The following is a 72,089-nucleotide window of genomic DNA, read 5'->3' on the forward strand; positions in this document are numbered from 1 at the left end:
CAAGTGTCAAGTTCTCTCGGAGCAGCCAACCAACTAGTGGTTGTAGGGGGCGGCTATTTATAGCCTAGGGAGCAGCCCGACATGATAAGACATAAATGCCCTTCAATGATATGATCGTTAGGTGGATAAGATATTTTGGGACAGCCGGCACGCAGCACAGCAACGGTCAGAAATTTGACTCTCAAATTCCTCAGGGCTATCATATTCCTCACTGTGTAGGCAATTCGCACTGGCGAATTCCTAACTCCTCAGTCAGAGCAAAGTCCTCAGTGACCAGAAGAACTGGGTCTCTGTCACTGAAGAAATTGACTGAACTGTATGAGATTTCCAATGGCTTAACTCGAAGGGATTGGTAGGTGTAGGATTTTGAGTTGAGCATCACATGGAAATTTTCCCTTAGTATTTCCTCGACCCCCTTTAACAGTACGGTGTTTCCTATGACTCAAGAAAGAGAAAATGAAACTACGAAAACAAAAGTCTTCACGCTTCATGTTCCTCAAGTGAATACCAAGTCTTCAAGGTCACACCAATTTCTTCACTTTCAAAGTCTTCAGAAAGTCTTCAGAATATCAAAGTCTTTAGTTGAAGAACTTCATTTTTAGGGGTCGACTTTCTCTGTAAATATCAAACTCCTCATAGACTTATAGACTTGTGTACACTCACAAACGCATTAGTCCCTTAACCTATAAGTCTTCAATACACCAAAATCACTAAGGGGCACTAGATGCACTTACAGTGTAACCCTAGCCTTCTCCGGTGTCTATATAAACCGGAGGGTTTTAGTCCGTAGGACGAACAACCATTACAAAAATCATACCATAGGCTAGCTTCTAGGGTTTAGCCTCCTTGATCTCGTGGTAGATCCACTCTTGTACTACCCATATCATCAATATCAATCAAGCAGGAGTAGGGTTTTACCTCCATCGAGAGGGCCCGAACCTGGGTAAAAACATCGTGTCCCTTGTCTCCTGTTACCATCCGCCTAGACGCACAGTCCGGGACCCCCTACCCGAGATCCGCCGGTTTTGACACCGACATTGGTGCTTTCATTGAGAGTTCCTCTGTGTCGTCACCGATAGGCTTGATGGCTTCTTCAATCAACAACAACGCAGTCCAGGGTGAGACTTTTCTCCCCGGACAGATCTTCGTGTTCGGCGGCTTCGCACTGCAGGCTAATTCACTTGGCCATCTGGAGCAGATCGAAAGCTACGCCCCTGGCCATCAGGTCAGATTTGGAAGCCTAAACTTCACGGCTGACATCCGCGGAGACTTGATCTTTGATGGATTCGAGCCACAGCCGAGCGCGCCGCACTGTCACGATGGGCATGATTTAGCTCTGCCGCCGGACAGTACCCTGGAGGCCGCACCCGAGTCCGCTCTGACCCATAGGTCGGAGCCGACCGCGCAGATCGAGGACAGGTGGCTGGACACCGCCTCGGGGGCTGCAACTTCTACGGCGATGGAGCCGAATACTGACCTTGTCCCTTGAAAAGCTCGTGACTCCGAGGTGCCGGACTCCTTACCGGACTCCGAACCTCCTGCGCCCCTGCCAGTCGAATCCGATTGGGCGCCGATCATGGAGTTCACCGCTGCGGACATCTTTCAGCACTCACCCTTTGGCGACATTCTGAATTCGCTAAAGTACTCTCGTTATCAGGAGAGCCCTGGCCGGATTGCGGTCAGGATGGTTGGGAAGCGGACGACGAAGAAATTCAAAGCCCACCCACCACCCACTTTGTAGCCACTGTCGATGATTTAACCGACATGCTAGACTACGACTCCGAAGACACCGACGGTATGGACGACGATGCCGGAGACGATCAAGAACCAGCGCCTACGGGGCACTGGAAGACCACCTCGTCATACGACATATACATGGTGGACATCCCAAAGGATGGGGACGGCGAAGAAGCAGCGGAGGCAGATTCCTCTAAGAAACAGCCCAAGCGCCAACGACAGCGGCGCCGCTCTAAATCCCACCACAGCAAGAATGGAGATTCCGGCACCGGAGATAATAACACCCCAGAGAGTGCCAAAGACAACCCCCTCCAGCCAGATTCAGCACAGGAGGATGGAGAAGCCAGCCCTCAAGAGAGAGCGGCAGACGAGGAGATAGAGGATGACAATTACATGCCTCCCTCCGGAGACGAGGCAAGCCTCAACGACGACGAATTCGTCGTGCCCGAGGATCCCGTCGAACAAGTTTTAAACACAGGCTAATGGCCACGGCAAACAGCCTAAAGAAAAAGCAGCAATAGCTTCGAGCTGATCAAGACCTGCTGGCCGACAGATGGACTGAAGTCCTCGCGGCCGAAGAGCATGAACTCGAATGCCCCTCCAAAGGCTACCCAAAACGCAAGTTGCTCCCCCGATTAGAGGAGGAAGCATATAAACCTTCATCACCAGCGCACAATACGGTAGACTGACCACCTCGTGGCCATGACAAAGAGGCATCTAGGCCCTCCACCAGAACAGTACCCCGACACCGCTCGAAAAGCGCGAAGCCACGGGGGAATGCGCCAGACTTGCGAGACGTACTGGAGGACAAGGCAAGACAATCAAGATCTACCTACGGATCACGTGGGCGCCCCATGATCCATGATGACTACCGTCGCTCCGGATACAGCAACTCCGGCCGGGCCGAACACAGCAAACAAAGCTCTCTTGAGCTACGTTGTGATATTGCCCAGTATAGAGGCGCCGCACACCCACTCTGCTCCACAGATGAAGTAATGGATCATCAAATCCCTGAAGGGTTTAAACCCGTAAACATCGAACCCCACGATGGCACAACAGACCCCGCGGTTTGGATTGAAGATTATCTCTTTCATATCCATATGGCCCGCGGTGACGATCTACACGCCATCAAGTATCTCCCACTCAAGCTTAAAGGACCAGCTCGGCATTGGCTTAACAGCTTGCCAGCAGAGTCAATTGGGTGTTGGGAGGACCTGGAAGCCGCATTTCTCGACAATTTCCAGGGCACATATGTGCGACCACCAGACACCGATGACCTAAGCCACATAATTCAGCAGCCAGACGAACCGGCCAGACAGTTTTGGACACGGTTCTTAACAAAGAAAAATTAAATCGTCGACTGTCCGGATGCAGAGGCCCTCGCAGCCTTCAAACATAACATCCTTGATGAGTGGCTGGCCTGGCACCTAGGACAGGAAAAGCCGAAATCCATGGCAGCCCTCACATCACTCATGACCCGCTTCTGTGCGGGGGAGGACAGCTGGCTAGCCCGCAGTAACAACCTCAGCAAAAATTCTGGCAGTCCGGACAACAAGGACCGCAATGGCAGGTCGCGTCGTAACAAAAACAAACACCACATTAACAATGATAATACTGAGGATACGGCAGTCAACGCCGGATTCAGAGGCTCTAAACCCGGTCAGCGGAAAAAGCCATTTAAAAGAACTACTCCGGGTCCGTCCAATTTGGACCGAATACTCGACCGCTCTTGCCAGATACATGGCACCCCCGAAAAGCCAGCTAACCATACCAACAGGGATTTTTGGGTATTCAAGCAGGCAGGCAAGTTAATTGCCGAAAACAATGACAAGGGGCTGCATAGCGATTACGAGGAAGAGACCCGGCCGCCGAACAGTAGAGGACATACGGGTTTTCCCCCACAAGTGCGGACGGTAAACATGATATACGCAACCCACATACCCAAGAGGGAGCGGAAGCGTGCACTTAGGGACGTATATGCGATGGAGCCAGTCGCCCCGAAGTTCAATCCATGGTCCTCTTGCCCGATCACTTTCGATCGAAGGGACCACCCCACCAGTATCCGCCATGGCGGATTCGCTGCATTGGTTTTAGACCCAATCGTCGATGGATTTCACCTCACTAGAGTCCTGATGGACGGCGGCAGCAGCCTGAACCTGCTTTATCAGGATACAGTGCGCAAAATGGGCATAGACCCCTCAAGGATTAAACCTACAAAGACAACCTTCAAAGGCGTCATACCAGGTGTTGAGGCCAATTGTACAGGCTCAGTCACACTGCAAGTGGTCTTCAGATCCCCGGATAATTTCTGAAGCGAGGAGTTAATCTTCGACATAGTCCCGTTCCGCAGCGGCTATCACTCTCTGCTCGGACAAACCGCGTTTGCAAAGTTCAACGCGGTGCCGCATTATGCATACCTTAAGCTCAAGATGCCAGGCCCTCGTAGAGTCATCACGGTCAACGAAAACACTGAACGCTCCCTCCGAACGGAGGAACACACAGCGGCTCTCGCGGCAGAAGTACAGAGCAGCCTCTTAAGGCAATTTTCGAGTCCGCCGTTAAACGAACGGACATGGCCAAACGCGCCCGGAGTAACATACATCAAGACCACCTGGCATGTTCTGAGCACGCGTAGCAATGGGGCCCCAACCCCAGCCCTTGCATGATTGCAAGACTAGCTCTTCGCGTACATCATTACGCTCTGGAGATACCATTGGCATAGGGGGAGGGGCACGACCACGATAGACCCAGAGTGCGGCTCGACCACACCAGGGGCTCCCAAGTGTGTCGCTCTTTTTCTTTTCCTTTTTTTCTTTTCCACAGGACTCCGTTCACCAGAGGCCCTGTCCCGTAGTGGACCTGCCGAACTCATGATGCAACAGCCAGGGAAGGACAGTGGCTACAGCGAACACTCAGGTGGTCTCCATTATGAGCATTATATCTGTTAAATACACCATTCCGCAGCCTACCCCTGGAGGGGGACATGTCTAATAGTCCAATCCCTTGCTTACCGCACTATTTGTATCGTTCTGCACTCCTGGCAGAATTCCTTGAATAAACAATGCATCACTTTTTGCTTATAATTGCATTACTTTCTTACATATATGTTCATTTATGACATTTTGCATCCGTACACTTTGGTACGGCCGAATACACCAGGGGCTTATGTTCCCCGCATTATGGTGTGATAAGTCTGAACACTTTCACAAGTGCGGCACCCCGAACTTATAGCACTATATGCATCGGCTCCGAATCATGTCTTGGGTCAATAGTTGGGTTTGCCCGGCTCCCATGTTTTGGTACCTTACGATCCGTTCTATCGGCTAAGGTAGCACTGGGAGAACCACTGCGATTGCGCCCCAGTTGAGCTGGGCGAGCTCCTCAGTGGAGAAAGCTAAAACTGACTGTCATGATAAGGTGAGAGTTGGTCGCTGTTCGAGAGGTCTTTTCGAGTCCCTAAAGACTTATGCCGCTTAGAGCGAGGAACCGGCTTCGTCCGGCCCAGGCGTGGATAGAGCCCCGAACTCGGTCTTCCGAACACTAGGGGCTTCGCCGAAATTTAAAATTATAGAATTCTATGGCTAAGTGAGAGTGTTCAAGCATTATAAGTCTGGTTGCCTTGTTCGTTGTGTTGAGCGCCTCCCTAGATGGACCCAAAAATGGGAACAAGAGCGCTCAAGTTTATCCCGAACACCCCAGCACTCGTGGCATGGGGGCTGAAGCCGACGACTTGCCATCTCTCAGATTTGATAAACGGCTGCACAAAAGGTAATATTTTAAATTAATAAGCGTTGCTTAGCGCATATGAACAAAGTTTTCAGCGCACAGGATAACACATTGCGAGTCTACTCAAATATTACATCTTTGGGGCACTCATCTGCAATCTTGCGAGCACCCTTCAGGACACTCTTATAATACATTTCGGGCGATACTCCTTGCCCGCCAGCGGCGCGTCTGTTAGAAGCCTCTCAGCATCCAGCCTGCCCCAGTGCACCTTTGCACGGGCAAGTGCCCGACGGGCACCTTCAATGCAGGCAGAGCGCTTGATGACTTCCACCCAAGGGCACGCATCCACCAGCCGCCGCACAAGGCCGAAGTAGCACCCAGGCATGGCCTCTTCAGGCCACAGCCGGACTATGTGGCCCTTCATGGCCTGCTCGGCTACCTTGTGGAGCTCGACCAGCTGCTTCAGCTGGTCGCTAAGGGGCACCGAATGTCCGGCCTCAGCATACTGAGACCAGAAAACCTTCTCCGTTGAGCTCCCCTCCTCGGCCCGGTAGAATGCGGCGGCATCGGACACGCTGCGAGGCACATCTGCAAACGCTCCTAGAGAGCTCTGAATTCGGGTAAGTAACAGGTAATTCACATTCACATGCTTGCTTTGCATGAAAAATGCCTTACCCGCCGCTATTTTCTTCACCGCCTCAATCTCCTGGAGGGCCTTATGGGCCTCGGCCTTAGCGGCTTTGGCACTCTCAAGAGCCGAGGCAAGCTCGGACTCTCGAGTCTTCGAGACGCGCTCCAAACTCTCATGCTTTTCCATGAGAGCCTGGAGCTCTTGCCGCACCTCCGCCACCCGCGCCTCCTGCTTCTCTCGCTCCGCTCGTTCCACGGCCGCATTACGTTCGGCCACGGACACGGCCTCCTTCAGGGTCGCCACCTCGTTCGTGGCCCCTGCAGTGCCCACGTTATCCTTGTTATTTCTATTGCAACCAAAATCCTTTTCTGTAAGGTACAAATTTAATACGGTGTTACTCACCTTCTTTGTCCTTGAGCTGCTTCTTGGCAAGGCCGAGCTCGTTCTCGGACCGCTCGAGGTCCTGCTTCAAAGCACTGACCTCCGCAGTCAATGCGGCAGAGGTCAGCAGCGCAGCCTGCAATCCCATATTGACATAATATTTAGAACTCCTGCGTATATCTTTTTAGATCCTCAGTCCGGCTTTTCTTTCCGAACACCGAACCGAGCATCAGGGGCTACTGTCTATGCGGTATTACATTACATATTTTAAAACTTCTTACCTCAAAACCTGTTAGAAGGCTGCTGTAGGCTTCGGTCAGCCCGCTCTTGGCGAGCTGAACCTTCTGAATCACCGCACTCATGATAGTGCGGTGTTCTTCCTCTCGATGGAAGCGCCATTGAGCGCCTCTAACAAGTTGTCCGGCGCCTCCGGTTGGACGGAGGCTGCCGGTGTCACGGTCTTGCCCTTCTTAGGAAGGGGCCGCCTGCCGGACTCCGGAACCACTGCGGGTTCCGGTGCGGAGTCCGGTGCGAAGTCCGGGAGGTTGCCCTGGGGCACCTCCGGAGCCTCCCCCTCCTGGCGGGTCCCCTCCTGGGACCCCACCTCGGCGTCCTCAGCATCACGAGGGGTGGAGGCGGTCGGAATGGAATCCACATCCGACGGAGCCAAGGACCCGCTCGAAGAAGCGGGAAAATCATCCTCGGCCGGACTACAGGGGGTATGCGGCACTAGAAGGACGCTATGTGGCACAAAAGAGAAATTATAAATTATTCAGGAATCCGGATACTTACGATCTTGCCGGGGGCTTGGCCCTTGAGGGCCACCCCTCGTCGCCGTCATCGGCGTTGGCGGAGCAGTCCGGAGGAAGGGTCCTTCCCTTCTTGGACCCTTCGGCCTCCCCCGTTGGGGAAGCCTTCCTCTTCTTCTCTCCCCCCTCTAGGGGAGAGTCCTCTTTCTCCTCCTCGTCTTCGGGGGAGGAGTCCGCCTCGGAGCCATCGGACGATGAGTCCGATACCACCTGGCGCCGGGAACTCCTTCAGGTTCCCGTGGCCTTCTTCTTGGCCTTCTTCTCCGGCACCACGTAAAGGGCCGGAACCAGCAGCCCCGTTAAACGGGTGTCCGCTGGGTCTTCGGGAAGGGGAGCCGGACAGTCAACCTGTCCGGACGTCCTCTGCCAGTCCTGTTAAAGGCATCGGGAGTTTTAGATCCCACATAGAGTCAAACTATGAAAGAAACAAGCGTCCCATAAAGGATAGCTAAGCTTACCTCGTCGGCGGGGCGCTTCGTACTGAATCCGCGATCTTCAGTTGCGGATGCGGGGGCTTCTCCGCCCTTGAACAGCACCCTCCAGGCAGCTTCGTACATCATGTCGAAGAGCCCGCTTAGGGTCCGGTGCTGTGCCGGATCAAACTCCCACAAATTGAAGGTCCGTTGCTGGCAGGGGAGAATCCGGCGGACGAGCATGACCTGGATCACATTGACAAGCTTAAGCTTCTTGTTCACCAGGGTCTGGAAACAGGACAGGAGTCCTGTCAACTCCTCCGAACTACCCCATAGCAAGCCCTTCTCTTTCCATGAGGTGAGCTGCATGGGGATACCAGATCTGAACTCGGGGGCCGCTGCCCATTTAGGGTCACGCGGCTCGGTGATGAAGAACCACCCCGATTGCCACCCTTTGACGGACTCCACGAAGGCACCCTCGAGCCAGATGACGTTGGGCATTTTGCCCACCATGGCGCCTCTGCACTCCGCTTGGACGCCCTTCACCACCTTCGGCTTGACATTGAAGGTTTTTAGCCACAAGCCGAAGTGGGGCTGGATGCAGAGGAAGGCCTCGCACACGACGATAAATGCCGAGATGTTGAGGATGAAGTTTGGCGCCAGATCATGGAAGTCCAGGCCGTAGTAGTACATGAGCCCCCGGACGAAGGGATGAAGTGGGAAGCCCAGTCCACGGAGGAAGTGGGGAAGGAATACGACCCTCTCATGAGGCCTGGGGGTGGGGATGAACTGCCCTTCGTCAGGCAGCCGGCGCGCGATGTCGCTGGAGAGGTATCCGGCGCCGCACAACTTCTCGATGTGCCCCTCCATAACGGAGGAGGCCATCCACTTGCCTCCCGCTCCGGACATGGCTGGAGAAGGTTGAGATGAGATGTGCGGACGTGGGTGCCGGAGCTCGAGTGCGCGGAGATGGATAAGCAAAGGAGGAAGAAGGCGTAGGTAAAAAAGGTGGATCATTATCCCCTTATATATGGGTGGACGAAGACTATGCGTCCCCACCGGCCTGGTAAAACTCGCTTATCTCCCAAGTGCCACCATCAATGGTGCGGTTGGGTTACCCACGTCCGTATTGATGGGAATCCCAGAATAAGGGGAACACGATCTCTGCTTCGACAAGACGTGCCAAGGAAACCGCTTCACTGAACGCGCTGAGGTGGTATAATAAAAAACGATTTAAGTAAAGGCTTGGTGGTGGTGTGACATCATGCCCCAAAGTACGTCAGCAGATTGAACTTGTGTACATATTATTCTCTCTACGGTGGAATGTGGAATTTATTTTGCAGTGCCGGACACTATCCTGGTGTTCGCAATCTTCTATGAATTATTCGGAGGAGGAACCCGTCTTGCAATGCCGAACAATATGCGCGCCGGACTCATCGTCATTGAAGCCTGGTTCAGGGGCTACTGAGGGAGTCCTGGACTAGGGGGTGTCCGGATAGCCGGACTATCATCATCGGCCGGACTCCAAGACTATGAAGATACAAGATTGAAGACTTCGTCCCGTGTCTGGGTGGGACTTTCCTTGGCGTGGAAGGCAAGCTTGGCGATACGGATATGTAGATCTCCTACCATTGTAACCGACTTTGTGTAACCCTAGCCCTCTCCGGTGTCTATATAAACCGGAGGGTTTTAGTCCGTAGGACGAACAACCATTACAACAATCATACCATAGGCTAGCTTCTAGGGTTTAGCCTCCTTGATCTCGTGGTAGATCCACTCTTGTACTACCCATATCATCAATATCAATCAAGCAGGAGTAGGGTTTTACCTCCATCGAGAGGGCCCGAACCTGGGTAAAAACATCGTGTCCCTTGTCTCCTGTTACCATCCGCCTAGACGCACAGTCCGGGACCCCCTACCCAAGATCCGTCGGTTTTGACACCGACACTAGGGTTACACAGAGTCGGTTACAATGGTAGGAGATCTACATATCCGTATCGCCAAGCTTGCCTTCCACGCCAAGGAAAGTCCCATCCGGACCGGGACGAAGTCTTCAATCTTGTATCTTCATAGTCTTGGAGTCCGGCCGATGATGATAGTTCGGCTATCCGGACACCCCCTAGTCCAGCACTCCCTCAGTAGCCCCTGAACCAGGCTTCAATGACGACGAGTCCGGCGCGCATATTGTCTTCGGCATTGCAAGGCGGGTTCCTCCTCCGAATAATTCATAGAAGATTGTGAACACCAGGATAGTGTCCGGCTCTGCAAAATAAATTCCACATACCACCGTAGAGAGAGTAATATTTACACACGTTCAATCTGCTGACGTATTTAGTGGCATATCATCACACCACAACCAAGCCTTTACTCGAATCGTTTTTATTATTCCACCTCAGCGCGTTTAGCGAAGCGGTTTCCTTGGCACGTCTTGTCGAAGCAGAGATCGTGTTCCCCCTATTCCGGGATTCCCATCAATACGGACGTGGGTAACCCAACCGCGCCATTGATTGCGGCGCTTGGGAGATAAGCGAGTTTTACCAGGCTGGTGGGGACGCATAGTTTCGTCCGCCCACATATAAGGGGATAAGGATCCACCTCTTTACCTACGCCTTCTTCCTCCTTTGCTTATCCATCTCCGTGCACTCGAGCTCCAGCGCCCAAGTCCGCACATCTCACCTCAACCTTCTCCAGCCATGTCCGGAGCGGGAGGCAAGTGGATGGCCTCCTCCGTCACGGACGGGCACATCAAGAGGCTGCGCAGCACCGGATATTTGTCCAGCGACATCGCGCACCGGCTCCCTGACGAGGGGCAGCTAATCCCCACCCCTGGGCCCCATGAGAGGGTGGTGTTCCTTCCCCATTTCCTCCACGGACTGGGCTTCCACTCCACCCCTTTGTCCGGGGGCTCATGTTCTACTACGGCCTGGATTTCCACGATCTGGCCCCGAATTTCATCCTCGACATCTCGGCGTTTATCGTCATGTGCGAGGCCTTCCTCTGCATCCAGCCCCACTTTGGCTTGTGGCTCAAGACCTTCAATGTCAAGCCGAAGGTTGTGAAGGGTAGCCAAGCGGAGTGCGGAGGTGCCATGGTGGGCAAGATGCCCAACGTTACTTGGCTCGAGGGCGCCTTCATGGAAACCATCAAAGGGTGGCAATCGGGGTGGTTCTACATCACCGAGCCGCGTGACCCTGAATGGGCAGCGGTCCCCGAATTCAGATTTGGTATCCCCATGCGGCTCACTTCCTGGAAAGAGAAGGGACTACTGTGGGGTAGTTCGGAAGAGCTGACCGGACTCCAATCCTGTCTCCAAACCTTGGTGAACAAGAAGCTCAAGCTTGTCAACGTAATCCAGGTCATGCTCATCCGCCGGATTCTCCCCTGCCAACAATGGGACTTCAATTTGTGGGAGTTTAATCCGGCACAGCACCGGACCTTGAGCGGGCTCTTCGACACTATGTACGAAGATGCCTGGAAGGTGCTGTTCAAGGGCGGCGAAGCCCCCGCATCCACTACTGAAGATCGCAGATACAGCTCGCAGCGTCCGGCTGGCGAGGTAAGCCATGTTATCCTTTATGGGACACTTGCTTTTCATAGTTTGACTCTATGTGGGATCTAAACTCCCAATACCTTTAACAGGCCTGGCAGGAGACGTCCGGACAGGTTAACTGTCCGGCCCCCGTTCCAGAAGACCCAGCGGATGCACGTTTAACAGGGCTGTTGGTCCCGGCGCCTTACGTTGTGCCGGAGAAGAAGGCCAAGAAGAAGGCCATGGGAACCCAAAGGAGTTCCCGGCGTCAGGTGTTATCGGATTCATCATTCGATGACTCCGAGGCGGACTCCTCCCACGAGGACGAGGAGAAGAAGAAAGAGGCCTCTCCCCCAGCGAGGGGAGAGAAGAAGAGGAAGGCCTCCCCAACGAGGGAGGCCGAAGGGTCCAAGAAGGGAAGGACCCTTCCCCGGACTGTTCCGCCACCACCGGCGATGGCGACGAGGAGTGGCCCTCAAGGGCCAAGCCCCTGGTGAGATCGTAAGTGTCCGGACTCCTGAATAACTCATAATCTTTCTTTTTGTCGCATGGTGTCTTTCTAATGCCGCATACAACCCTGTAGTCCGCCCAAGGACGATCTTCCCGCTTCGTCGAGCGGGTCCTTGGGTACGTCGGATGTGGATAGCACTTCCCTTCCGACCGCCTCCACCCCCCGCGATGCTGACGACGCCGAGGTGGGATCCCGGGAAGGGACCCACCAGGAGGAGGAGACCCCGGAGGTGCCGCAAGGCAACCTCCCGGACTTTGTGCCGGACTCCGCACCGAACCTACAGTGGTTCCGGAGTCCGGCGGGCGGCCCCTTCGTAAGAAGGGCAAGACTGTGACACAGGCGGCCTCCGTCCAACCGGAGGCACTGGATAACTTGCTGGAGGCGCTCAATGCCGCTTCCATCAAAGAGGAACACCGCACTGTCATGAGTGCGATGATTTAGAAGGTTCAGCTCGCCAAAAGCAGGCTGACCGAAGCCTGCAGCAGCCTTCTAACAGGCTTTGAGGTAAGAATTTTAATATATGTAAAGTAGTACCGCATAGACAGTAGCCCTGATGCTCGGTTCGGTGTTCGAAAAGAAAAGCCGGACTGAGGATCTAAAAAGATATACGCAAGAGTCTTAACAAAAATATGTCAATATGGGAGTGCAGGCTGCGCTGCTGACCTCTGCCGCACTGACTGCGAAGGTCAATGCCTTGAAGCAGGGCCTCGAGCGGTCCAAGAGCAAGCTCGGCCGTGCCAAGAAGCAGCTCAAGGACAAGGAAGGTGAGGAACACCTTATGAAAGTTGTACCTTACAGAAAAGGATTTGGTTGCAAGAGTATTAACAAGGATAACGTGGGTACTCCAGGGGCTACGAACGAGGTGGCAACCCTGAAGGAGGCGGTGTCCGCGGCCGAACGCAATGCAGCCGCGGAGCGAGCCGAGTGAGAGAAGCAAGAGGGGCGGGTGGCGGAGGTACAGCAAGAGCTCCAGGCTCTCGTGGAAAAACACGAGAGTTTGGAGCGTGACTCAAAGACTCGAGAGTCCGAGCTTGCGTCGGCTCTTGAGAGTGCCAAAGCCGCTAAGGCCGAAGCCCACAAGGCCCTCCAGGAAATCAAAGAATTGAAGAAAAGAGCGGCGGGTAAGGCATTCTTCATGCAAATCAAGCATGTAAAGGTGAATTACCTGTTACTTACCCGAATTCGGAGCTCTCCAGGAGCGTTCGCAGATCTGCCCCGCAGCGTGTCTGATGCTGCCGCTTTCTACAGAGCCGAGGAGGGGAGCTCAATGGAGAAGGTGTTCTGGTCTCAGTATGCTGAGGCCGGACATCCGATGCCCCTTAGCGACCAGCTGAAGCAGCTGGTCGAGCTCCACAAGGAGGCCGAACAGGCCATGAAGGGCCTTATAGTTCGGCTATGGCCCATAGAGGCCATGCCTGGGAGCTACTTCGGCCTGGTGCAGCGGCTGGTAGACGCTTGTCCATGGGTTGAAGTCATCAAGCACTCCGCCTGCATTGAAGGTGCCCGTCGGGCCCTTGCCCGTGCTAAGGTGCACTGGGGCAAGATGGACGCTGAGAAGCTTGTGACGGACGCGCCACCGCCGGGCAAGGAGTATCGCACGCCCGAGATGTATTATAAGGGTGTCTTGAAGGGTGCCCACATTATTGCGGGTGAGTGCTCCAAAGATGTAATATTTGAGTCGACTCACATTCTGTTATCCTGTGCGCTGAAAACTATGTTCATATGCACTAAGCAACGCTTGTTAATTTAAAATATTACCTTCTGTGCGGTCGTTTATCAAATCTGAGAGATGGGATGTCGTCGGCTTCAGCCCCCATGCCACGAGTGCTGGGGTGTTCGGGATAAACTTGAGCGCTCTTGTTCCCATTTTTGGGTCCATCTAGGGAGGCGCTCAACACAACGAACGAGGCAACCGGACTTATAATGCTTGAACACTCTCACTTAGCCATAAAATTCTATAATTTTAAATTTCTGCGAAGCCCCTGGTATTCGGAAGGCCGAATTCGGGGCGCTATCCACGGCTGGGCCGGACAAAGCCGGTTCCTCGCTCTAAGCGGCATAAGTCTTTAGGGACTCGAAAAAACCTCTCGAATAGCGACCAGCTCTCGCCTCATCATGACGGTCAGTTTTAGCTTTCTCCACAGAGGTGCTCGCCCAGCTCAACTGGGGCACAATCGCAGTGGTTCTCCCTGCGCTACCTTAGCCGATATAACGGAACGTAAGGTACCAAAACATGGGAGCCGGGCAAACCCAACTATTGACCCAAGACATGATTCGGAGCCGATGCATGTAATGCTATAAGTTCGGGGTGCCGCACTTGTGAAAGTGTTCGGACTTATCGCACCATAATATGGGGAACTTAAGCGCCTGGTGTATTTAACCGTACCAAAGTGTACGGATGCAACATGTCATAAATGAACATATGTATAAAAAAGGAATGCAATTATAGGCAAAAAGCGATGCATTGTTTATTCAAGAAGTACTGCCATGAATGCAGAACGATACAAATAGTGCGATAAGCAAGGGGTTGAACTATTTAACATGTCCCCTCCCAGCGGTAGGCTGCGGAATGGCGTATAAACAGGTATAATGCTCGTAATGGAGACCACCTGGATACTCGTCGTAGCTTTTCTCCTTCCCTGGCTGTTGCATCGTGAGTTCGGCCGGTCTACTGCCGAACAGGGCCTCTGGTAAACGGAGTCCTGAGGATAAGAAAAAAGAAAAAGGATGACATACTTGGGAGCCCCTGGTGTGGTTGAGCCGCACTCTGGGCCTGCCATGGTAGTGCCCTTCCCCCTTTGCCCATGGTATTTCCAGAGCGTAGTGATGTATGCGGAGTACTGGTTTTGCAATTTTGCAAGGGCTGGGGCCGCGTTGCTACGCGTGCTCGGAACGTGCCAGGTGGTCTTGTTGTAGGTTACTCCGGGTGTGCTTGGCTGTGTCCGTTCGGACTCGAGAATTGCCTTAAGAGGCTGCTCTGTACTTCTGTCGCGAGAGCCGCTGTATGTTCCTCCGTTCGGAGAGAGCGTTCAGTGTTTCCGTTGACCGTGATGACTCCTCGAGGGCCTGGCATCTTGAGCTTGAGGTATGCGTAGTGCGGCACCGCATTGAATTTTGCAAACGCGGTTCGTCCGAGCAGTGCATGATAGCCGCTGCAGAACGGAACTATGTAAGAAATTAACTCCTCGCTTTGGAAGTTATCCGGGGATCCGAAGACCACTTCTAGTGTCACTGAGCCTGTACAATTGGCCTCTACACCTGGTATGACGCCCTTTTTGTGGGTTTAATCCTTGAGGGGTCTATGCCCATCTTGCACACTGTATCCTGGTAAAGTAGGTTCAGGCTGCTGTCGCCGTCCATCAGGACTCTAGTGAGGTGAAATCCGTCAACGATTGGGTCTATAACCAATGCGGCAAACCCGCCATGGCGGATGCTGGTGGGGTGGTCCCTTCGATCAAAAGTGATCGGGAAGAAGGACCATGGATTGAACTTTGGGGCGACTAGCTCCATCGCGTATACGTCCCTGAGTGCACGCTTCTGTTCCCTTTTAGGTATGTGGGTTGCGTATATCATGTTCACCGTCCGCACCTGTGGGGGGAAACCCTTCTGTCCTCTATTGTTCGGTGGCCGGGTCCCCTCCTCGTCATCGCTATGCAGCCCCTTGTCATAATTTTCGGCAAATAATCTGCCTGCCTGCTTGAATACCCAACAATCCATGTTGGTGTGATTAGCTGGCTTTTCGGGGGTGCCGTGTATCTGGCACGAGCGGTCGAGTATTCGGTCCAAATTGGACAGACCCGGAGTAGTTCTTTTGAATGGCTTTTCCCGCTGACCGGGTTTGGAGCCTCTGAATCCGGCGTTGACTGCCGTATCCTCACTATTATCGCTGTTAATGCGGCATTTGTGCTTGTTGCGACGTGACCTGCCCTTGCGGTCCTTGTTATCCGGACTGCCAGAATTTTTGCTGAGGTTGTTACTGCGGGCTAGCCAGCTGTCCTCTCCCACGCAGAAGCGGGTCATGAGTGATGTGAGGGCTGCCATGGATTTCGGCTTTTCCTGTCCTAGGTGCCGGGCAAGCCACTCGTCGCGGATGTTATGCTTGAAGGCTGCGAGGGCCTCTGCATCCGGACAGTCGACGATTTGATTTTTCTTTGTTAAGAACCGTGTCCAGAACTGTCTGGCCGATTCATCTGGCTTCTGAATTATGTGGCTTAGGTCATCGGCGTCTGGTGGTCGCACATATGTGCCCTGGAAATTGTCGAGAAATGGGGCTTCCAGGTCCTCCCAACACCCAATTGACTCTGCTGGCAAGCTGTTAAGCCAATGCCGAGCTGGTCCTTTAAGCTTGAGTGGGAGATACTTGATGGCGTGTAGATCATCACCGCGGGCCATATGGATATGAAGGAGATAATCTTCGATCCAAACCGCGGGGTCTGTTGTGCCATCGTAGGGTTCGATGTTTACGGGTTTAAACCCTTCAGGGATTTGATGATCCATTACTTCATCTGTGAAACAGAGTGGGTGTGCGGCGCCTCTATACTGGGCAATATCACGACGTAGCTCAAGAGAGCTTTGTCTGCTGTGTTCGGCCCGGACGGAGTTGCTGTATCCGGAGCGACGGTAGTCGTCGTGGATCGTGGGGCGCCCACATGATCCGTAGATAGATCTTGATTGTCTTGCCTTGTCCTCCAGTACGTCTCGCAAGTCCGGCGCATTCCCCCGTGGCTTCGCGCTTTTCGAGCGGTGCCGGGGTACTGTTCTGGTGGAGGGCCTAGAGGCCTCTCTGTCGCGGCCACGAGGTGGCCGGTCGGCCGTATTGTGCACTGGTGATGTAGGTTTATATGCCTCCTCCTCTAATCGGGGGAGCAGCTTGCGTTTGGGGTAGCTTTTGGAGGGGCGTTCGAGTTCATACTCTTCGGCCGCAAGGACTTCAGTCCATCTGTCGGCTAGCAAATCTTGGTCAGTTATAAGTTGTTGCTGCTTTTTCTTGAGGCTACTTGCCGTGGCCATAAGCCTGCGTTTAAAATGCTCTTGTTCGACGGGATCCTCGGGCACGACGAATTCGTCGTCTTCGAGGCTTGCCTCGTCTCCAGAGGAAGGCATGTAATTATCGTCCTCTACCTCTTTGTGTGCCGCTCTCTCATGAGGGCTGGCTTCTTCATCCTCCTGTGCTGAATCTTGCTGGAGGGGATTGTCTTCGGCGCTGTCCGGGGTATTATTGTCTCCGGTGCCGGAATCTCCATTCTTGCTGTGGCGGGATTTAGAGCGGCACCGCTGACGCCGGCGCTTAGGCTGTTTCTTGGAAGGGTCTTCCTCCGCTGTTTCATCGCCATTCCCATCTTTTGGGATGTCCACCATGTATATGTCGTATGACGAGGTGGCCTTCCAGTGCCCCGTAGGTGCTGGTTCTTGGTCGTCTCCGGCATCGTCGTCCATACCGTCGATGTCTTCGGAGTCGAAGTCTAGCATGTCGGTTAAATCGTCGACAGTGGCTACAAAGTGGGTGGTGGGTGGGCTTTGAAGTTCTTTGTCGTCCGCATCCCAACCATCCTGACCGTAGTCCGGCCAGGGCTCTCCTGATAACGAGAGATACTTTAGCGAATTCAGGATGTCGCCGAAAGGCGAGTGCTGAAAGATGTCCGCGGCGGTGAACTCCATGATCGGCGCCCAATCAGATTCGATTGGTAGGGGCGCGGGAGGTTCGGAGTCCGGCGAGGAGTCCGACACCTCGGAGTCATGAGCTTTACAAGGGACAGGGTCGGTATTCGGCTCCATCGCCATAGAGGTAGCAGCCCCCAAGACGGTGTCTAGCCACCGATCCTCGATATGTGCAGTCGGCTCCGGATTAAGGGTCGGAGCGGACTCTCGTGCAGCCTCCAGGGCACTGTCCGGCAGCAGAGCTAAATCATGCCCATCGAGACAGTGCGGCGCGCACGGCCGTGGCTCGAATCCGTCGAAGATCAAGTCTCCGCGGATGTCGGTCGTGAAGTTCAAACTTCCAAATCTGACCTGATGGCCAGGGGCGTAGCTTTCGATCTGCTCCAGATGGCCTAAGCAAATTGGCTCGCAGTGCAAAGCCGCCGAATACGAAGATCTATCCGGGGAGAAAAGTCTCACCCTGTACCGCGTTGTTGTTGATGATCGAAGGAGCCATCGCGCCTATAGTTGACGACACAAAGGAACTCTCAATGAAAACACCAATGTCGGTGTCAAAACCGGCGGATGTTGGGTAGGGGGTCCCGAACTGTGCATCTAGGCGGATGGTAACAGGAGACAAGGGACACGATGTTTTTACCCAGGTTCGGGCCCTCTCGATGGAGGTAAAACCCTACTCCTGCTTGATTGATATTGATGATATGGGTAGTACAAGAGTGGATCTACCACGAGATCAAGGAGGCTAAAACCCTAGAAGCTAGCCTATGGTATGATTGTTGTTCGTCCTATGGACTAAAACCCTCCAGTTTATATAGACACCAGAGAGGGCTAGGGTTACACAGAGTCAGTTACAATGGTAGGAGATCTACATATCTGTATCGCCAAGCTTGCCTTCCACGCCAAGGAAAGTCCCATCCGGACACGGGACGAAGTCTTCAATCTTGTATCTTCATAGTCTTGGAGTCCGGCCGATGATGATAGTTCGTCTATCCGGACACCCCCTAGTCCAGGACTCCCTCAGATATTATGTTCTAATGACATGTATGATTTGTGAAACAATGTTTCAATATAATATAAGGGCTTTTTATACTTGTGCGTTCAAGTATTAAAGTACCTCCTGTGCTGTCGTTAATGTATATGTTTATATAACCTGAAAGATGTCAGTCTTCGGCTTCAGCCCCCACGCACATAGTGCGGGGGTGTTTGCAAAAAAGGCGCATTTTCACACTTAATCCAACGTCTTGGTCCTGTAAAGGAGGTGATAGCGTAGCAAACTAGGCAACCGGACTATAATGCTTTATCACTTTCACTTAGCCATAGGAGTTCGATGGTGGGGCTACTATATAGCCCCTAGGGGCACCGCGCTCTCCCGAATTCGGGGTGCGTATGTGCCTGATCGGGAAACGGTCCTTCGTTAATGCGGAGGAATTCTAAACATTCCGGTGGGTCATCGAGTGGTTGACCAGTCTCACGCTATATCATGATAGTCAGTTTTCGGCTTTCTCTACTAAGGTGCTCACCAGGCCGAACCGGGGCACAATCACAGTAGTTCTCCTGGTGCCGCGTTAGCCGATAGAATGGAATGTAAGGCAGCAAAACACAGTAGCCGGGTAAACCCAACATTTGACCAAAGACATGATTCAGAGCTGATGCATATAAGGCCTAACTCGAGACGCCGAACACTCCCTAAGGTATTCGGTCTTTATGAAAACGGGCAGAACAATGCCCTAAGCCTCTGGTGTCCAGGTACGCGCAAAAAATTCTGACGCGGCCGATGCCAAAACGCCAGCCTCCTCCTCGGTTATAGCAAGAAACCGGGGGATGTGTATCAACAAGAGATAGTAACAAAGGTTTACGCAGGGTCTTAATCTGAAAAGAATCCTTGCAACGGGTCCCTACTGCACGTCTGCGCCTGTGTCTCCGTTGTGCCGTATCCTGGACGGGTGTAGCATGGTGTTCATCTGTAAAAGAGAAGAACTTAGTTGAAGAAAGATCGTGCGAAAAATGTACTTTATATTAAATAAACAGAGTACGATTCAAAAAGCGAATAAAATTGAGCTTTATTGTCTCTTGTTGTACATGCATGCAGCCCCTTGTACGGGGGTGTGCGGCTAGTAGGCCTTTATATGTTTACGCCGGACTCGTCTAGCCGTGTCCGGGGTCGAAATGACCTGTTCAGGTGCTTGGTTTAGCGGAGCCGGATTAGTGTGTGACTGTCCAGGCGGTCTCACGTTCTTTCGTGCTCGAGTAACACTTGATACTTCCCATTAATGAGATGATGTCGCGTGGACCGGGCATTTTAAGTGTAAGAGATGCATAATGCGGTGTTGCGTTAAAGCGGGCGAAAGCTTCACGTCCCAATAGTGCTTGATAGCTACTTTTTAGTGGGGCGATATGGAAGGTTAACTTTTCACGGCGGAAGTTGTCAGATGAGCCGAACACAACTTCTAGCAGTAGGGAGCCCGTACAATGGGCATATAGGCCTGGCATTACCCCCTTAAAGGAGGTGTCGTTGTGGCAAATTTTGGTTGGGTCTATCCCCATTTTGCAGATTGTATCCTGATATAGCAGGTTTAGATCACTACTGCCATCCATTAGGACTTCTGTGAATTGGAGTCCGTCGATTATAGGAACTAATATCAGGGCAGTCCATCCTGCATTCCGGATACTTCCGGAGTAATTGTGATGGTCGAAGGTGATTGGTTTTGACAACCAATGTCGGGACTCCGCTGGGATAGGCCGTGCGGCGTGTATTTCTATGGGCGCCATTCTGATTTTCCCTTTTGTCACTTGAAGTGAGTTTACTGTTTTGACTTCTTGTGGGAAATTCTTTTGTTTTCCGGTGCTCTTCTTGTGGTGTTCGTCATCGTCCTCGCTTGGTGTGTCGAGCCCCTTGTGTTCGGCATTGAGTTTGCCGGACTGCTTGAAGACCCAACAATCTTTGTGGGTATGGTTTGCAGGCTTCCCGGGGGTACTGTGGATTTGGCATATATTGTCCAAGATTTTGTTTAAGTTGGATAGCTCGTGGCTGTTATCCTTGAGGGGCAGTTTTTTATGATTCTGCCGAGAGCTTTTGAATCCGGCGTTGACTGCCGTGCTCTTCGGGCTGTTTCCCCTTGTCCGGCGCTGGTCCTTGCTGCGTCGTGGTTTCCCGTTTCTATCTCTGACTTCGGATGTACTTGGGTCGCTGGTACTACATCTTGCCAGCGAACTATCCTCTCCCACGCAAAAGCGGGTCATGAGGCTTGTTAGTGCGGCTATTGTTCTTGGCTTTTCCTGGCCAAGGTGCCTGGCGAGCCATTCATCTTGGACGTTGTGTTTGAAATCTGCTAAGGCTTCGGCGTCCGGACAGTCGACTATTTGGTTCTTTTTGGTGAGGAACCTATTCCAGAATTTGCGGGCTGATTCTCCGGGTTGTTGAGTTATGTGACTTAAATCTTAGGCATCCGGAGGGCGGACATAAGTCCCCTGAAAATTTGCCCGAAAAGCATCCTCGAGCTCTTCCCAACTTCCAATGGTATTTTCAGGGAGGCTTTTAAGCCAGTGCCGTGCTGGCCCTTTGAGCTTGAGGGGTAAGTATTTTATGGCGTGGAGATCATCTCCTCTAGCCATGTGTATGTGAAGGATGTAATCCTCAATCCAGACTCTCGGGTCTGTTGTTCCGTCGTATGCCTCTATGTTTACGGGTTTAAATCCCGCTGGGAATTCATGATCCAGCACCTCATCGGTGAAACATAGGGGGTGTGCGGCACCCCTATATTTGGGTGTGCCGTGATGTCCGGATATTTGGCGTGTTGCATTGCTTAGAAGAGCTTGCTTTCTTGGCCCGTAGATGGACCTAACTGGGCCATCCTTTTGATGCGAATCCTTATGCGGATCGCGTGCCGGCTTGTGTGCGGCGCCGCTTGCCGCTCTATGCTTGTCATGTGGTCGTCTATCCGACCGGGCGGCCTCTTTATTCTTTGATTGCGGGGGCTCTAAGGCCTCCTCATCGAATTCGGGCAGTAGTTTGCGCTTCGGGTAGCTCTTTGTTTGGCGACTGTCGCAGTAATTGTCTGCGGTGTTGAGTACTTTGCTCCATCTGATTCTGAGTGCATCTTCCCCTGTTTTGAGCTTCCGCTTCTGCTTTTTCAGGCTACGCGCAGTAGCGACGAGCCTTTTGTGGAGGTTCTTTTGCTCCAACAACTTGTCCGGTGTGAGATCGTCCGGACTGTTATCTTCGCCGGGGACGGATCGTTTATCCAAGTTGTCCTGTTCGGACGGTTGTTCAATGGCATGTTCATCGTCCACCGGTTCGACCTGCTCTATGGCTGGGTCTATATGGCCGCCGTCTTTGTCGAGGCGGGACTTTGTGCGGCGCTTTCGTCGCCTTCTTGACTGCTTTTCAAGGGATTTATCCTTCGTAGCGTCCCGTCGTTCCTCGTCGTCACTTCCTTTAGGTGTATCCACCATGTATACATCGTGAGATGGGGTGGCTGTCCAATACCTTGTAGGCGCTGGTTCGTGGTTATCTCCTACATTGTCGTCCATACAGTCGATGTCTTCGGAGTCGAAGTCGAGCATGTCGGTTAGATCATCGACAGTGGCTACAAAGTGGGTGGTGGGTGGGCGTTGAATTTCTTCATCGTCCGCATCCCAACCTTCCTGACCATAGTCCGGCCAGGGCTCTCCTGATAAAGAGAGAGACTTTAGTGAATTTAGGATGTCGCCAAAGGGCGAGTGCTGAAAGATGTCCGCGGCAGTGAACTCCATAACCGGCGCCCAATCGGATTTGATTGACAGGGGCGCGGGAGGTTCGGAGTCCGGAGAGGAGTCCGGCACCTCGGAGTCACGGGCTTTGCAAAGGACAGGGATGGTGTTCGGCTCAATCGCCGTAGAGATCGTAACCCCCGAGGCGGTGTCCATCCACTCGTCCTCGATTGGCGAAGTCGGCTCTGAGCTAAGGGTCGGAGCGGATGCTAGTGCGGCCTCCAGGGCACTGTTCAGCGGCCGAGCTAGATCGTACCTATCGAGGCAGTGCAACACGCTTGGCTGTGGCTCGAATCCGTCGAAGATCAAGTCTCCGCGGATGTCAGCCTTGTAGTTCAAACTCCCAAATCTGACCTGATGGCCAGGGGCGTAGCTTTCGATCTGCTCCAGATGGCCAAGTGAATTGGCCCACAGTGCAAAGCCGCCGAATACGAAGATCTGTTCAGGGAGAAAAGTCTCACCCTGGACCGCGTCGTTGTTGATGATCGAAGGAGCCATCAGGCCTAAAGGTGACGACACAGAGGAACTCTCAATGAAAGCACCAATGTCAGTGTCAAAACCGGCGGATCTTGGGTAGGGGGTCCCGAACTGTGTGTCTAGGCGGATGGTAACAGGAGACAAGGGACACGATGTTTTTACCCAGGTTCGGGCCCTCTCAATGAAGGTAAAACCCTACTCCTGCTTGATTAATATTGATGATATGGGTAGTACAAGAGTAGATCTACCACGAGATCAAAGAGGCTAAACCCTAGAAGCTAGCCTATGGTATGATTGTTGTTCGTCCTATGGACTAAAACCCTCCGGTTTATATAGACATAGGAGAGGGTTAGGGTTACACAGAGTCGGTTACAATGGTAGGAGATCTACATATCCGTATCGCCAAGCTTGCCTTCCACGCCAAGGAAAGTCCCATCCGGACATGGGATGAAGTCTTCAATCTTGTATCTTCACAGTCCAGGAGTCCGGCCAACGGTGATAGTTCGGCTATCCGGACACCCCCTAATCTAGGACTCCCTCAATGACCATGGCCGTTAATAGAGTTGTCATCTTATCCATGAGATCCATCAGCACCTGAGCTGGCGGGCGCACAGGGCCTCCTGCCCCAGCTGCCGCTGACCCGGAGGTTACCGCAGCCGCAGCCGTAGAGTTTTGGACGGGTTGTGTGCCAGCCATGAAGATCACAACTCTGCTCGGCGGCTCAAGGAGGTCCGGAATACTACTACCATCAGAACAGCCCCCAAGCCCGCCGTCTTGCAACTGATACAACGAATCTGTCTCACCTATGGACGACTCACCATCAGGGTAGATGGTCCTCTCACCGGCAGACACAGATCCTTCAGAAAGTTCCCCTCCGTGGATGCATCCCACGAAGGCATGCTTCATGGCAGGCTGAGCCCGGGCGGGTCTCGCACGCTGAGCCGTCTCGACGAGGTCGGTGCAGATGCCCGGCTCGCCGATCATGCCGATGAAGGCGTGGATTTCGCCGAAGTGGACCCGGTACCCGTACTCAATCAAGCCGGCGTCGGGGCCCCAGCCTGCGTCGTCGATGTAGAGCTTGCCACGACGACTCTTGGTCATCCAGCCCATAGCGTATTCCTTGAGCCCTTCGAAGCTGCCCTTCAAGAACTCAAATCCACTGTGCGCTGGCCCCATGGTGGGCGCCAACTGTTGTGGAATTTCCACGTCAGATGTCCTAGTGAAAGGACTTAGTCGTGGAGCCATCGCAACTAGGAAGCTTAAAGGGGTTAATCGGGACAAAGGACACAGGGTTTATACTGGTTCGGCCCCTTACGATGAAGGTAAAAGCCTACGGTCCAGTTTTGATTGGGATTGCTTATGTCTCGATTACCAGGGAGTGAATCCGCTTGACCTAGTTCTCGATCTGATGTTACATGCCCTGAACCGCCGCCGGTGTCGTGGTTCTATGCCTGATAGTAGAATAGGGGGTAGGTATGGAGAGGCAAGATCCTAGCTATGGAGTAGTTGTATACGCAAGGGAGTTACGAGTTCAGGCCCTTCTCGGAGGAAGTAACAGCCCTACGTCTCGGAGCCCGGAGGCGGTCGACTGGATTATATGCGTATGAGTTACAGGGGTGCGAACCCTTCTGCCTGTGGAGGGGTGGCTTATATAGAGTGCGCCAGGACCCTAGCCAGTCCACGTAGCGGAGAGTTCAATGTACATAAAGGCCTAGGTTTCTGGTAACGCCTTACATAAAGTGCTATCATGACCATAAAGACTACTTAATAACAGACCGTTCGGGTGCAAAGTGACCCTAGATCTCCTGGTGGTCGAGTGAGTCTTCATGGTCGAGTGTCTTCGAGTCCGTCGAGTGGAATCCTTCCAGGTCGACTGAAAGGCAATTTCTTCTAGAGATGTCCTTGGGGAGGGTACCTTGGACAGGTCATGACCCTACCCTAGGTACATGGCTTCATCATTAGCCCCCGAATGGATCGAGGTTTCAGTGAGGAAGGAGTTGCGAATTCTTCCGACCTGCTTTTCGTGCTGCGAGAGTGTCTTACTCTGGACCAATAACTTTTTAGTGATGGTGTTAACTTCTCTTTAAGTCGCCTTGATCCATTCTTTGCATCTGCCGAGTGAACTTTATGAACTTGGAGATTTCTGAGCGACGGATCGGAGGAAATCTGTCGTCTGACAAGTTGCTTTGCTATTTGCGGATTTAACGGGATCCGAATTTCGGGAAGCGCGCGAAGCGGAGGAGGCCGCGATACTCGGATGGGATAAGGCAAGGACGCCTCGATCTCTGTGCCACCTTTTTTGCCACGTATCGTGCGCGCGCCTGTTGCGGGATTTGACAGGATCGTCCGGGCCTACCAGTCAGCCACTCGGAAGAGACTTCATATAAGGCGCCGGACGGGGTTTTTTTTGAACAGTGCGCCCTCATTCCCCTCTCCCTCTTCCTCGAACTCGGCTACTGCGCTTGCTTCCACCTCCGCCCTACTGCTCCTTGCGCGCCTCGCCAGCGACGATGGTGAAGGAAAATACGGCGGCTTTGGAGCGGGCGAAGAAGGCGACGGCGAAGGCGAAGGGGAGAGCGACCAGTCGGGGTGGATCCTCGTCACAGTCCAGCCTGCCGCAAGGCTGGATCCAGGGAGACTGGATCCGCTCGACCATCACCCAGAAGGACCTCGATGACCTGGCCAACGAAGGACTGATCCCCCATGGATCAGCAAGGCTTTCGAGGACGGAGTGGCAACCGCAGCCTCAGGAGGGTGAGTGCGTTCTCTTAGCCACCCACGTTGATCGCGGTTTTTCTCTGCCGCCGAATCTTTTCTTTCGGGGGTTTCTGAACTTGTTTGGGGCTCAACTCCATCACTTCACACCCAACTCCATTGCCTACCTCGCCGCTTTCATGTCTTTGTGCGAAAACTTCTTGGGTTGCCGGCCGCACTAGGGCCTTTTCAAACACATTTTCACCTGTCGCTCTCAGACGGTGAAAAAGGCTAGCTCGAGTGACGAGAAAACCCAAGTAATCCAGATGTGTGGGGGTCTTGGGGTTCAGATGAGGAGTAAGAGTGCCTTTCCAGTCATGACCCTTCCCGAGTCAGTTCGAGGGTGGCAGTTGACCAGGTTCTACTGCCAAGACCAGTCGATGCCAGGGCAGTCGACTGGCCTCCCCCCGTTCTCCATGGACCGAGTGAGCAAGCCATCCTCTCTGAAGGTGCTTCCAGAGGAGAAGGCTCAGGTAAGGATGTTGGTGGAGCGCGTAGTCAAGCTCATTCGCGATGGAGTGACTGGCATGGATCTTCTGGAGGTTTTCCTTCGATGGCGCATTCAGCCACTTCAATATCGGGGCCATCTGATGTGGTTGTACTCTGGTACTGAAGACACCACTCGGGTCCACCTGGAGGAGGTCGACGATGCCACTCTGGAGAGGTGGATGACTGCCATCACAGGGAACAAAGATAATCCCCGTGGAGCCAGGAGGATCCCGCCACTCGACCAGTCATACGAACCAGACAAGGTCTGACCACATTTCTCTGACTATGACTCTGTTTTCTTCATTCTGCTTTGCTGCAATTCGGTCGACCGACTTTTGTCTTGTTTGTTGTCTTCCAGATCACTATCGAGATGTACTCGATGCCCAACGGGGCGCAAGAACGGACCGAAGAAGAAGGGAGTGGAGGTGAAAGTCAGGAGGAGTGGGAGTCAGACGGTGATGAGGGTGAAGAAGATGCTGGCTTTGATGAGGAAGAGGAGGAGGAAGAGGAGGAGGTAGTCGAACCTCCCCGTACTGAAAGGAGAACCAAGCTCGTTCATGATCCTGCAGTCGAGCGTAGCAAGGGGGTCGTGCCTGTTGTGCAGTCGACCAAACGCCCTCGGACGACCTCTCCGGCGCCGACTGAGAAAGCGCCGAAGCAACTCCGAGCGGCGTCGTCAAAACCGACGAAGGCCCTGCCGAAGATGAGGATGGTGATTCCCACTATTTCTGGGTAATGGCATAACTTGTGTTTTCTTGTTTCACATGGATTTACTCTTGGTCGATTCATTCGCTGACCGACTGATTTCTGAAACTGCAGTGCTGCTACTTCTGAGACCTCGATCATACATGAAGATCAAGAAATGGAGGACGCTGCCACTTCCAACCCTGGTATGATCCCTGTAGTTTCGCTTTCGATCGATAGGATCTTCATCTTTCACTTTTGAATATTTCCTGCAGCTCCACCTAACATCGTCATTGATCTCCCTGATGATGACGATGAGGAACCACTGAGGCAGAGGAGGAACAGGAAGGCGTCTATTGGCAAGACTGCTCAGGTCGTATCAGCACCTGATGCGCTGGTTCCGGAGGGGGGCAACGCCACTTGGACTACTGTGTCCTTTGTTGTGCCGCTGACGAGTGCTCGCCCTCCGTCGCCGAGTGCAGATCCGCCTTCTCTTTTTTTCCACCCATCACGTCCCAGAGGACCAAGCAGGCGCTGCTAAAGAAGTTATACGTCAAGCGGGGGTCATGATGGAGCAATTGAAGGCGATCCGAGATGCCAATCAAGTGGCTTATGATGCAAGCTCGGCCCTTCAGAGCAATGTCCAGGTTAGTTGACCACCGCCTGTTCTGTTAGGATATGATACCTGACAATTTTCTTTATGAAGATCTTAGTATCTGTCGTACACCCACTGGGTGTGTCAATTGGAATGTCTGGATTGGTGGGGGCACGCTGAGTGCACCCACTGGGTGTAGTCCTTGAGACTATGGTGGACTGCTGGCAGTCGACTGTAGTATTTATGTCTTGAACTTTTTCTCTTTTGCTTTCTTCACTCGATCTGGTCGAATGGAATCATGGAACCAGTGGGGGCACGCTGAGTGCACCCACTGGGTGTAGTCCCCGAGACCGTGGTCGACTGCTGGTAGTCGACTATGGTCTGAAGAACACTTCTCTTCTTCTTTTTTTGAAACTGTGTCTAACTGTTGGTAGTTAGCCTTTCTGTCTCTTTTGGTCGACTGATCGGCCCGAGCTGATAGAACTAGTGGGGGCACGCTGAGTGCACCCACTGGGTGTAGTCCCCGAGACTACAGCTGAATGTTTTGATTCGGCTGTAGTCTTAGAAATACTATGATTTTTCTCTTAGTCACTCGGAAGTGACGTATTGTTGACGTCTGTCGAATGATCTTTCGCAGAAATCTTGCGAGCTCGTGGCTCGTTATACTGAGTTGGAGAACAAGCATATCCAGCTCGAACTTGATCTGAAGCTTGTCCAGGAGAACTTCACGAAGGCGAAGGAGGAGGCAAAAGGTATGTTTGGTGAGAACCTTGACGACTGCCCTTATTTCTTGTCCATTCGTAAGTCTGATCTCACTGTCATTTTGCAGATAAACTGAGGGATGCTCTGAAGAAGAAGGACCTTGACCTTGCCGAGGCGCAGAAAGCGGCTTCGGACAAGATGAAACTTGCAGAGGAGAAGCTAGCTTCAATCAGCAAACTTGAAGAGGAGAATACCAATCTAAAAGCTGCTCTCGACGCGGCCAACAAGGAGGCCAGTCGATTGAAGAATGACAAGATAGCCCTGAGTGATAAGGCTAGCGAACTGGCGGGAAAGAAGAACGACTTAGAGGCTTATCTGGGTGGGCTCGCCAAGAAGTTATTCCTCATGCTCGAAGGTAACCCCTTATATCCGACTGGTAATCACTGATCTATTGTAGGACCGTTAGCTTATCCTTGGGTTGTATCCACAGAATTCTATCAAAACTTTGAATAGGAGACTAGTCGAGTGGAGACTGGCTTGGATCCCATCAACTCTCCTGTGAAGGATGAAGCCGCCATGAACATGCTCCGTCTCGAGTCTCGCATTGCCGCTGTGATCGACTATCTTGCGAGAATGAAGGTTGTAACGTCGCGCATCGACACAGCACTCTGGCCAGGAGAAACACTTCAGAATGACCTCGAGTCTCTGATGATTCGACTGAACGAAGTTCCAAGTCGAGTGCAAGAATGGAAGAAGTCTTCTACCAGGTGATGTGCTGATGTTGCTCTGTCTCTGGTCCGTGTTCACTGCAAGGACGCGCGAGAGGACAAGCTGGCGTCTCTCAAGGTGGCCAATACCAAGAAGCATGACTTCTGATCTTTCATGGAGACCTTCATTGCTGCTGCCACTCGGATCGCAGATGGAATCGACCTGGATGAGTTTGTCGCGCCTTCCAGTCCTCCGCAGGAGGAGTAAAAAACTTCTATGCTTGATGCCTTAAATTTGCCTCGGAATGGCAAGTGGTTTTTGTAACCGGTAAACTTTAACAGGCTTGGTGCCTAAGCACTTCTGGATCTGTAGGACGCTATCTGAACTTGGGTTTGCCGTTAAATATGTTTGCATTTGCCTTCGAACAAACATTGTCCTTTGCTCGGAATATATGCTAGTGCTTGTGATGCACTTTTGCAGGTAGGGATGAAGCACAGATGGCAATCGACTTGTACCTTGTCATACTCGGTAGGATTTTCAAAAACTTATGCGAGCACTGGGCTGCAGCTAAGCCCCTGAGTGGGAGGTTTGCTCTCCACTTGGTAGGATTTTCAAAAACTTAGGCGAGCACTGTGCTGCAGCTAAGCCCCCGAGCGGGAGGTTTGCTCTCCACTCGGTAGGATTTTCAAAAAGTTAGGCTAGCACTGGGTTGCAGCTAAGCCCCCGAGTGGGAGGTTTGCTCTCCACTCGGTAGGATTTTCAAAAACTTAGGCGAGCACTGGGCTGCAGCTAAGCCCCCGAGTGGGAGGTTTTCTCTCCACTCGGTAGGATTTTCAAAAACTTAGGCGAGCACTAGGCTGCGGCTAAGCCCCCGAGTGGGAGGTTTGCTCTCCACTCGGTAGGATTTTCAAAAACTTAGGCGAGCACTGGGCTGCAGCTAAGCCCCCGAGTGGGAGGTCTGCTCTCCACTCGGTAGAGTTTTCAAAAACTTAGGCAAGCACTGGGCTGCAGCTAAGCCTCCGAGTGGGAGGTTTGCTCACCACTCAGTAGGATTTTTGTGGCATACCTCTGAAGGAGAAGGTAACAGTTGACCTGCACCTCGTCCTCCTTGCGGGTCGCATGTTGTATTTGTGGCGTAGCTCGGAAGGAGAAGGTAGCAGTCGGCCTGCTCCTCGTCCTCCTTGCGCAGCACACATTGTATTTATACTTAGGCGAGCACTAAGCTGCAGCTAAGCCTCCGAGTGGTAGGCTGGCTCACCACTCGGTAGGATTTTGTTTAAACTTAGGCGAGTACTTGGACTGCAGCTAAGCCCCCGAGTGGGAGGCTGGCTCACCACTCGGTAGGTTTTTGTTAAACTTAGGCGAGTACTTGGACTGCAGCTAAGCCCTCGAGTGGGAGGCTGGCTCACCACTCGGTAGGATTTTGTTTAAACTTAGGCGAAACAGATTCGCAGCTAAGCCCCCGAGTGGGAGGCTTGCTCACCACTCGGCAAGGATTTTTTTTTACAAACTTAGGCGAAACGGATTCGCGGCTAAGCCACCCACTAGGGGACTGCTTTATGTGAACAAAGGTAACAACAATCACTGGGAAAATTATAACACTCTTGTCTTTTATAAATAAACTACAGAAGTACTTTTATTACAACTCATCCGAGTGAATACTTAAGTATAAAAGGGGCGGAGCAGCTCCACGTTCCAAGCTTGGGGCTCGTCAATCTGGTGCTCGACATTGTAAAGGCGGTACGCCCCATTGTGGAGAACCTTGGTGACGATGAAGGGACCTTCCCCAGTAGGAGCAAGCTTGTGTGGCTTCTGCTGATCCACTCGGAGAACCAAGTCTCCCTCTTGGAAGGCTCGACTCTTCACGTTTTTGGCATGGAAGTGACGCAAGTCCTGCTGATAAATGGTCGATTGAATCAACACCATCTCTCTTTCTTCTTCTAGAAGGTCGACTGCGTCCTGTCGGGCTTTCTCTGCTTCAGCTTCAGTGTAGAGTTCGACTCGAGGTGCGTTGTGAAGTAGGTCACTCGGCAAGACTGCTTCAGCTCCGTAGACCAAGAAGAACGGAGTTCTCCCAGTCGACCGATTAGGTGTGGTCCTTAATCCCCAAAGTACTGACGGAAGTTCGTCGACCCATGCACCAGCTGCGTGCTTGAGATCACGCATCAGTCGGGGTTTCAGTCCTTTGATAATTAAACCATTTGCTCGTTCTGCCTGTCCATTCGACTGGGCGTGAGCGACTGAAGCATAGTTGACTCGTGTGCCCTGAGACGTGCAGAAGGCTCTGAATTCATCGGAATCGAAGTTCGACCCATTATCAGTGATGATGCTATGGGGAACTCCATATCTGAATATCAACTCCCTGATGAAGCTGACAGCAGTGCCGGCATCAAGATTCTTGATGGGTTTTGCTTCAATCCACTTAGTGAACTTGTCGACTGCCACCAGCACATGGGTGAAGCCGCTTCTGCCTGTTCTTAGTTGTCCAACCATATCCAAACCCCATACAGCGAAAGGCCAGACGAGTGGGATGGTCTTCAAGGCTGAGGCGGGCTTGTGTGACATATTGGAGTAAAATTGACATCCTTCACACTTGTCGACTATCTCCTTTGCCATTTCATTTGCTCTCGACCAGTAAAATCCCGCTCGGTATGCTTTAGCCACAATGGTCCGAGAGGACGCATGATGGTCACAGGTCCCCGAGTGGATATCTTCAAGGATTATCCGACCTTCTTCTGGCGTTATACATTTCTGACCGACTCTAGTCGCGCTTTCTCTGTACAACTGTCCCTTTATCACGGTAAAGGCTTTGGATCAGCGGACGATCTGTCGAGCCTATTCTTCATCCTCTGGGAGCTCTTTCCTTAAGATATACGCGATGTACGGCACCGTCCAGTCGGGGGTGACGACCAATGCTTCCATGATCAGGTCGACCACCGCCGGAACTTCTACTTCAGTCGGATCTGTGACACTTTTTGGCTGCGGAGCTTCTTCGGTAAAAGGATCTTCCTGAACTGATGGAGTATGGATATGTTCCAAGAACACATCACTGGGAATGGCTTCTCTCTTGGAACCTATCTTTGCCAACTCATCAGCCACTTGATTCTTCAGTCGGGGTATATGATGGAGCTCTAACCCTTCAAAATTCTTCTCCAGCTTTCTTACCGCATTGCAGTAACCAGTCATGGCTGGGCTTCTAACGTCCCACTCCTTCATCACCTGATTGACCACCAAATCTGAATCGCCATAAACCATAAGGCAACGGACGCCGAGTGAAATGGCCAAGCGCAACCCATACAAAAGTGCTTCGTATTCTGCTTCATTGTTGGAGGAATCAAAGTGGATCTGGAGCACATATCTGAGCTTATCTCCTCGGGGGGAAACCAATACTACCCCAGCACCGGAACCATTCAACATCTTAGAACCGTCAAAGAACATGGTCTAGTGCTCCGAGTGAATTTGAGTCGGCAGTTGTTGTTCAATTCACTCGGTGATGAAATCTGCTACTGCTTGGGACTTAATGGCTTTCTTTGCCTCAAACTTGATATCAAGGGGAAGGAGTTCAATCGCCCACTTTGCCACTCGACCAGTTGCATCTCTGTTGTGCAAAATCTCTGACAATGGGGCGTCGCTGACGACTGTAATGGAATGATCAGAGAAATAGTGAGCAACCTTCTTCGTGGTCATGTAAATCCCATATACAAGATTCTGATAATGAGGGTATCTTTGCTTCGATGGGGTCAATACTTCGGAAAGATAATATACTGGGCGCTGAACTTTGAAGGCTTTCCCTTCTTCTTCCCGCTCGACCGTAAGTACTGTACTGACGACTTGTCCTGTGGCTGCAATGTAAAGCAACAGAGGCTCTTTGCTGATTGGAGCAGCAAGCACCGGCTGGGTGGAGAGCAGAGCTTTTAGTTCTGCAAACGCTGCATCAGCTTTTGGAGTCCACTCGAACTTGTCTGACTTCTTCATCAGTCGGTAAAGAGGCAATGCCTTTTCACCGAGGCGAGAGATGAATCGACTTAACGTGGCCAAGCATCCAGTAAGTTTCTATACATTGTGCACACGCACGGGGCGTTTCATTCGGAGTATAGTGCCAACTTTTTCTGGGTTGGCGTCGATTCCTCGTTCGGAAACGAGAAAACCAAGTAACTTTCCGCCAGGAACTCCGAATGTGCACTTTGATGGATTAAGCTTGATATCATACCTCCTAAGATTGGCAAATGTTTCAGCGAGGTCAGTCAACAGGTCGGAACCCTTCCGTGATTTGACCACGATATCATCCATGTATGCTTCCACGTTCCGACTGATTTGAGTGAGTAAACACTTCTGAATCATCCTCATGAACGTGGCTCCGGCATTCTTGAGGCTGAATGGCATGGTGACATAGCAGAAGCATCCGAATGGGGTGATAAAAGCTGTTTTGATCTCTTCGGGTCCATACAAACGGATCTGATGATAACCGGAATAGGCATCTAAAAAAGACAGGCACTCACATCCCGCATTCGAGTCGACTATTTGGTCGATGCGGGGGAGAGGAAAATGATCTTTCGGGCAGGCCCGATTGATATGTTTGAAATCAATGCACATGGAAGTGACTTGTCCTTCTTGGGGACCATGACAACATTGGCGAGCCACTTGGAGTGGTAAATCTCTCGGATAAACACTGCTGCTAAGAGCCGAGCCACCTCCTCGCCAATGGCTTTTCTCTTCTAGACGGCGGACCGTCGAAGATGTTCTTTGACAGGTTTCACCTTTGAGTCGACTCGTAGACAATGCTCAGCCAGCCCCCTGGGAACACCCGGCATGTCAGCAGGCTTCCATGCGAAGATGTCCCAGTTCTCACGGAGGAACTGGATGAGCGCTTCTTCCTATTTGGAGTCGAGTGTTGTTGAGATATGAGTCGGAGCAGCATTGGGGTCGGTCGGGTGGATGTGAATCGGCTTTGTCTCACCAGACGACTGAAACACTGATTCTGTAGCAGGCTTCTTGGCTCGCAACAAATCACTCGGATCTGCAGTTTTCTGGTATTCCTGCAGCTCTACCACTGCCATCTGATCATCGGCGATCTTTGAGCCCTTCTGAAAGCACTCTTCTGCCTTTTTCCGATTGCCAGTGATGGTGATCACACCTTTGGGACCAGGCATCTTCAATTTGAGGTACACGTAACATGGTCGAGCCATGAATCGTGCATAAGCTGGCCTGCCTAAAATGGCGTGATAAGCACTCTGGAAATCCACAACTTCAAATGTTAACTTTTCTTTGCGGAAATGCTTTGAATCGCCGAAAACCACATCCATAGAAATTTGGCCGAGTGACTCAGCCTTCTTCCCAGGAATGACTCCATGGAAGCTCATGTTGCTGGAACTGAGTCTGGACATCAGAATGCCCATTCCCTTCAGTGTCTCCGCATACAATATATTCAGTCCGCTGCCACCGTCCATCAGAACCTTAGTCAGTCGAGTGCCTTCGACGACTGGGTCGACCACCAAAGTTTGCTCCCAGGGGTGGCTATGTGTGTCGGATGATCAGACTGGTCGAATGTGATGGCGGTCTGAGACCATTTCAGATAACTGGGTGTTGTCGGAGCCACCATATTCACTTCCCCGTTGATAACTTTCAATCGACTTTTGCTCTCAACATCAGCAAAAATCATCAGGGTGGAATTGACATGGGGGTATCCTCCATCGCTATCCTCTTTGTCCTCAATCTTGTCCGACTCCTTTTCTTTATCCTTGGGATGTTTCCCTTGAAACTGTTGGATTAAGAGCCGGCACTGGCGAGTGGTATGTTTCGGGTAAATGAAGTTACCCTCTTCATCCTTCTTCGTGTGGATGTGGCATGGCAAATCCATCACGTCGTTTCCTTCCTTGTCCTTCACCTTCTTGGGGTTCCAAGATCCTTTGGGCTTCCCTTTAAACTTGCCCTGAGTCACGGCCAAGGCTTCTCCAGGAGCAGCTGGCTCGGCTTTCCGCTTCTGCTTCTGACTGGAATTCCCTTTTTCCGACTGGCTCGGCTTGTGCTTGCCACTCCCGAGTCGATCCTCTTCTTCACCATTGGCATATTTGGTGGCAATCTCCATCATTCGACTCAGGGTCATGTCTCCGGTCCGACCAAACTTCAAACTTAACTCTCTGTTCTTAACGCCTTCCTTGAAGGCACAGACTGTTTGGTGATCAGATACGTTCTCCACCGTATGATGCAATGTGATCCACCTCTGGATGTAATCCCTCAGGGTTTCATTCGACTTTTGTACGCAAACCTGCAGTTCTGTCAAACCTGCAGACCGTTTGCACGTTCCTTCAAATGTCCTGACAAACACTCGGGCAAGATCTTCCCAAGTGTAAATGCTACTAGGTGCCAACTGATTCAGCCAGGCTTTGTGTCACATCCCTAGCTTCTGGTAATGCTCTAGGCTAGCTTCGTGTGTGCATCATGTTTAAATTCTGAAATTTGAACTGAGGGAAATTGGAAGCCTCAAAACCCTAAATAAAAGAAGGGCAAAAACCCTAAAATCTCATTCATTGCTCCAAAATGCTCTCCTTAGATGTTTAATATTTTTGGCAAGGGTTTTGATCCAAACCAAAAATGATGAAAATTTTAAAAGGATTTATTTTTGGGACTTTGAATTTAAATCATTACTTATTTGCATTTGGGCATTTAAATACTATAAAATATTTTAAATGCTCAAATAATCCCAAACTGAAATGTTTACTGTAGGATATATTTCTAACAGTGGTTATGAGCAGTTGCATGATTTTTGGGATTGATTTAGTATTTTTAATAAAGCCACAAAGCTGCAGAAAAAAATAGAAAACAATAAGTAAAAGACAGGGCAGAGAAAACTTACCCGACGCTTACCTGAGGCCCACCCACCTGGTGGCCCAGCAGAAGCCGGCCCAGCCCACCACTGCAGCCCTCCGTCGTCTTCCTCCCCTTGCCCCGAAGCAGCTGCATGCTCGCACGCGCACGGCCGCGCGGCCACCTCCTGCTTGCCGACGAGCCCCTGGCCGCGTGGACGACTCCCGCAGGCCGTCCCGATCCCGCTGACCGTTTCGCTCACTCTCCCCCCTCGACCCTCCCTCCTCTGCTCCCTCTCTCCCGCCTGGACCGAACGGAGCCTCCGTCACCGACGAGCTCCCTCGCGGCCACAGCCACCCCCTCGCTCTCTCTCCACACCCCTGAGCTCCGTCCCGACCCCATGAAGCTCCACCACGACGCATGCGACGCCGGGTGCCCTGTAGCCACGCCATCACCGCCATCTTCATCGCCACGGCCGGCAATCGCCGCCGTTCGATTCGCCGCCGACAGGACGTCCCCGAGCCCACTTAGCGTCTCGTCCGACTCCCCGTGAGCTCCTCTTCTCTTCCCCTCACTCCCCGCACCTGATTTCGTCCCCTAGCTCCTTCTTCCACCACGGCCGAAGCTCGCCGCCGCCGTGCCTCGTCGCCGTCGTGGCCAGAGCCACTGGAGCTCCCACCTGAGTGCACCATCGTGCTCAGAACGTCTCCACGAGCCCGTTGCCTGCCGCAGCTCGCCCTCTCGTGCCCCCTAGTGGTCGCCTGTGTCTCACCCGAGCTCCGGCGGCCGCAACCGAGCTCGCCGCCGTCGACTCCGGCCACCCCAGGCCCGGAGACCACGACCATCCGACGCGCCTTCGCGCCAGCTCCCCGTAGAGCCAAAGGGCGCACCGAACGGTGCAGTATAGACGAAACCCGAGCCACCCCGGTGCGTCTCCGCCGTGTTTTGGGTCGCCGCCGGCGATACTCCGGCGACTGCCGACGTGGCACGCTTAATTAGCGCTAATGACGCCCTAACCAACCCCCTAGGCCACTGACTGTGGGCCCCACCCCTGGTCAAACCTCAGTTAGCGCTGGGTTTGACCGGGATTAGCTCCTATGTCACTGACGTGTGGCCCCCACACGTCAGGTTTGACCTGGGGCGCCCAGTTGACCCTGCTGACGTCACTGTGACATGGGGCTGACGCAATAAGTATTTTCTGGATTTAAAAATAATCAGGAAATTCCAGAAAATAGCTAAAACTTCAATAAATCATAGAAATTCAACCGTAACTCCAAATTAAATAATTTATATATGAAAAATTATCAGAAAAATTCAAGGAATCCATCTGTACCATTTACATGCATGTTAGAACAACTTATCACTACTGTTTAGGGCAAATGAAGTGAATGACATTTAAATAACCACATATGGAGTTTGAATTTGAATCTTGGATTCAAACCAACTTCATTTAATCTGGTTTTAGATGCATTAGCCCAAAACACATTCATTTTGCCATGTCATGATCATGCATCATATTGTGCATTGCATTGATTGTGTTCCCTTCTGTGTTGCCGGTATTTGTCCCCTCTCGATAGACGTGATACCGATGATGTGATCGTTGACACTGATGAAGACTCAATGTTATCTTCAGAAGTGCCAGGCAAGCAAAACCCCCTTGTTCATTCCGATACAATCCTACTCTCTCGCTCCTGCTCTCTTTTACTGCATTAGGACAACAACGACTTATTTGATACTTGCTGCGGTAGCTGAACCCTTTATCCTTTGCATGACCTGTCATTGCCACAGTAAATAGATGAAACCCACTAGCATGAGTAGGAGTTGTTTGAGCCCTGTTGTGCCTACTCATTCATGTTTGTTTGTCATGCCTGCTATTGCTTAGAGTTGAGTCAGGTCTGATTCATCGGGGATGAATCAGAGGCGTGTGAACATGTCCTACTGTGTGTGAGCTAAGTGTGTGAACACGATTTGGTAAAGGTAGCGGTGAGAAGCCATGTAGGAGTACATGGTGGGTTGTCTCATTGCAGCCGTCCTCAGGAACTGAGTTCTGTGTTTGTGATCCATGATCAGTTACTACCACACATTGGGCTCCGGGCGCTCCAAGCTCTCTCGACTTATTAATCAACATGACCTCTGTCCAGGAGTTGCAACTAGTTTCTGGTGTTTGTAGGTAGTGTTAGTAGTCTACCAAGTGGCACCCGGTACAGGTGGGCTTGGGACAGACTAGGCACAGTGGCACGGTGTACCAAGTGGCACCCGGATGGTGGGCTTGGGAACCCTGCTCACATCGTTTGGGGCCGTAAGCGACACCCCGGCCGGATCTCCTTGCGGATGGAACCCGAATAGGCGATAAACCTGGACTAGAGACTTGTTCGGTTAGTCAGGTCGTGGCCGACTCCCTCGCCCGGCTTCCGCTTGAAGGTTGCCGAGGTACATGACGTGTACAGGGCGATAAGTGGCAAAAGCGTGTGTGAAGAAGTACACCCCTGCAGGGTTAACATTATCTATTCGAATAGCCGGATTCCTCGGATATGGAAACTTGGACCCCTTGTACAGTTCATAGACAAGTGAAAGTGGATACTCTAAAACACGCAAGATAAGCGTGAGTGCTATGGATGGCGTTCTCGTAGGGAGACGGGAGCGGATCCATAGTGGTGTATTGATATGGTGAATATGTGGACTCGTGTGCGCCACCTCAAAAGAGTTACTTGCAGTCGTAGTTCAGGTTAGCCACCGAGACAAAGCTGGCTTGCTGCAGTTAAACTCCACCACCCCCTTGTTGATAATGATGCATATGTAGTTAGTTCTGATGTAAGTCTTGCTGGGTACATTTGTACTCACGTTTGCCTATTTTATGTTTTGCAGAGAGACTTCAGTCTCACTAGTAATTCCGCGTGGACTTCGACGTTTAGCTTGTTACCTCAGCTACGATCTTGAGCCCTCGGCAGGATCTGGTAGATAGTCAGGCTTCTCAGCCTTTTTCATTTATAGATGTCTGTACTCAGACATGATAGCTTCCGCTTGTGCTTTGATTTGTATGCTCTGAGTGTTGGGTCATAAGACCCATGTTTGTAATATCTCGCTCCTCGGAGCCTATTGAATAATTACTTGAGTTGTAGAGTCATGTTGTGATGCCATGTTGTATCTGCACATATCGAGCATATTGTGTGTATGTTGTTGAAATGCTTGGTATGTGTGGGATCTGACTATCTAGTTATTTATCCTTAGTAGCCTCTCTTACCGGGAAATGTATCCTAGTGTTTCCACTGAGCCATGGTAGCTTGCTACTGCTCCGGAACACTTAGGCTGGCCGGCATGTGTCCTTCGTTCCTGTGTCTGTCCCTTCGGGGAAATGTCACGCGATGAATACCAGAGTCCTGTTAGCCCGCTACAGCCCGGTTCTCCGGAGTCCTGCTAGCCCAGTGCTACAGCCTGGATTCACTCGCTGATGACCGACACGTTCGATGCTGGGTCACGGATGCCTGTCCCTGTAAGTTAGTGCCACTTTGGGTTTACGACTAGCCATGTCAGCCCGGGCTCCTTATCATATGGATGCTAGCGACACTATCATATACATGTGCCAAAAGGCGCAAACGGTCCCGGGCAAAGGTAAGACGACAACCGTGGGAATACCGTGCGTGAGGCCGCAAATTGATATGAGGTGTTACATGCTAGATCGATGTGGCATTGAGTCGGGGTCCTGACACTTTGGCCGAGCCCTCCAACATAAGCGGTAAGTGTTTCATGGCCACCTCATCATTACCACCGCCAATCTGAACAGCCACTCGGTAGTCCTCAAGCCAAGTATCGGGCTTGGACTCACCAGTGAACTTACTCACCCCAGTCGCTAACCTGAAGTTGGGAGGGATCACCGCGGCTCTGATGGCTCTGCTAAAACACTCTGGTCCTGAGACATGAACTCGGATGCTGGTGGGCGCATCTCTGTCATGGCCTTCTCGGTGAGCTCTGTTCCGGTCGACCAGACCTTGCACGATAATGGATCTCGCGTCAAAGCCTGGTTCTCTGGGGTCGACTGGAACCCTTCGCCCAACACTGTGCTGGCGTCTGTCATCTTGCTGCCGAGAGGCGTAAGACCCACCCCTTGGGGGAGGAGTAAGCACTCGACGCCGATCATCGCGATCGAATCGGTCATCATACTGATCACGTCGACCTCCACGTCCCTCATGCCGCAGAGGCGATCTTGGGCTATGGGCCGACTGGACTGTATTCGCAGTGACGGATCGACTGTGAATCCTATTACGCGACTGCGACACAGCTGAATTTTGATCTCCTGCTGCCTGGAGCAAATCTCTGATCTGCATCAAGCCTCTGCCAGCCTCTGACTGAGAGGGCTGAATCGACTCCGCTATACGGGCTGCAGCTGCCAGATTCTGAAAAAAAATTGGGGTTCGATATACCTGAGTCGGTGACGGAAAGAGTTGACGTCGACTGGAGTCTGGAACTCGTTGCCGCGCGCGCTCATCGAGTGCTCGCTGGAGGTTCTCCAATCGAGTGCGCTTAGCCAAGTTGGCCAAACGCGCGTCCTCCAAGGCGCGAGCCTCGGGGGTTTCTCCTATGATAGGAGTATGCAGAGCATCCATGTTCCGGCGGCGAAGATCTTCTCTTTGCAGCGAAGTGAGTGGCTCGGGTTGATACTCCTCGTGGACCTGAACTGGGTCGCCTCCGCCGTCCCCTCCGTCGGTGCGGGGGAAGCCGGGAGGACTATGAGGCCCATTGACCATCAGTACCTCCGCCGCTGGATCACTGCTGTCGCACTCTGATGCAGTCTCTACGGAGCCAGTCGACAGATCGAACAGGCCATAGAGAGATTCGTCGGGCTCAATCGCCGCGACTTGGGTGGTGGCCGATTGGCGAGCCACTGCGTGTCTTAGCCACCGCTGAAGCCTCGACCGACCAGAGCGCTTGCGCTGGCGGGAGACGGGGAGGGAGGACGATGCAGGGGTCGATCGATACGGGGCTGACGGTTGCCGCAGCAGGACGCCGCGGACACATGCACGTAAGTGTGTCACCCCACGGACTGGGAGAGTGTTGATGTCGAGTGGAGCCTCATGGAGCCAAGCGGAGTCGTCAGCGATGAACGTGAGCGCGCCGAGACGGATCTCGCGGCCCTCCACTAAAACTCCGCCAGAAACCATGGTGAAGGCGATCAGAACAATTGCAACTTCTCCAATAAGTCGCTAAGACACCTGCCCCACGGTGGGCGCCAACTATCGTGGTTCTAAGCCTGACAGTAGAATAGGGGGTAGGTATGGAGAGGCAAGATCCTAGCTATGGAGTAGTTGTATACGCAAGGGAGTTATGAGTTCAGGCCCTTCTCGGAGGAAGTAACAGCCCTACGTCTCGGAGCCCGAAGGCGGTCGACTGGATTATATGCGTATGAGTTACAGGGGTGCGAACCCTTCTGCCTGTGGTTGGGGGTGGCTTATATAGAGTGCGCCAGGACCCTAGCCAGTCCACGTAGCGGATAGTTCAATGTACATAAAGGCCTAGCGTTTCTGGTAACGCCTTACGTAAAGTGCTATCATGACCATAAAGACTACTTAATAACAGACCGTTCGGGTGCAAAGTGACCCTAGATCTCCTGGTGGTCGAGTGAGTCTTCATGGTCGAGTGTCTTCGAGTCCGTCGAGTGGAATCCTTCCAGGTCGACTGAAAGGTAGTTTCTTCTAGAGATGTCCTTGGGGAGGGTACCTTGGACAGGTCCATGACCCTACCCTAGGTACATGGCTTCATCAGCCAGGTCGTCCCTTTATATACAGAGGTCGACGCCCAGCGGCTCACAAAGTCCCGACCGGCTGATAAACAGTGTTCGGCTCGGTCTCTAACTATTCTTGCCTTACAATACAAGTCATGTACATAAGGCGGTTTATCTCTATGGGCCTTAAGTCGCCCTTGGGCTTTGGGCCCTTAGCTGAACCGCCATCTTCAAGTGTCGTCTTGGGCTTCAGAAGTCCTCATAGGTATAACCCGGCCCTCCTGGGCGGGTCATACCCAATAGTTATATCCCCAACAAGATGGCCTCCTATGATTTCTCTAGTACGGGATATAACTTTCATGGAATCTCATCCAAAAGCCTATATAACGCTGAGCAGGCTAACCTTAGCGACCACGACTAGAGAGGGGCTGTGAGCTCGGGATGTCGGAGTGGTTGGTGCATGGTTGCTTACAATCTTTACTTCTACAACATTACAACGATCTCCACCATATGAGATGGTTCATGCTCCAAGGTACCCTCCTTCTGAGCGATTATTGGTCCATTACATGACCAAAGGAGCCACTCGAAGCCCTGCTTTCCGGGTAGGGCCATGGACGACATCGTCCAACTGCCTCTTCTCCCTGGTACGTGTTCATGGCCGACAAAGCACTCTCCAAGACCGATGCCAACTAGAGATATCGGAATAATGGGTTGCTCTCCAAGGCTTGTAAGCCCTGAAGAGTAACAAAACTAGTAGACAACAACACGGTGAATTGTTGTCATGCTAAAAAGTAGTTTGTAATATATTATGAAAAACATCTATAAATGCAAACAAAATAGTTAGCGAAACAAAAAACAGGTTTTGAAAATTCAGATTATCATTATTCACCTCAGTGGCAAACACAACCTTATTTATTGATATCTATGGATATATCAGTTAGATGATAGCATTTTTTATCAGTGACTAAATATATTACTAAAACTACAACATACCCTCCTAACTAACTAACTTTCATGGTTTCATCGAACACATGCACTCAACACAACTTTAATTATGTGAAGTAATGAATACAAAACTCTTCGGGTCTAAACGAACTAATGTTGACGTCCCCCAACTATTGTAACCAAGTCTTCCGTCAGTTTGTATAGTGATCCATGTTTTCTCTTAGAAGCATGCATCCATGAGACAACAGCAACAACATGCTGCAAGACTGGACACAGAACATATAGTGGAAGTCAGGAATCAACTATCGTAACAACAATATACTATAGCATCTGCAAAGAACCGATGAACCAAAGTACAAAAAAAGTTACTAAAAATGAAAAATCAGGAGGATGAATGTACAAATTATTGTCTTAGCAAGTTTTCTTGTCTGTGATTTCCGACGTGTATGCAAAGGCATGAAAGAAAAGGTAAATTAGAAGGTACATAGGGGAAAAGTTTAGTTGCTATGAAAACACATACAAGGACAAAATATGATGACATCAACCCACTAATTCTTGATTTCATGATTGTTAAAATAAACTTTTGTAGCTCAAATCATCCGCTAGTTCCACAATCTTTTTCAGTGCTGCCTTTTATATCGACGATGACTTCAAAGCTATATTTCACTTAAGTATGTATCGAAAAACTTTTTCCAAACACGTTTGTTAACATGCAATAAGAAACTAGTTACCTACTTTGTAACAACTTACCATATAGTCTTACTACTATGGTGGCAACTACTTCAAAACGAACTATTGACTACATCTTCAACATGATGTTCTAGGCAGGCTGATGTGCACATCACCATCGTCGTGATACTACACCTGTTTACTAATTTGATCAATGTGTATGTTAATACATATAATAACATATTAAAGGAGTAGTTACCATGTCATTACATCGCACCAACAAGGTGATAATTAATACTAAAACATGATAATTACATCACCTAGTAAGTTTCCAGCGAAGGGCATGGCAAATGTGTTGTTGTCATGGTAACTACACACAACATCAATGTTAGTACCATCTCTTGTAAGTGCACCACCATCATGCTGACAACTAATACAACATCACCAATGACATCCCTATGGTGTTGGTAATTTATTTCTACAAATGAGTAACTAGCTGATAGTTTTTGTGTTATAGCGCCTCCTTATAACTTTGCACTTTCACTTTCACACTTGTGTCGAAGACTCGTCATCAGTGTCATAAACTAAGCAAGTAAACTGAATGACAATGCTTTAATATCAAAAAAGAGTGGCAACTTCATAAATCGCTGGGTGATAACTTTTTACGATGAAAACAATACTCTCAAAACATAGATATATGATATCTAGTTTCGAATGTCTGAATGAAACAGAGCCAAATATGAAGACACATCACCGGTGCACAATTTATGAGTTGGATTTTTTTTAAGTTATAAATAGTATTTAATCATGAGACCATATCAATATCGTTAGATCCATCATGGGGCATATTTTTATATTAGATGTTGATATTTTTAACATAAATTTGGTCAAATTTTATAAAGTTTGACTCAACGCAAAACTAATATCCAGAGTAAAAAAAAGACGCACTCCCTCTGTTCATAAATATAAGATGTTTTAGCTTTTCTCTTCCTAGATTGGATGCATATAGACATGTTTAGTGTGTTTGCACACTCGGTATTAGTCTATACATAGTCTACATTGAAATATCCCAAATATCTTGAGTATTTGGCTAGTTTCTAATTACTAATGTATGTTGATCAGGGGGCATAGTGTTGGCTAATTAATGGAGTCCTAGTTCGTCATCTCGCATACACGTATGGTCTGCATATGACAGACCCAGACGTGTTCCTGTCTCAAAGGTAGCACATCGTGACCCCGTTTTCCCGGTACCTCGTGCCCATCATTTTACCATTTCTGTTCTGACGTTTCTTGACAGTTGAGACCATGCAATCACCCTCTGAATTCTTAACTCTAGTCGCAGTTTTGAAGCTGTCAACCGATGACGAGGTGAGGTTGCGGGTACGTACCATCCCTGGGCGAAGGACGGGCCTTCGTGCCGGTGCGGCGGGGGCGGCGGCGGCTGCGCGTACGGCGGGTACGGCTGCGGCGGCGGGTACCCGTAGGGCTGCGCGTACGGGTGCGCCGGGTACGCCATCGGCGGCGGGTACGGCTGTCCCGGCGGCGGCGGGTACGGTTGGCCCGCCGGCGACGGGTACGGCTGGCCGGGCGGCAGTGGCGCGTACTGCTCGCGGTTCTGCTGCTGCTGCGGCGACGGCGGGTACGGCTGATTCGGCGGAGGAGGGTACGGCTGGTTCGGCGGCGACGGCGGGTACGGCTGGTTCGGCGGCGACGGCGGGTACGGCTGGTTCTGCGGCGACGGCGGGTACGGCTGGCCCGGCGGCGGCGGGTACGGCTGGTGCTGGCTCTCCTCGACGCCGGTCTTGGCGTACGGATCCATCGGGTACCCTGATCCGCGACCACGTTTACATGTGTCAGTGTCAGTGCGAATGCAAGAATCAATCAAAATTTTAAAATGCAAAATGCCGCAGAAAAAACGTAAAAACGATTTCGTGCAAACTGTCGGTCGGCGACAGTTGTTTCTTTTAGTAACTATACTACGCAATGTCAACGAGATTTAGTCAGTCCGCGTGATTTTGATAGAATAAAGAACAGATCGGAGCATGCATTCACGACGGCCCGTTGAAACGGGTAAAATTTAACGGGCTCTGACGAACACAATTGAAAACTAGGATGATGATGGTGATAATGATTATCACGTCTCACCTTGCGGGGGCGGGGCGCCGACAGGGGCATGCGGGTTGTAGTAGCTCATCGGCGACGACGACGACGAAGAAGAAGAACCGGTATTGTTTTTTGAACAAGAAGAAGTGAAGAAAACGAAAGGAGATTGTGGTGCTTGATCCGGAAGAGGGGAGGCTGCCGGTTGTTGAGGGAGACGAGCAGGCGAGGCCGATCTGGAGGGAGGAAGCTGCGCAAGTGATGTGCCGCTACTCGCCTATTCTAGGAAGCATGCAACCACTTGCATGCAGAACTAGCCCGGCCAGTACATGCAGACCAAGAGCACCATTTACGGCTGTTGCTTTGTTTGATTCTTGCTATCATCGACCAAATATTATCTGTTCAGGGTCTCGATCAAATCCTCTCTGACGGGGTCATCTCTCTCCTGTCCGGCCTAGCGGCAATGCCGGGAGTATCATTAGTTTCAGACTTTCAGACGAGCGACCGGAGAATGCATGCAGCCTTGCACTGACTGGTTGCATGAGACACCACAATGCTCAGGGGAGAACAAAACGAAACGATTCCAGCCGCGGCTAGGCAGGCCATAGCACCAGTGCTGGTTCCGATCAGTCCATCAGGTTAACGAGGCGAACGAATCTTTCGGCGCCTCTCGTGCCCCTGTACCTACAGTATATGCTGCGCCAGGAATTTTGCCCTCCGGGAGCTATCTATGCAGGCACTTTTCGTGTCGACTTTTCTTGTCTCGGAAGCTAGGCTACCGAGCTACTACACGCCTGCTGCAGTGCAGCGTCGCCCAGACGGATAGGCAGATACAGATACCAGATGCAGTGCATGGGCAACATGGGGATCACGTCGCCGGTCAAGTTCTATCAGGTCAGGTCGGGTCAGTCCCCAACCTATCTCCCACACGCATCCATCTGTCCATCCATGCATCGTCTGAAACACTGCCGAATCCCTCCCTGGCTTTTGTCACGGAGCCGAGCTGATGATCAGTCCGGAGACCAGGCAGGCAGAGGAAACCTGGGCTTTCCCCTGCGGAGCGAGGGAGATCAGACTATCAGAGATCACCGTGCACGTGTTCGATGATAGCCTCTGCTACACGTGCATGATGGCGCTCAGCGCTTGACCCGGCCGCTGTTCAGATGCCCGAACGAGCCTCTATGACTGGAGATCAATTGAGCATCCCGATCTTTCTCTCTCGATCAAAAGCGAAACTGCTTTGCGCACGACGCCTGTGTGGCCGATTCATGCACGATTCAAAATCAGACGATGTCCTGCAGTTTATTCCCACAAACCAACGGCTTGATTAACTACATCGTCCACAAATCGTGCACATGTGTCGTGTGTATAGCATCGTTGGATCAAAAGAGATTGAGCCTCCCGATACGTAATAATGTGGGAGGCTCGCCGCCCGGGACGCTCGACCCACGGCTCGAGCAGTTTGATCGCGTGGTCATTTTGGTTCTCGAGGACTAGTCAAAAGTCCATATCATCTGTCACGTTACACACTTTTACACCCAGTGACCCATACTTGCACAGTTACTAGCACTACTACCACTAGGCATCTGGAGCCGCAGCTACGCAACACGCCCCAGCTGGTACAGCCCGAGTACATTTTACACATACATACACACAGAGAGAGACGGAGCCGTGCGTCTGATCCGGCCGTGTACTCCGGCTTCAGTCTCGCCCTTCCGCGATGCTCTGCAGGGCCGGCCGCCACTGCGGGCCGAGCCGCCTGCCGAGGGCCAGGCCGGGCGGCAGCAGCGACTCCAGGTCGCAGTCGTCGTCGTCGTCGTCGAGGCCGGGCTCGGACGCCGCGACGCCATTGTTGTCGTCTGCTCCTGGCTTCGGCACGGGGCCGGAGGTCGGTCCAGCCGCGGCCTCCTTCTCCTCCTCCTCCACCGACTGGCGCATGATCTGGATTGAGAGAGAAAAGTGCAGGGTTGGTGACACGGCCGTTTCGCTGCATTAACTAGTTTGGACAGCGATGACGAGGACTGGCAGTTCAATGCGACGAAGATATTCGTAGGAGCTGCGATGGATCGATCCATGATCTCCATCGACGGCGACCGAACGGATCACAAAAGATTTTGGGGCGAGCCGGTGGTTGCAATGCATGTGCGAGTGAACATTCGGAAACTGGGAGAGATGCGAACGCACCTTTGCGAGCGACCGGTCGGATTCCTCGCGCACGACGCCGGCGTCGGCGCCGCTGCTGCCACGCCGGCGCCTGGGCTTGGCCGGCTTCGTGGGCGCCACATCGTCCTTGGCCTTGACCATGACGCGGCTGAGCTTGACGTGCCGCTTCGTCGCGAACTCCTTCAGCACCTCTGTTTGATCGCCGCATAGCACCAATCAATGGAGAAGATCTCGTTAGTTACTCCTCGGTGGGAACAGAATAGGAAAGACGATACTAGCAAATAATGGAGTACGGTGACACCTAGAACGCCAGCTCGGCCCAGAAAGTTATTACGGGTAAAGCTCCACTTAATCCGCCGCACGAGTAGTCAAAAAACGGCATTTAATCGGACGGCGAGAGGCGGGAATCGCAGATTAATCCCTCCCTCGCCCGTCGCAATCGAAGGTACGAACGTACACGCGCAACAAGTTAACGCCGGGAAACATTTTCGGCGCGGCGTCTCAACGCAAGCGATCGAAGGGGGCGGCGGGAGCTTGGTGGTATCGGAAGCGACGTACCTTCGAAGCTGACGAGGCGGTAGACGCGGCCGAGCAGGAGCGTGTCGTCGGGGCGGAGCAGCTTGAGGTGCTTGACGGGCGGGGCGGCGCCGGGCCCCTCGGAGGCGGTGTGCGGGGCGGTGATGACGGCGGCGACGTAGTGGCCCGGGTTGGCGGCCATGACCTCCCCGGCCGGGAGCGACCAGTAGGCCAGCTCCGTGCGGCCGCTGGCCGGGTGCTGGATCACCACCGCCGCCGCGTCGGCCGCCTGGCAGTTACCCATGTCTGCAGCACACGCCGGCGTTTGTTCTCTTGTGCGTTTGAGAGGCGAGGGGAGAGAGTGGGGTCGGGGCGGGCGAGTGACCGTCGCAGGTGGCAGTGGCGACCGTTTTATAATAAGGCGGTTCCGCGCCCGGCTGGTGCCGTCGATGCCGATGGGTGCTGTAGCACGGTATGTACTCTACTTGGCAAGGTCTCGGATGTTTACAAGGAAAGGAGAGAGAGAGGGGGAGAGAGATACGTGCGGCCGGCTGTGTGTGGCCGGAGTTAATAATTGGAAGTGGTATTTCTCTCCCGCCCAGCGGGTCGACGCCTAACTCGACCGGGCCGGTGTGCCGAATTTAGCTACAATCCACGTTACTTGACCGTGCACGCATTAAGCGATGCAGGCCGGCGAATCGCCCGTTGCCTTTTTCTGGCTCTCGCGTGTGTGGGATTGCCGGGTGCGGCTCGACCGGTCGAGGGGTGTGGTGGCATGAATGAGACAAACCGGGGAGAGTACCAAAACTAGTGGGGAAATATTGAGCGTGTTTGGTGGTCTACCAAAATGTGGCAAGCGTACAAAAATGATGAAAAATTGTCCTAAAGTTAATGTCAAGTTTACAAGAACAATGGATCTGTTTTTTTAGAACTATGCATAGGACTGCTTGGAAAGTGTGGAATGAGGATGGGCAGGCAGAGAAGTCCACGAAGGACACAAGGCCCCCCTGGCAAGGACCCAATGGTGGATTAAGGGGAAACTTGGAGCACGTTTGGTTCGCAACCAAAACTGTGACAAGCATAGATTTTATTTTTTTTGAAAATATGAAGACAATTTGGTTTTGGATGAAACATATCCGGTTTTTAGACTCAAGGGACTAAATGTCACCCAAAAACAATTGAGAGTGCTAGATGTAGACTTTCAGTAAACCCGAGCGACCGAAATTATACTTTTGTCTGAAGCAAATAATGGACATGAACAGTTACCATGTTTATTATGAACCAAGCAATGAGAGAATTCTTCTTGGAAATTTGGGGCTCCACAGGGCAGGTTTTCGAAAGAAGGGAAATCAAATTGTTTATAGAGAAACCTCAAATAATTTGTAAAAAAAAATCCACTATGTGTACATGTAAATCTCATTAGGACATACTCCCTCCCTTCCGAATTAATTGTCTTAGATTTCTCTAGACATCAATGCATCTAGACACATAATTTGGGACGGAGGTAATACTTTATCATGTGAGCTACGCACACAAATTTGTTGTCTGTAATAGCAAAAAATATGTTTATTGTTTGCTATTTTCAAATCTACGTATATCTCTTTTTGTATATGCACATGTCGAAACATGGTTTAAATTAAAATGTATAGGTACCACGATCATATCTTTACGTACATGTTTTTATTTTTTGAAAATCTGTAACATTTCTCTTATCACTATTCCATTAGCATGAATGGTGGAGTGTAATTGGACAGTTTTTAGTGATGCCATCGAAATAGTTGTTCTTGGTCGCTTTAGAAAGAGCGAACCGGACAACCGAATATGCGTCTTGTTCGTATGAAACCATTTGTTTGCACTCTTCTAATATTGTATACATCCTTGACTCTCCTGATATTGTACTCTTCTAACATTAATTAAACCCATTAAGAGGCGCGGGAATGGTGGCCAACCAGCTATGCCATGTGGCGCATGCTGATTGATCACGGTGAGAAAGTTCTTTTTAGAGTTTTTTTTAATGGTAGGGAGACCTTTTTTCGAGAAAAGTTTCTCTAGGTTTTTTGTTTTTTCTTTTATGATGGATGTGATGTCCACGTGACGCATGAATATATTTAAAAAAAATTGACATGATGGTGAGGTACACATAGCTTCCTCTCAAGCGGCCCGCAATGGCAGGCCCCAACCACTAGTACCTATGCATGGGTAGAAGATAAGGGGCATGTATAGGTATGTTATATTTATGAGAATATTTTTTTTGTTTTGTTTTTGCTAGGTCGAATTTGTCTGTGTTTGAACTCGTGGAGGGTTGGAGTGAGTAAAGATTTGATCCGGTATCTAGCACTACCATGTGTGGTCACTTTTCGATACACATTTATCCAGAAATAAAACCTATATTTTTTGTCGCCACAAACCAACGGTCACTTCACCATGAAGAAGCACACAAGATTATGCACGTGTCCAACAAGTGCAAGCTCATGTGGACCTTTTTTTATGTAATCATAGAAAAATAATATATCATTTGTTAACACAATACAGATGCAAAAGCGCATATATATATATATATATATATATATATATATATATATATATATATATATATATATATATATATGCGCATACGCTGACCTTTATAAATGCGGACACACACCCTATCCCTATGAGCACCCCGAGAGACTGAGTCGACATATCATCTTGAGATTTTACGAAGTCACTGTAGGCGCCTCATAATCGACGGGAACGTCTCCTCCCACTGAACGCATATCGCCCGAAATGCTGAAATAAATTCAGGATAAATGCGTTCATCAGGATTTGAACCCTGATGGGTTGAGGATATACATGGCCATCTGTCGGGCCGGGCCAACCAAAGCCCGACGAAAAAAACCTAGGCCCGAGCCTGGCCCGACCCGGCCATCGAGCCTAAAAATCAGGCCCAAGCCTGGCACATCACACGAAAAGCTCGTCGAGCCTCGGGCTGGGCCTCTTCCATAAACTATGAATACGACGGGCCCGGGCCTGGGACCGGCCCGGCCCGATCGTCAGGCTCAAAATCTAGGCCCAGGCCTGGCCCGTGGGCAAGGTCGAGTCAGGCCGTCCGAGCCGGGCTGCCCATGGCCAGATATAGTTGAGGATACCAATGTCCTCCTAACCATCCAAAAATAGGTTGGTTCACAAAAATGTTAAACCCTTATTACAAAAGGAATCAACTATTTTTGGGTAGTAGTTGGCATTCATGACGGTTTAAGGACTTCTCATCCCTTTGTGCTTGCATCAATTTCAAGCATCTTGTATGAGAAATAGCAAAAGCGACTATATACAAAGTATATAGAGACATTTTCTTTTACTTTGAAGACATTCCACTCCTAGACGCCATCCACTTATATTTTTCAAGAACATGCCAGAGCAGTGCATGTCTTTTCTATTAAGATAGGGAAAAAGAGTTTACAAACGTTTGTCAGCTTCACAAGAGAAAGCCAACACCTCCCGCTTAGTTACATGAGAATTAGAGCATCTCCAGCCGTTCGGCATCCCAGGGGCTTGAAATAGTGTAGCCTAGGGGCCAACCGGCGCAAAAAATCGGCGTGGGGGCTCGGGTTCCCAGCCGACCCACCTAGGTCGCCCCCCAGCCGCCGATTTCAGCCCACTTTTTGCGCAAATTAGCCCAATTTTGGCCCACATTCGCCGTGCTTCAGCACTAACTAGTTTTTATCACATAGTTCATCACAGAAATCAATACAAATTCAACACTAACTAATTTTTATCACATAGTTCATCACAAAAATCAATACAAATTCAACACTAACTAATTTTTATCACATAGTTCATCACAGAAATCAATACAAATCAAATAGTTCAACAAATCAAACTCATATTTCATCACACGTTGAGTTAGGAGTTGCCCTTGAGCTTCCATAGGGGCTCCACCAGATCGTGTTGCAGTTCTTGATGCACCTATGGGTCTCGGATCCCCTGACGCATATTCAGGGAGGCATCACAAGTTGCCAGTAACTGGTGATGAATTTGGGCAAGAGGACCCTGCCTATAATATGGTTCAGTGTCAAACACTGGCTCTTCCGGCTCGCTCTCAATGATCATGTGCAAGATGACACAGTAAGTCACGACTTTCCACATTTGATCTTTGGACCAGGTCAGAGCGGGGTACCGGACAACAACAAATCGAGATTGGAGCACACGAAATGCCTGCTCGACATCCTTCCCGCAAGCCTCCTGACACTTGGCAAAGTAGGAGTTCTTGCCTCCTGGCACAGGTTTTGAGATAGTCTTCACAAATGTGGACCATCTCGCATAGATGCCATCTGCTAGGTAGTATCCCTTGTTGTAGTGGTGCCCATTGACCTTGAAGTTCACCGAAGGAGCATGACCTTTAATAAGCTTGGAAAAGACATTTGAGCACTGCAGTACGTTGATATCATTGTGAGTTCCTGGCATACCAAAGAAGGAGTGCCAAATCCAGAGGTCCTGCATGGCCACTACCTCAAGTACCACACTACAAGATCCTTTGGTGCATTTGTACATCCCCTGCCAAGCAAATGGACAGTTTTCCATGCCTAGTGCATGCAGTCGATGCTTCCAAGCATCCCAGGAAATCCTCTTGCTGCATTCTATGCTAGGATCTGAGCAGTGTCTTCAACATTGGGTGATCGTAAGTACTATGGTCCAAACACTGCCACCACTGCCCTGCAGAACTTGTACAAACACTCAATGGTGGTGGACTCGGACATGCGTCCTCCAGTATATCGCCGGGAGCTCCGTATGCAAGCATCCTCATAGCTGCCATGCACTTCTGGAGTAAGGTGAATCCAAGTGTGTCGGTGCAATCCTTCTTGCACTTGAAGTAGCTATCGAACTCATGGATGGAATTCACAATCCTAAGGAAGAGTTTTTGGCTCATCTGATAACGGCACTGAATTAATTTCTTGTTGTGTAGTGGAGCGTCGGCGAAGTTGCCGGCGTAGAGCAAGAAGTAGCCCTCTAGTCGATGCCTCTGCTTTGCCTTCTGCCGGCCCGGCGCCGAGCCACCTCGTCGCGGCTTTGCATTGCTCGCGAACAGGATGGTCAGAGTGGCGAGGACCATGAGGTGCTCTTCGTCATGGGCATCGCCATCGGCTTTCTCCTCCAGCGGTGCCGTGAATGCCTCCTCGTTGTCCGAGTCCATCGCTGAGCAGACAAAGTGCCAAGTGAGGGAGTCCTGGATTAGGGGGTCCTCGGACAGCCGGACTATATACTTTGGCCGGACTGTTCTACTATGAAGATACAAGATTGAAGACTTCGTCCCATGTTCGGGTGGGACTCTCCTTTGCGTGGAAGGCAAGCTTGGCGATTCGGATATGTAGATCTCCTTCTCTGTAACGGACTCTGTGTAACCCTAGCCCCCTCCAGTGTCTATATAAACCGGAGGGTTTAGTCCATAGGACAACAACAATCATAATCATAGGCTAGCTTCTAGGGTTTAGCCTCTATGATCTCGTGGTATGTCAACTATTGTAATACTCATATCATCAAGATCAATCAAGCAGGAAGTAGGGTATTACCTCCATCGAGAGGGCCCGAACCTGGGTAAACATCGTGTCCCCCGCCTCCTCTTACCATTAGCCTTAGACGCATAGTTCGGGACCCCCTACTCGAGATCCGCCGGTTTTGACACCGACATTGGTGCTTTCATTGAGAGTTCCACTGTGCCGTCACGGCAAGGCTTGATGGCTCGCCTTGTTATCAAGGACAATATCACCTCTGGGGGAGACCTGGCTTTAGGCCAAACTCTCCGACTAGGCGGCTTCTTCATGACCGTACGATCGGTCGTCGCGCCGACGATGACTTCTCAGGTTATCAAAAAGAGCCTCCACGTCAGCTCGGAACTTACCGAACAGATGGATCCAATGGAGCTCTCCTCCCTGAACGAGCTCTTGGATCGCATCGCCGCTCTGGGGATAGCTACGGACTATGATCAGATCGGTCTTAAACCCGACCAAAGGGAGATTAACTCTCCGTCGGTCACCCATCAGATAGCGGTGGAGGAGGAGCAATGCATTGATTCCTCCTCTATTTTGACAACGAACTATTTCCGGATTCCTGAGCTCTCCGAGCCGGATACCCGTCTACGGGAAGACGTGGCTCAAGCTCCGAACCTAGAATCAGACAGCGGGCCAGAAAAATTGGGCAACATCCTGGAGTCCAAGTTGCCAAGCTCGGGAGCTACTTTGCCCCTGGGTCTCAGATCGGGTCAGGGCTTGGACTTAAATCTACCCACCCACCCAGATACAAGTGGTCTTTTCCACATTAGACAAGAGCCCCAAGAGACAGTACATCACTTCTGGGCTAGATTCCTCCTTGTAATGAACAAGGTTAAGGACTGTCGCGAGGAAGACGCAATCTCATTCTTTTGTAAAAGTTGCACGGACAAGAGAATTCTCAACGCCATAAGTCGTCGTGACATAGTACACTTTGCTGACTTGGCGGCCATAGTACAGAAATAATGTGCTATGGAAAGCGCCTGGAAAACCCAAACAAAATTCTGGAATCCTCCGGCTCTTACTAAAACCCTCGTCCGAACTAAAAGGGTGCACTCTCGCAAGTCACCCAATCCAATTACAAAGAAACCAAAGCCCACTATAGGGCGAGGAACTGTATTGGAAGGATGGCTCAATGGGCCATGCAAAATTCACAGTACACCGGATACCATACCAACACACAGCCTTAGAGCATGTTGGATACTCCGGCAGGTGGCCAAGAGCGACAAGGATCTCCTCATCAACCATACCGCAGAGCACCATCCCCCCGAAAATAACAATACAATACTGACAGTCTTCGAGACTTTTGCCTCAAATAATAGGTGCAAGTGAGAACTCCACAGCCTCGCCGAAGTCTGCCACGTCGCAGCAGTAAATCCATGGAACGACACGGCCATAACCTTCAATGCCAGTGATGAACCTCAATTCCGAATAGTCCGAGCACCAGCCGCTCTGGTCCTTAGTCCAATTGTGCACGACTTCCGGCTTACTAAAGTGCTCATGGACAGCGACAGCGGATTAAACCTCATCTACGAGGAAACTCTTAACAAAATGGAAATAGACAAGAGCCGCATTGAGCAAAGCAGCACAACCTTCAGGGTAATCATCCCTAGTCGGGAGGCACGGTGTGCGGAAAAAATCACACTAGATGTGGTATTCGACGCTGCAGAGAATTATAGGTCCGAAGAAATCACATTCCAAGTGGCCCCGTTCAGTAGTGGATACCACGCCCTTTTAGGGCGGGACGCATTCACGAGCTTCCAAGCTATACCCCATTACGAGTACATGAAGCTCAAGATGCATGGGCCCAATGGAATCATCACTCTAGCCAGTGATCCGGACATAGCACTCCGCGCCGAAAATAAAACCGCCGCACTAGCCCTGGAGGCATCATCCAAAGCTCTTGCGACCGAAGAACTAACTGCGCTGCGCTCCACAGTGGACAGGGACGACGTGATACTCGACAAACGATTCAAGTCCACCTCTTTTAAACCAGCAGACGAAATAGTCAAATTCTAGGTCCACCCAACGGACCCTACAAAAACAACATCCCTTGGGGCACAGTTGAACCCCACAATAGACGCTGCACTTGATTTCTTGCGCGAGAATTGGGAAATCTTCGCCTGGCATCCTTCAGACATGCCAGGCATTCCACGCAGGCTGGCCGAGCATAGCCTAAATATACTAAAGGGATACAAACCGGTCAAGCAGACTCTTCGGCGCTTTTTAGAACCTAAGCGACAAGCCATGGGAGAGGAGCTAGCCAAGCTACTCGAGGCCGGATTCATCAGACAAATAAAACATTTGGACTGGCTAGCAAACCTGGTGATGGTACCAAAGAAGGACAAATCCTAGTGCCTATGTGTTAATTTCAAGGACCTCAATAAGGCTTGCCCTAAGGATCCCTTCCCCCTCCCCACATCGATCAAATCATCGACGCTACCACAAGAACGACTCATTGTGTTTCCTCAACGCATACTCCGGATACCATCAAATCAAGATGGCGGAGTCCGATCAAGCCGCAATGGCCTTCATCACCCCATACGACCCCTTCTGTTTTAACACCATGCCTTTCGGGCTCAAAAACGCCGGTGCAACCTATCAACGCATGATTCAGACATGCCTGGAAACACAAATCGGCAAAACAGTGGAGGCATACGTAGATGATGTGGTCATCAAAACTAGACACGTTGAATCCTTAATAGACAACTTGAGACTTACGTTCGACAATCTTCGAACATATGACATCAAGCTCAATCTGGAGAAATGCGTCTTCGGCGTACCTATCGGAAAGCTTGGGATTCATCATTTCCAATAGAGGAATTGAAGCAAATCCGGCTAAAATCCGAGCTCTGTCACAGTTGGCTACCCCAATAGACCTCAAGCAAATCCAAAAAGTAACTGGATGCGTGGCTGCCCTAAGCCGCTTTATCTCCCGATTGGGAGAAAAGGCATTACCTCTCTATTGCCTTCTTCGACGCACCGACCACTTTGAGTGAACGGATGCGGCTACGGCCGGACTGGAAGAAATAAAGGCCCTCTTGGCCAGCAATCCAATCCTGGCCACGCCAAATATCGGTGAACCCATGCTATTATATATAGCTACAACACACCAGGTTGTAAGCGTAGTGCTCGTCGTCGAACGAGAGACGGACGGACATAAGTTCCCACTTCAAAAGCCGGTATACTACGTATCCACCGTCCTCACTCCATGCAAATCACGGTACCCACATTATCAAAAGATAGCATACGTGGTCTTCATGGCATCCCAAAAACTACGACACTAATTTCAAGAGTGTTCAATCGCGGTGGCCTCTGAAGTTCACTCAATGATATAATAAATAACCGCGATGCCATGGGCCGGTTTGCTAAATGGGCTATCGAGCTCCTCCCGTCCGACATAACATACAAACCACGGCGAGCCATTAAGTCGCAAGTACTGGCTGACTTCTTCGCCGAATGGACAGAAGCCGAACTCCCTAAAGAGTACGTCGCGTACTCCAATTGGATCATGCACTTTGACGGCTCTAAGATGCTGGCTGGTCTGGGTCAGGCGTTGTCCTGACATCCCCCACCGGAGATACGGTCCAATACATACTCCAAATACTATACACATATTCCAACAATGCAGCTGAATATGAGGCTCTGTTGCATGGTCTTCGGATGGCAGTCTCCATGGGCATTCAATGCCTAGAAGTGCGTGGGGATTCGAACCTCGCAATATCTCAAATAAATGGAGACTTTGACGCCAAGGACCCAAAAATGGCGGCCTACCGCACTGCCGTCCTTAAAATGTCAGCTCGGTTCGAGGGGCTCGAATTCCACCATGTGGTCCAAGAAAACAATCAAGCAACGAATATCCTCGCCCGCATCGGTGCTAAGCGCGACCCCGTCCCACCTAATATCTTCTTGGAAAGGCTGTTCAAGCCATCCGTGGTGTGGTAAGGGGAGACCGGCAATATCTGTCCGGATCCGAACACAACCCCAAATCCCGAACACTCTGACATAATTGGAGGCTCCGCCACCGAAATAACACCATCGGCCCACGTGATTATGGCTGTCATCGCCCCGTGGATAGAACCCTTCTTAGCCTACCTAAATAGGCAAGAACTCCCTGAGGACCAAAATGAGGCACGTTGCATTATGCGGCGTTCTAAAGCCTACAAGGTCCACGAGGGAGAGATTTATAAGAAAAGTGTTGGGGAACATAGTAATTTCAAAAAAAATCCTACGTACACGCAAGATCATGGTGATGGCATAGCAACGAGAGGGGAGAGTGTTGTCCACGTACCCTCGTAGACCGTAAGCGGAAGCGTTATGACAACGCGGTTGATGTAGTCGTACGTCTTCACGATCCGACCGATCCAAGTACCGAACGTACGGCACCTCCGAGTTCAGCACACGTTCAGCTCGATGACGATCCCCGGGCTCCAATCCAGCAAAGCTTTGGGGATGAGTTCCGTCAGCACGACGGCATGGTGACGATGATGATGCTCTACCGACGCAGGGCTTCGCCTAAACTCCGCGACGATATGACCGAGGTGGAATATGGTGGAGGGGGGCACCGCACACGGCTAAGGAACGATCCGTAGATCAACTTGTGTGTCATGGGGTGCCCCCCTGCCCCCGTATATAAAGGAGCAAGGGGAGGAGGGCCGGCCAAGGAGGAGGAGGCGCGCCCAAGGGGGGAGTCCTACTCCCACCGGGAGTAGGACTCCTCCTTTCCTAGTAGGAGTAGGAGAGAAGGAAGGGGAATAGAGAAGGGAAGGAAGGAAGGAGTGCGGCCCCTCCCCCTAGTCCAATTCGGACTAGGCCTTGGGGGGCGTGCGACCTGCCCTAGGCAGCCCCTCTCTCTTTCCCGTATGGCCCAATAAGGCCCAATACTTCTCCCCGGCGAATTCCCGTAACTCTCCGGTACTCCGATAAATACCCGAATCACTCGGAACCTTTCCGAAGTCCAAATATAGTCGTCCAATATATCGATCTTTACATCTCGACCATTTCGAGACTCCTCATTATGTCCCTGATCTCATCCGGGACTCCGAACTCCTTCGGTACATCAAAACTCATAAACTCATAATATAACTGTCATCGAAACCTTAAGCGTGCGGACCCTACGGGTTCGAGAACTATGTAGACATGACCGAGACACGTTTCCGGTCAATAACCAATAGCGAAACCTGGATGCTCATATTGGCTCCTACATATTCTACGAAGATCTTTATCGGTCAAACCGCATAACAACATACGTTGTTCCCTTTGTCATCGGCATGTTACTTGCCCGAGATTCGATCGTCAGTATCTAATACCTAGTTCAATCTCGTTACCGGCAAGTCTCTTTACTCGTTACGTAATGCATCATTCCGTAACTAACTCATTAGCTACATTGCTTGCAAGGCTTATAGTGATGTGCATTACCGAGAGGGCCCAGAGATACCTCTCCGACAATCGGAGTGACAAAACCTAATCTCGAAATACGCCAACCCAACATGTACCTTTGGAGACACCTGTAGTACTCCTTTATAATCACCCAGTTACGTTGTGACGTTTGGTAGCACCCAAAGTGTTCCTCCGGTAAACGGGAGTTGCATAATCTCATAGTTACAGGAACATGTATAAGTCATGAAGAAAGCAATAGCAACATACTAAACGATCAAGTGCTAAGCTAACGGAATGGGTCAAGTCAATCACATCATTCTCCTAATGATGTGATCCCGTTAATCAAATGACAACACATGTCTATGGTTAGGAAACATAACCATCTTTGATTAATGAGCTAGTCAAGTAGAGGCATACTAGTGACGTTATGTTTGTCTATGTATTCACACATGTATTATGTTTCCGGTTAATACAATTTTAGCATGAATAATAAATATTTATCATTATATAAGGAAATAAATAATAACTTTATTATTGCCTCTAGGGCATATTTCCTTCAGTCTCCCACTTGCACTAGAGTCAATAATCTAGTTCACATCGCCATGTGATTTAACATCAATATTCATATTTGTATATGGTTAACATCCATAGTTCACATCGTCATGTGACCAACACCCAAAAGGGTTTACTGGAGTCAATAATCTAGTTCACATCGCTTATCTGATTAACACCCAAAGAGTACTAAGGTGGGATCATGTTTTGCTCGTGAGAGAAGCTTAGTCAACGGGTCTGTCACATTCAGAGTTGTATGTATTTTGCAAAATATTCTATGTCCACAATGCTTTGCACGGAGCTACTCTAGCTAATTGCTTCCACTTTCAATATGTATCCAGATTGAGATTTAGAGTCATCTGGATCAATGTAAAAGTTTGCATCGATGTAACTTTTACGATGAACTCTTTTATCACCTCCATAATCGAGAAACATCTCCTTATTCCACTAAGGATAATTTTGACCAATGTCCAGTGATCTACTCTTAGATCACTATTGTACTCCCTTGCCAAACTAGGGCAGAGTATACAATAGTTCTGGTTCACAGCATAGCATACTTTATAGAACCTATGACTGAGGCATAGGGAATGACTTTTCATTCTCTTTCTATTTTCTGCAATGGTCGGGTCTTGAGTCTTACTCAACTTCACACCTTGTAACACAGGCAAGAACTCCTTCTTTGACTGTTCCATTTTGAACTATTTCAAAAAACATATCAAGGTATGTACTCATTGAAAAATCTTATCAAGCGTCTTGATCTATCTATATAGATCTTGATGCTCAATGTGTAAGCAGCTTCACCGAGGTCTTGCTTTGAAAAACTCTTATTCAAGTATCCTTTCATGCTATCAGAATTTCCATATCATTTCCAATTAACAATATGTCATCCACATATAATATTAGAAATGCTACAGAGCTCCCACTCACTTTCTTGTGAATACAGGCTTCTTCAAAAGTCTGTATAAAACCATATGCTTTGATCAACTCATCAAAGCATATATTCCAACCCCGAGATGCTTGCACCAGTCCATAGATGGATCGTTGGAGCTTGCACAATTTGTTAGCACCTTTAGGATTGACAAAACCTTCTGGTAGCATCATATACAACTCTTCTTTAAGAAAACCATTAAGGAATGCAATTTTGTTTATCCATTTGCCAGATTTCATAAAATGCGGCAATTGCTAACATGATCCAGACAGTCTTAAGCATAGATACGAGTGAAAAACTCTCATCGTAGTCAACATCTTGAACTTGTTGAAAACCTTTTGCGACAATTCTAGCTTTGTAGATAGTAACACTATCAGCGTCCGTCTTCCTTTTGAAGATCCATTTAATCTCAATGTCTCGCCGATCATTGGGCAAGTCAATCAAAGTCCATACTTTGTTTTCATACATGGATCTTATCTCAGATCTCATGGCCTCAAGCCATTTTGCGGAATCTGGGCTCACCATCGCTTCTTCATAGTTCGTAGGTTCGTCATGGTCTAGTAACATAACTTCCAGAACAGGATTACCGTACCACTCTGGTGCGGATCTTACTCTGTAAGACCTACGAGGTTCTGTAGTAACTTAATCTGAAGTTTCATGATCATCATCATTAACTTCGTCACTAATTGGTGTAGTAGTCACAGGAACAGATTTCTGTGATGAACTAATTTCCAATAAGGGAGCAGGTACAGTTACCTCATCAAGTTCTACTTTCCTCCCACTCACTTCTTTCGAGAGAAAATTCTTCTCTAGAAAGGATCCATTCTTGGCAACGAATGTTTTGCCTTCGGATCTGTGATAGAAGGTGTACCCAACAGTTTCCTTTGGGTATTCTATGAAGACGCACTTCTCCGATTTGGGTTTGAGCTTATCAAGTTGAAAATCTTTTTCATATAATCATCGCAACTCCAAACTTTAAGAAACGACAACTTAGGTTTACTTCTAAACCATAGTTCATATAATGTCGTCTCAACGGATTTAGATGGTGCCCTTTTAATGTGAATGCAGCTGTCTCTAATGCACAACCCCAAAACGATAATGGTAAATCAGTAAGAGACATCATAGATCGCACCATATCCAATAAAGTGCGGTTACGACGTTCAGACACACCATAACATTGTGGTGTTCCAGGTGGCGTGAGCTGTGAAACTATTCCACATTGTTTTAATTGAAGACCAAACTCGTAACTCAAATATTCGTCTCCGCGATCAGATCGTAGAAACTTTATTTTCTTGTTACGATGATTTTTCCACTTCACTCTAAAATTCTTTGAACCTTTCAATTATTTCAGACTTATGTTTCATCAAGTAGATATACCCATATCTGCTCAAATCATTTTCTGAAGGTCAGAAAATAACGATACTTGCCACGAGCATCAACACTCATTGGATCGCATACATCGGTATGTATTATTTCCAATAAGTCAGTAGCTTGTTCCATTGTTCCGGAGAACGGAGTTTTTAGTCATCTTGCCCAAAAGGCACGGTTCGCAAGCATCAAATGATTCATAACCAAGTGATTTCGAAAATCCATCTTTATGGAGTTTCTTCATGCGCTTTATACCGATATGACCCAAACGGCAGTGCCACAAATAAGTGCACTATCATTATCAACTTTGCATCTTTTGGCATCAATATTATGAATATGTGTATCACTACGATCGAGATCCAACAAACTATTTTCATTGGGTGTATGACCATCAAAGGTTTTATTCATTTAAACAGAACAACAATTATTCTCTGATTTTAAATGAATAACCGTATTGCAATAAACATGATCAAATCATATTCATGCTCAACGCAAACACCAAATAACATTTATTTAGGTTCAACACTAATCTCGAAAGTATAGGGAGTGTGCGATGATGATCATATCAATCTTGGAACCACTTCCAACACACATCGTCACTTCACCCTCAACTAGTTTATGTTTATTCTGTAACTCCTGTTTCGAGTTACTAATCTTAGCAACCAAACAAGTATCAAATACTCAGGGGTTACTATAAACACTAGTAAGGTACACATCAATAACATGTATATCAAATATACCCTTGTTCACTTTGCCATCCTTCTTATCCACCAAATATTCAAGGCATTTCCGCTTCTAGTGACCATTTCCTTTGTAGTATAATCACTCAGTTTCAGGCTTTGGTCCAGCTTTGGGCTTCTTCGCGGGAGTGACAACTTGCTTGCCATTCTACTTGAAGTTTCCCTTTCTTTCCCTTTGCCCTTTTCTTGAAACTAGTGATCTTGTCAATCATCAACCCTTGATGCTCTTTCTTGATTTCTACCTTCGTCGATTTCAACATCACGAAGAGCTTGGGAATCACTTTCGTCATCCCTTGCATATTATAGTTCATCACGAAGTTCTACTAACTTGGTGGTGGTGACCAGAGAATTCTGTCAATCACTATCTTATCTGGAAGATTAACTCCCACTTGATTCAAGCGATTGTAGTACCCAGACAATCTGAGCACATGCTCACTAGTTGAGCGATTCTCCTCCATCTTTTAGCTATAGAACTTGTTGGAGACTTCATATCTCTCAACTCGGGTATTTGCTTGAAATATTAACTTCAACTCCTGGAACATCTCATATGGTCCATGACGTTCAAAACGTTTTTGAAGTCCCGATTCTAAGACATTAAGCATGGTGTACTAAACTATCAAGTAGTCATCATATTGAGCTAGCCAAACGTTCATAACGTCTGCATCTGCTCCTGCAATAGGTCTGTCGCCTAGCGGTGCATCAAGAACATAATTTTTCTGTGCAGCAATGAGGATAAACCTCAGATCACGGATCCAATCCGCATCATTGCTACTAACATCTTTCAACACAATTTTCTCTAGGAACATATCAAAATAAACATATGAAAGCAACAACGAAAGCTATTGATCTACAACATAATTTGCAAAATACTACCAGGACTAAGTTCATGATAAATTAAAGTTCAATTAATCATATTACTTAAGAACTCCCACTTAGATAGACATCCCTCTAATCCTCTAAGTGATTACGTGATCCATATCAACTACACCATGTCCGATCATCACGTGAGATGGAGTAGTTTCAACTATGAACATCACTACGTTGATCATATCTACTATATGATTCACATTCGACCTTTCGGTCTCCGTGTTCCGAGGCCATATCTGTATATGCTAGGCTCGTCAAGTTTAACCTGAGTATTCCGCGTGCGCAACTGTTTTGCACCCGTTGTATTTGAACGTAGAGCCTATCACACCCAATCATCACGTGGTGTCTCAGCACGAAGAACTTTCGCAACGGTGCATACTCAGGGAGAACACTTCTTGATAATTAGTGAGAGATCATCTTATAATGCTACCATCAAACAAAACAGAATAAGATGTATAACAGATAAACATCATATGCAATCAAAATATGTGACATGATATGGCCATGATCATCTTGCGCCTTTTGATCTCCATCTCCAAAGTACTATCATGATCTCTATCGTCACCGGCACGACACCATGATCTTCATCATCTTGATCTATATCAATGTGTCATCACATGGTCGTCTCGCCAACTATTGCTCTTGCAACTATTGCTATCACATAGCGATAAAGTAAAGCAATTATTTGGCACTTGCATCTTATGCAACAAAGAGACAACCATAGAGCTTCTGCCAGTTGCCGATAACTTCAACAAAACATGATCATCTCATACAACAACTTATATCTCATCACGTCTTGACCATATCACATCGCAACATGCCCTGCAAAAACAAGTTAGACGTCCTCTACTTTGTTGTTGCAAGTTTTACGTGGCTGCTACGGGCTGAGCAAGAACCGTTCTTACCTACGCATCAAAACCACAATGATAGTTCGTCAAGTTGGTGCTGTTTTAACCTTCTCAAGGACCGGGCGTAGCCACACTCGGTTCAACTAAAGTTGGAGAAACTAACACCCGCTAGCCACCTGTGTGCAAAGCACGGCGGTAGAACCAGTCTCGCGTAAGCGTACGCGTAATGTCGGTCCGGGCCGCTTCATCCAACAATACCGCTGAACCAAAGTATGACATGCTGGTAAGCAGTATGACTTGTATCGCCCACAACTCACTTGTGTTCTACTCGTGCATATAACATCAACGCATAAAACCTAGGCTCGGATGCCACTGTTGGGGAACGTAGTAATTTCAAAAAATTTCCTACGTACACGCAAGATCATGGTGATGGCATAGCAACAAGAGGGGAGAGTGTTGTCCACGTACCCTCGTAGACCGTAAGCGGAATCGTTATGACAACGCGGTTGATGTAGTCGTACGTCTTCACGATCCGATCGATCCAAGTATCGAACGTACGGCACCTCCGAGTTCAGCACACGTTCAGATCGATGACGATCCCCGGGCTCCGATCCAGCAAAGCTTGGGGGATGAGTTCCTTCAGCACGACGGCGTGGTGACATTGATGATGCTCTATCGGCGCAGGGATTCGCCTAAACTCCGCGACGATATAACCGAGGTGGAATATGGTGGAGGGGGGCACCGCACACGACTAAGGAACGATCCGTAGATCAACTTGTGTGTCATGGGGTGCCTCCCTGCCCCTGTATATAAAGGAGCAAGGGGAGGAGGGCCGGCCAAGGAGGAGGAGGCGCGCCCAAGGGGGGGAGTCCTACTCCCACCGGGAGTAGGACTCCTCCTTTCCTAGTAGGAGTAGGAGAGAAGGAAGGGGAATAGAGAAGGGAAAGAAGGAGGGGGTGCGGCCCCTCCCCCTAGTCCAATTCGGACTAGGCCTTGGGGGGGGGCGCGGCCTGCCCTAGGCAGCCCCTCTCTCTTTCCCGTATGGTCCAATAAGGCCCAATACTTCTCCCCGACGAATTCCCGTAACTCTCCGATACTCCGATAAATACCCGAATCACTCGGAACATTTCCGAAGTCCGAATATAGTCGTCTAATATATCAATATTTACGTCTCGACCATTTCGAGACTCCTCGTTATGTCCCTGATCTCATCCGGGACTCCAAACTCCTTCGGTACATCAAAACTCATAAACTCACAATATAACTGTCATCGAAACCTTAAGCGTGCGGACCCTACGGGTTCGAGAACTATGTAGACATGACCGAGACACGTTTCCGGTCAATAACCAATAGCGGAACCTGGATGCTCATATTGGCTCCTACATATTCTACGAAGATCTTTATCGGTCAAACCGCATAACAACATATGTTGTTCCCTTTGTCATCGGCATGTTACTTGCCCGAGATTCGATCGTCGGTATCTAATACCTAGTTCAAGCTCGTTACCGGCAAGTCTCTTTACTCGTTACGTAATGCATCATTCCGTAACTAACTCATTAGCTACATTGCTTGCAAGGCTTATAGTGATGTGCATTACCGAGAGGGCCCAGAGATACCTCTCCGACAATCGGAGTGACAAAACCTAATCTCGAAATACGCCAACCCAACATGTACCTTTGGAGACACCTGTAGTACTCCTTTATAATCACCCAGTTACGTTGTGACGTTTGGTCGCACCCAAAGTGTTCCTCCGGTAAACGGGAGTTGCATAATCTCATAGTTACAGGAACATGTATAAGTCATGAAGAAAGCAATAGCAACATACTAAACGATCAAGTGCTAAGCTAACGGAATGGGTCAAGTCAATCACATCATTCTCCTAATGATGTGATCCCGTTAATCAAATGACAACGCATGTCTATGGTTAGGAAACATAACCATCTTTGATTAATGAGCTAGTCAAGTAGAGGCATACTAGTGACGTTATGTTTGTCTATGTATTCACACATGTATTATGTTTCCGGTTAATACAATTCTAGCATGAATAATAAATATTTATCATTATATAAGGAAATAAATAATAACTTTATTATTGCCTCTAGGGCATATTTCCTTCAAAAAGCGCTACTGGAGTGCTCCAAAGGTGCATCTCCGAAGAGGAAGGACGACAACTTTTGGCAGAAATTCATGCTGGACTCGGCGGCCACCACGCCGCAGCTCGGGCCCTTGTAAGCAAGGCCTTCCATACAGGTTTCTACTGTTCGACAGCCCGAGCGGACGCACATGACCTCGTCTAACATTGCGTCGGTTGCCAGCTTTTTGCAAATCAAAGCCATATGCCACCTACCGATCTCCAAACAATCCCCATAACTTGGCCCTTTGTGGTCTGGGGGCTCGATATGGTTGGACCCCTTAAAGGAGGAAGTCATAAGAAAAAATACTTGTTGGTCATGGTAGATAAATTCACCAAATGGATAGAGGCCAAACCAGTTAAAACGGCCGAATCCGGACCAGTGATAGACTTTATATCCGGAGTCGTACACTGTTACGGTGTCCCCCACAACATCATCACTGATAACGGCTCCAACTTCACAGCCGACGAGGTGAAAACTTGGTGCGGCAAGATGGGCATTAAGCTCGATTATGCCTCTGTCTATCACCCCCAAACAAACGGTCAAGTCGAACGAGCAAATGGACTTATTATGAGCGGTATCAAACCCAGGCCCTGTTTGGTTCGGCTGTGGATTTCTAAAAGCAGCTGTGAAAAATCTGCTGTGGAAAAAACAGCTGTGGAAAATCTGATGTGAAAAAGATGTAGGTCATTTGGCAAACCAGCTGATACAGCTTTTTCAGATTTTGGCCCGCAGCGGAATCGGATTTTGGAAAGCACGTCCTGGGATGCTTCCGCTTTTGGTTCAGATTTTGGCAGCGGATTTCTGGAATCAGATTCTGCTGGGTTCGCCCTTTGGTTTAGATTTTGCTGTGCGGCAGCCGAATCCGTCGATAAAAGCTGAACCAAACAGGGCCCCAGACTAGTGCGATCCTTGAAGGAATCAGATACACACTGGGTAGAGGAGCTCGACTCCGTACTGTGGGGGTTGCGGACCACGCCAAATCACACCACCGGATACACACCATTTTTATGGTGTACAGTGCACAAGCAGTACTACCCTGTGATATCATTCATGACTCACCTCAAGTGCGCATGTACGAAGAGAGAGAAGCCGAGCTAGATCGGCAGGACAGTTTAGATGCCCTGGAGGAAGAGCGGGACATCGCAAAGGCCCATTCCACATTCTATCAGCAGCAGGCTCGAAGATATCAAAGCAGAGAAGTACGGGCCAAAACTTATAACGTTGGCGAACTCATTCTACGCCTACCGGAGAAGAAAAAGGACAAGCTCAAGCCCAAGTGGGAGGGTCCCTTCATCATTGATAAAGTTCTCATTGGAGGAGCGTACCGTCTGCGTGATGCATCAGATAACCGACTCGAGCCGAACCCATGGAACGCGGCCAGACTCTGAAGATTCTACGCCTAGTGCCGAACTCTGTGTTCGTCTCCTTACATCCGCCCTTTTTTTAGTTATCTCCTCTTTCCCTCTTTGTTTCTTTCTTCTTATATAGCCTTAAAAGCTTCAAGTGTGCTTCGACCGCACACTCCTGCCGCGCTATGCATGCTCAATATACCTGGGGGCTTCTTATACAAAAGCTTAATATAATTATCCTCTGGGCTTTATGCCCACCACATATGCGTCACTTCTCCATATGTGCCTTTTTTTGCCATTATATGCATCGATATGACTTAAGTTTTGGCCAAGCTGGGTTGCTTGGCTCTTGTGTTTATGCCCTACGTTCCCGTTCATTCGGCTAGGGCATAAGGGGAGCACCTCTACGATTGTTACTGCCGGGTTAGCCGGATGTGTACCTCAGACTGGGTGAAGCCGAAAGCTAGCGTTCTTAAGGGAATATTCAATCGGTGAACAAAAGATGTTTCTTACTTATTTCAATACATGCCCCCAGATGTTTATATCCTACTTCACTTTTGGCAGTTCGGACATGCACATTAATGCATGCGTACCCAGGGAAAGGAACCCTTAACGGAACTATTCTCCTTAGAAGATGTTTTTGGCTATCCATGTAATATAACATAGCTAGTTGGGTACTTGTCTGTTCAAGCACTTATGACCCCTACGCCTGGTTTCCACGTATACCCCTGGTTTTTACATAACTGAGCGGGTATTCAGATACACTACGGACTATCGGGTTCAGAGGTTGAAGCGAAAAGGTCTGCCATGACAAATGATTTACAATCCGGCTAGAGACAAAATATGTCATTTGAAGTACACAGTCGCTTAGACTGACTAAATTCTTCTTCTATACCATCCAACAGGTTGTCTAGCCTACAATCCTATTGGGAATACTTTGCGGCTAAAGCTACCTGCTCATATACCAGACTAACAGGAATCTCTTTCCCATCTGACCCTACAGGTCCAACCTCGGCCATGTGGTTCGGGTCAGCCTTGGTGTATCGCGTCTTCACCATAGCCCAGGCTTCCCTCGCACCTTGTCTGCAGGCCGATATCTTCCATAATCAGAAGTGCCACCGCGCCCCCTTGAGCATCTCCACGAGCTCTCCCATGCCTTCGGGCAGGGATGCGGATGGCCACAAGGCCTGGGCAATACCCTGCATCACCTGCTGAATTTGTCCGTGCAGTTGTGCGAGCTCTTGCAGAAAATCGCCCGCAGATCCAGGCATCTCCTCTTTAGGACGACCTGTCAGCATACCTACAGACTTAATTCTTTTAGCCCGCTTTTTCGCCGAACTTTATAAAGGTTCGTTCGAGCACTTACCAAAAATGCTGCGTCGAAGCCTCTTATTCTCCTTCACGGAGTCTGCAAGCTGAGCCCGAACATCTTCTAATTCAACGTCCAGTCGGGTCTTCGCGTCCTGGAGGTCATTTTTCTCCCGTATAACTTTTGTAAGCACGTGCTCGCCATCCTTTAGTTGTCGTTCAGCATATTGCTCACCCCCCGGTACAATCTCCGGATTACCTCTGGGATTGTCTGCAGAATCTATTGTTAGATTTGCATACATGCCGAATACTACCTGGTACATGTCATTACATTCCTTTATGATCCAGACAAGTATTACCAGATGGGACCTTCTTGGACTCCTCCATTCCGGCAACCGCGGCCTGTAGCTGGGCTTTGCACTCCTCCAGCTCTTTAGACAGCTGGGTATTCTTCTCTGTAAGAACCTATGCATACAATGATCCTTAAATTAGTTGTGCCAACTGTTTCAAGTCTCAGGGGCTACTGATATACATACCTATCAAAATTTCTTACCCGTATATCCTTTACATACTGGTCCGTGGCTCTGGCTAGGCCATCTTGAGCAGCTCGGATGTACGCGTCCCCTGAGTTGAAGGCATTGAACGCCTCTTCAGAGAAATTAGGGTCGCGTAGTGTGGCCCGTCGGCGTCTGTGATTCATGGCGCTCTCCACTTCGGAGTTTGTAGCAAATAATCTATCTGCATCCTCTGTAGGAGGACCGTCCGGCGTTGTCCCCGCGTTAATCTCCGCCCTTGAGTCCGGCCTCGGAGTCCGGCTGGTGGAGGCGGGGCCGGCAGGCTCTCCGGATACAGTCCGGCGAGCGCTCTTTCTGCCAGGGAACCACGGATATTGTTATATTTTAAGGACGATAATCACGTAGCAGGTTGTTAATCATACCTCTGCGACGGCGTCTCGGTCCTGACCGCCTTCCTTTTAAGACGACCTGGCTTTGGTGCTCCTTGTTGAGAGTCACCGCGGGTTCGGCACGGTGCCCCGATGGCCTTCCCTATATGACACAATATGTGTGCAGTGGGTAAGGTGTAAAGAAGGGATCCTCGTGGAAGTTGGGACTCCGGTTTTACTTACATGCGATGCAGGGAGTAGACCTGGGTAATCGTCTATGATGGCCACCAAGGCACCATCACAGCTTAACTGATAAAATGTACTGTCGACGAGCTCCACAAATATGTCCGGATCTTCTTCAAGTCTGGGGTTGAGGGCCCGTTCGGGGTCCTCTGGCTGTGGAGACGGGCTGTGGATCTCCCTCACAGCTTTTCGCAGTTCCTGCTATGAATTAGCAAGGTAAATATTTATGATGAAGAATGCGGGAAGGACTGTGGTAAAGGATAGCAGCTCACCCAGCTTGGGGGGTTGTACATGGAGAATCCATCACGTGGCTTAATACGGATGAACTCCTCTTCTTCTCTGTTGTACAAGTCGGACAGTATCTTCGCCAGAGCGGCGGCAGAGTCCGGACCCTTATGACCATAGCGGGTGGCATTGTCTTCTCCATTGAAGTGCCACATGGGTTTTCCCCGGTATTGAAGTGGTTGTACCCCTCGCATTATACATATTGACATAACCACAATTATTGTCAATCCTGATTTGGCCAGCGTTTTTATCATGTCCATTAGGAAAAGGACCTCTATGTTGTCTTCCTCCTGGGGGCTCCGGGGGCGCCAGCTGTGGCGTTTCTTCGACGGGGCATTTGCAAACTCAGGAAGGCCCATCTGAATAGGGTCCGGAAGGGGGACGTCCTCCATATAAAACCACTCTGAAGGCCAGTCTTCGGATGTCTTCTTCGAAGTACCAGACAGGTATCCGGTCTCGGCGATGCGCCATATTTCGGCTCCGCCCACTTGATATATCGACACCTCCTGAGTACGGGGTACGAGGCAGAATAGCCTCTTCCATAGCTCGAAATGAGCTTCGCAGCCCAGAAACAGCTCACAAAAGGCGACGTAGTCGGCGATGTGTAAAATGGAGGCAGGGGTGAAGTTATGCAGCTGGAGGCCATAGAACTCCAGGAGCCCGCGGAGGAACTGATGGATTGGAAATCTGAGTCCCCATAGCAAGTAAGGGACAAGGCATACCCGCTCCCCCTTGGATGGGTTGGGAAAGCTCTCCGCTTGCTCCCCGCCATTATAGGTGGCTAGTCCGGCTCGGACGGGGACCATATATGCAGGCGGGAGAAACCCCTGGGTCTGCAACTCTACCAATCGGCTATGGGGAACAGAACACTTCTCCCAATCGCCTGGCTTAGTGCTACGGGAGCGAGAGGAGGAGCTGCGACGGTCGGCCATGATGGAATGATTTCTTCCGGGCGCGCTCTGGTGGATGCTCGCTCAGGGAGGATGGTGTGATTTGGATCTGAGGATCCCCATCTCTTTAAATAGACGATTTACTTACATGGCCAGGGTGGCAAATGTAAAAATGCCCTGACTTCTCGCATTCGCTCGACACGTGGAGATAGCCATTATTAAAGCACAGAAGCCGAGGAGTGCAACGTTGATGGGAAGTCGGACACTGCTCGTTACAACAGGTACTCATGGATTTTGGAGAAGAACCCGCCTTGCAATGTCGAAGACAATCTGCGCGCCGGACTCATTGTCATTGAAGCCTGGTTCAGGGGCTACTGAGGGAGTCTTGGATTAGGGGGTCCTCGGACAGCCGGACGATATACTTTGGCCGGACTGTTGGACTATGAAGATACAAGATTGAAGACTTCGTCCCATGTCCGGGTGGGACTCTCCTTTGCGTGGAAGGCAAGCTTGGCGATTCGGATATGTAGATCTCCTTCTTTGTAACCGGCTCTGTGTAACCCTAGCCTCCTCCGGTGTCTATATAAACAGGAGGGTTTAGTCCGTAGGACAACAACAATCATAATCATAGGCTAGATTCTAGGGTTTAGCCTCTACGATCTCGTGGTAGATCAACTCTTGTAATACTCATATCATCAAGATCAATCAAGCAGTAAGTAGGGTATTACCTCCATCGAGAGGGCCCGAACCTGGGTAAACATCGTGTCCCCCGCTTCCTGTTACCATTAGCCTTAAGCGCACAGTTCGGGACCCCCTACCCGAGATCCGCCGGTTTTGACGCCGACACCAAGCACCTGGCGGGTGTGGTAGGTGCGCAGCCGCCGGTATCCCCACCTGCATGGTCGGAGCGCCAAAAAGCTTTCCCAAGAGCTGGGTGGAGGCTGCCGCGGTGAACCCTCTCTTTTTGGTGGGGAAATGCCTTTCTAGCGGCGATGGGCAGGTAGGCGCGTCAGGATCGGCACGGCGACAGAAGGGGTAGTGTGCGAGGGGGGAGAATCTGGACGTGCAAACAATGTTGTTGCCTGACAATGATGGCACATGCGCTGCTTTTCCTTTCACTGGAGCCCCCAAGCACCCCCAGTGCGCTGGGTTCGGCCTGGGATCACCGGGCGGAAAAATGGGTCGAACCGGTGAAATTCTGCGTCCTAGGGGGGCGACTGGTTTTTTTCGACGCCGGCGGGAAAAAAGTCGCCCTGGGGACCAGTTGGGCGTGAGTGGAGATGCTCTTTGTGCACTTGGAAAGCAATGCCCATGGTCTAGGCTAGCTGA

The 72,089-nt window shown here is 50.1% G+C and overlaps 1 protein-coding gene across 1 annotated transcript; it reads right to left on the minus strand.

Annotated features, from left to right (window-relative positions):
• Positions 1–46,149: 46,149 nt before the first annotated feature.
• Positions 46,150–47,858, minus strand: LOC119291345. The gene is made up of 3 exons (XM_037570094.1): positions 47,506–47,858; positions 46,969–47,138; positions 46,150–46,725 (listed from the first exon to the last, which is right to left on the minus strand). The coding sequence occupies exons 1-3, from the start codon at positions 47,765–47,767 to the stop codon at positions 46,486–46,488; spliced, it is 672 nt and encodes a 223-aa protein (XP_037425991.1). The 5' UTR covers positions 47,768–47,858; the 3' UTR covers positions 46,150–46,485.
• Between the last annotated feature and the right edge of the window lie 24,231 nt (positions 47,859–72,089).

The sequence above is a fragment of the Triticum dicoccoides genome, chromosome 4B, assembly GCF_002162155.2.
Source record: "Triticum dicoccoides isolate Atlit2015 ecotype Zavitan chromosome 4B, WEW_v2.0, whole genome shotgun sequence".
NCBI classification, from domain to species: Eukaryota; Viridiplantae; Streptophyta; class Magnoliopsida; order Poales; family Poaceae; genus Triticum; species Triticum dicoccoides.

Coding starts and splice junctions, on each gene's coding strand:
- LOC119291345 (XM_037570094.1), bottom strand. CDS start 47,767: ATGGGTAACTGCCAGGCGGCCGACGCGGCGGCGGTGGTGATCCAGCAC. Junction 47,139..47,505: donor CCGCCTCGTCAGCTTCGAAG/GTACGTCGCTTC, acceptor GCGATCAAACAG/AGGTGCTGAAGGAGTTCGCG. Junction 46,726..46,968: donor CCGACCGGTCGCTCGCAAAG/GTGCGTTCGCAT, acceptor CTCTCAATCCAG/ATCATGCGCCAGTCGGTGGA.